The sequence below is a fragment of the Emys orbicularis genome, chromosome 17, assembly GCF_028017835.1.
Source record: "Emys orbicularis isolate rEmyOrb1 chromosome 17, rEmyOrb1.hap1, whole genome shotgun sequence".
NCBI lineage: Eukaryota > Metazoa > Chordata > Testudines > Emydidae > Emys > Emys orbicularis.
Genome location: NC_088699.1, coordinates 22831519 through 22902590, shown reverse-complemented (window position 1 = coordinate 22902590; position 71072 = coordinate 22831519). Strand labels below are relative to the sequence as shown.

Sequence of the window (71072 nt, the reverse complement as noted above, 5' to 3'; positions counted from 1 at the left end):
CAAAGCTCTTAAGTTCCATGAGTCCTCCCGCTAGTTCAAGGAGTTTTCAATCTCTGCTGGCAAATCTGGTGGAACTTGTAAATCATCAATCACCATCACAGCAAATGCCAAAGGGATTGGCCTCCTTGCAAATCAAGGGCCACCCAGACTGATCTCTGGCAAGGTGCTTAAGGGGGTCTGATCGTATATTCAGTTTATGACCATTACTGGCAATCTTATCGCTCCACCGAAGCATTTGGTGCCTACATGATCCCCGGCCATGTGGCAGCACGCCATGGTACACACGCTTCGAATTTAGCTGGTCTTCCATTCCTATCATATGTCACACCAAGCTGCTGAAACCAAACCAGTGCTGATTGAGGCAGCTGCTGGGTTCGGCTTTGAATATCCTCATTGCTGATCTTGTCCTGCCACGTGACGTGGAGCAGCTGATGAAGACGAGACTCAAAACCATCAATCCAGTGTTCTTCACCCTTGCCGAGCACCCGTTTCACTTCCATACAGCAGAGCTGGTACAACTGTGGTTCTATAGAATCATAGAATATCAGGGTTGGAAGGGACCTCAGGAGGTCATCTAGTCCAACCCCCTGCTCAAAGCAGGACCAATTCCCAACTAAATCATCCCAGCCAGGGCTTTGTCAAGCCTGACCTTAAAAACCTCTAAGGAAGGAGATTCCACCACCTCCCTAGGTAACCCATTCCAGTGCTTCACCACCCTCCTAGTGAAATAGTGTTTCCTAATATCCAACCTAAACCTCCCCAACTGCAACTTGAGACCATTACTCCTTGTTCTGTCATCAGGTACTACTGAGAACAGTCTAGATCCATCCTCTTTGGAACCCCCTTTCAGGTAGTTGAAAGCAGCTATCAAATCCCCCCTCATTCTTCTCTTCTGCAGACTAAACAATCCCAGTTCCCTCAGCCTCTCCTCATAAGTCATGTGTTCCAGCCCCCTAATCAGTTTTGTTACCCTCCGCTGTACTCTTTCCAATTTTTCCATATCCTTCTTGTAGTGTGGGGCCCAAAACTGGACACAGTACTCCAGATGAGGCCTCACCAATGTCGAATAGAGGGGAATGATTACGTCCCTCGATCTGCTGGCAATGCCCCTACTTATACAGCCCCAAATGCCGTTAGTCTTCTTGGCAACAAGGGCACACTGTCGACTCATATCCAGCTTCTTGTCCACAGTAACCCCTAGGTCCTTTTCTGCAGAACTGCTGCCCAGGCATTCGGTCCCTAGTCTGTAGCAGTGCATAGGATTCTTCCGTCTTAAGTGCAGGACTCTGCACTTGTCCTTGTTGAATCTCATCAGGTTTCTTTTGGCCCAATCCTCTAATTTGTCTAGGTCCCTCTGTATCCTATCCCTACCCTCCAGCGTATCTACCACTCCTCCCAGTTTAGTGTCATCTGCAAACTTGCTGAGAGTGCAGTCCACGCCATCCTCCAGATCATTAATGAAGATATTGACCAAAACCGGCCCCAGGACCGACCCCTGGGGCACTCCACTTGAAACCGGCTGCCAACTAGACATGGAGCCGTTGATCACTACCCGTTGAGCCCGACGATCTAGCCAGCTTTCTATCCACCTTATAGTCCATTCATCCAGCCCATACTTCTTTAACTTGCTGGCAAGAATACTGTGGGAGACTATATCAAAAGCTTTGCTAAAGTCAAGGAATAACACATCCACTGCTTTCCCCTCATCCACAGAGCCAGTTATCTCCTCATAGAAGGCAATTAGGTTAGTCAGGCATGACTTGCCCTTGGTGAATCCATGCTGACTGTTCCGGATCACTTTCCTCTCCTCTAAGTGCTTCAGAATTGATTCCTTGAGGACCTGCTCCATGATTTTTCCAGGGACTGAGGTGAGGCTGACTGGCTTGTAGTTCCCCGGATCCTCCTTCTTCCCTTTTTTAAAGATGGGCACTACATTAGCCTTTTTCCAGTCATCCGGGACCTCCCCCAATTGCCATGAGTTGTCAAAGATAATGGCTAATGGCTCTGCAATCACATCCGCCAACTCCTTTAGCACCCTCGGATGCAGAGCATCCGGCCCCATAGACTTGTGCTCGTCCAGTTTTTCTAAATAATCCCGAACCACTTCTTTCTCCACAGAGGGCTGGTCACCTTCTCCCCATACTGTGCTGCCCAGTGCAGCAGTCTGGGAGCTGACCTTGTTCGTGAAGACAGAGGCAAAAAAATCATTGAGTACATTAGCTTTTTCCACATCCTCTGTTACTAGGTTGCCTCCCTCATTCAGTAAGGGGCCCATACTTTCCTTGACTTTCTTCTTGTTGCTCTTGCTAGCTGCAATTCCAAGTGTGATTTGGCCTTCCTGATTTCACTCCTGCATGCCTGAGCAATATTTTTATACTCCTCCCTGGTCATTTGTCCAATCTTCCACTTCTTGTAAGCTTCTTTTTTGCGTTTAAGGTCAGCAAGGATTTCACTGTTAAGCCAAGCTGGTCGCCTGTCATATTTACTATTCTTTCTACACATCGGGATGGTTTTTTCCTGCAACCTCAATAAGGATTCTTTAAAATACAGCCAGCTCTCCTGGACTCTTATAGATCCGCAGCTTTGTAGCAAGCTTGACAGCATGACGTCCCCACAAAGGCCGCCCAAGCAGTGCTGCTAGGTGAGCGTTCACATCACGTCCTCCAGCACCATCTGTGATGCTGCCAAAATATTTGCCAGCTGCCCGATGTCCTGTCTGGACATTAGTTAACATTAGTCGAGCTGGTTGTAAATCTGGAGCTGGAGACTGCTTGATGGTAATGGCGAGGGACTTCGTTTTATTCAGATTAATAACTATACTTGTGCACGCTGCTTCTTGTCTGACCAAATTGGCCATCAGCTTGTACCTCGGCCCAATAACTATCCATGGGCCACAGACTCTGCACAGCCCAGGGAACGTTGTATACAACAGTCATTCTGCAGAGAAGCGTCAAGCACGAGGGAATCGGCTGGCAGAGGAGTATTGGAGCATTTAAATTAGGGGTAACTGTGTAGGCAAGGGGAGGCTATTAACCCTCATTCACTTTTCTATTACACAGCCACCATTTAATAAAATCCCCTCGAATTCAACAGGCCGAATGACCAAGCGGTAAGGAGGCTCCCAAGCAGGCAAGTCAGGCCGGAGTGGAGCTGGAGATAGAGACACATCGGACACAATGTGAAAGGCAGGAAGTTCCAGGCTAGAGCTTCACACCCTTCCTTACCGCTGAGCCCCTCCCCCGAGGCTAGAAAACCCCCTACCAAGCCCACCCTGCACATCGACATTTCCAGACTGTGCTACCTCAGACTGCAGGTAAGTACCAGTCACCACCTCATTTATACCTTCCACACACTGGCTGGAGCCCCGACCCTCTCAAAGGTTATTCTCATAGTATGGGCCAGATATCACCATATCTTCCTTTACCCTCCACACTGCTCCCAGAGACACCCTGTCCCAGCCCTACCGCAGTAGGAGCCAGAGAAGCCAACGAACAGATGAGAAACCCCCTGGATCGATTTCACTCACCCTCCTGATATTACTCTTCGGGTCTGTCTTCGGGCAGGGTTAACTGGCGTTATAAACGCTCGGGTTACGCCTCTCCAGTTAGCCTGGTTCGAGTGAGCGCGCCCATAGCGAGCTGCTGCATTCAGCCAGAGGCTGCACTCACTCACAGGTGGTACTCAGCCATGTGGGGAAATCCCAGGGTTCTTAGCACTGCCCACAATTCCCACAGGGCTGAGCTGCTCTGGGAACTCCTGCCAAGTGAATTGTGGGAGAACTTGCCTGTCCTTTCTGGGCACCCGGGGAATTGTGGGAAGGAAGTGGAGAACTAGCAGGACTTGAGTGGCGCCAACCTGCATACCCACTACAGAGTGGTCGTGCTAGCAGCTGGTGAGTTGCGCTTCACTTGGATTTTAGCTTCTCCCCTCTCTCAGGCCAGCCAGCAGGAGTTAAACACACCATTGCACTCAAGTGAAGGGTTGTGTGCACAGGCAGGACTCAAGTGAGGGGCAACACTCGAGTTACAACTTGTGTTAACTGTCAAGTGGAGTAACCCCTTCGTGGACTAACTCACACCGCAGTGAAGACAAGCTCTTAGACGCTATTCTTCATCCACGGGCCACATAGATGCATTTTCATCCCCTCCCCTTTCAACATACAGGGCCAAGTTCGACCCAGTGTAAAGCCAAGGACCCCGAGTTTGTGAGCTGCTATAATGCTTCACGTATGCCCGTCGGGGGGACAGTAGGCCAGGATACGGGTCATGGATATGGAGTCTGTCCAGACTGGCTTGGCAAGTTAACGCCGTTTTCTGAGTTTTAGATGCTAAAGCTCTTTTTAAACCATAACATTCTGAGGAGGTTCTTTCTGTTCATGGCCTATAAATAACTAGCTTTAACTCTACCCTTAAAGAGCATTTGTACCGGAGAGGTACACGCAAGAGAGTTTTTGCAGCGTGGGGAGGGAGACGACCATGTCATCTGTGCCACAGAAATCGGCATCAGTAGCAAAAGCAAACAGACGTTCACTGAAACAATTGCTAATTTTTACCAATTACGCCTCATTCTTGAATGATCATAATTACATGGGACCGTCCCTAATGCATTTCCCAGGATTGTAAAGAACGATCATAGCTGACCACAGGGAAAAGAAACACATTCACTTGGCTTCTGCATTTTTGAAGCCAGGTGCAATGGGGGGTTTTGTGTGTTTACATTCCTTTAAAAGGAGAAATATGTGCTTGTAAAATACTACTGCTATACGCTTCTCCATGCCTTTCATTTGAGGAGTTCAAAGCATGTATAATTATATATCTCAGCATGGTTATGAGATAGATAATGAAGATCTAGAGGGACGCTTTACCACTACTGAAATGCAGCCACTTCTCAAGTGGAACACGGCAGCTGATTTAACAGCACACAGCAACACTGCACAATACTTGAGGACAGAAAGTGAAGGAAAAGCACGGCCAAGGTAGTTGTGACATAAAGGCCCTGGAGGACACCTAGGGTCAATTCCCTGCTCTGCCACAGACTTTCTGCATGACGGTGGGAGAGTCACTTAGGCCCAGATCCTGCAATCAGTGGAAGTTTGGAGCCTGGAGGATCTGGGCCGTAGTCTCTCTGTGTCTCAGTCTGTCAGTCTGTAAAATGGGACTAGTCTGTCCCTGCCTCACAGGGAGGTTGTGAGGGGACATTTGTGCAGTGCTCAGAAAGTACAGGGATGAAAACGAGCTAGAACTCAGACTGCAGGGGGACTAGAACTAGGTCACGGCCTGAGTGTTAAAACCACCCTCACTCAGCTTGTGGAAAGTGCCATGAGATCTTTAACCAGCATAAATCCTCAGACCGGTTTTTTTGTTTATTTGGAGATTTGTTGATCTTCAGCAGCACCATGGCATGCCCAGGTAGTGCTCCGTACAGACTTGGGGGGGGAGGGGGGAGGGCATATTGTAATGGGGCACCTCGGCGTTCCTGGGAAGCCTGCCATCCAAGTACTGGTCTGGATCAACCCTGCTGAGCTTGCGAGACCTGACAGGATGAGAGTGGAAAGAGTCATGGATGCAGGAACAGTCCGATACTTGATACGGGTTAGACCAAACACCAGTTGCTGCACAGGCCGACTGCCTTAGGACACGTTGAGAGCACGACCTCCCAGGGAAGGGGTTTGAGAACACAAAATCAACAAGCGTATCATGCAGGGTGAGGTGGGGCCGGCATACATGGCCTCCTAGAGGCCTCTCCCAGCCCAAGGCACAGGGAAGGATGCAGGAATTCCACAGCAGGCTCAGAACAGTGGGTCAGGGCTGGACTCTTGTCGCAGGGTGGCCAGAACTAGATGCTGCAGCCGAATTCTGCAATAACGTGTCCCCAGGAGACATTTCTTCCTAAGGCCGGAGTCACTGCTTGGTTTGGGTCCTGAATCACGAGAGCTGACGTCCTTCACGCATCCAATCCCAGCTGCTGTAGCGAAAGCTATACCTACTATTCACACTGATGGAGTTCTCCTGATAGGAACTAGTACAAGGCCCCTATGCCTGTCCGTGTGCAGTAACTATCTTCAAAGACAAATGTCTTGGAAGCTTTAAGGGGGGGGGGGGGTTAGCCCAAAGTACTAAAAAAAACCACAGTTGAATCATTTCATTTCTTAAATCACAGCAAGTGTGAGTTCTACTGATCCAAAGGCATCTTCAATTTGTTCCCTTTCAATTTCATAATTAAAAACAGACCACGCCCTTTTCTTTTTTGAACATGTAAAGGAAGACGAGTTCTGTCTCGCTTCCTCTTCGCTGGCTCCTGTGTGGCTGGTGGCAGCCGAGTTCTTGGAAAGCAAAGCTCTGAATGATTAACTCTGACCCAAGTTCACAGCCCCTTGGTGAGCTGCCCTCGTGTAACCCCTCTGGCTGAGGGCCTGTCAGAGGAGCTGCGCCCCGGCACCTGGGTCGATCAGCCTTTGAGTCCTTTTTGCAGTGTCTGCTTTTGTTTGAGAGTCTAGTCTATTAAGGGCTTTGTGAAAGAAATCTCTCGCCATGGGATTTCTAATGCACTTCTCACCGGAGCATCGAGAGGCCACATCCCAGATCCTTCTCTAAGGTTACAGTATCCTACTCAATGTACAGTGCACAGTGTATTAAATCCTGTTCGTGTCAGGCGTGTACAGAGAGACCTTCAGGCTGAGACAAGCTCACGAGCAATAGTGCTGGCCCTTCCCAGGGGGGAGGGAGACTTCTTTCTGGGCTCAACAGCTGGAGCAGCTGCATATGGCCAAGGCCGGGTCACCTGCGTGCATGAGAAATGGGTTCAGGTCCATGTCCCGTTAGTCCTCAGCCTCCCCACGGCCATGGCCAGCTAGGAGGGAAGTGTCTGATAAAAGCCGCCTGGAGACCAGTGAAGGATCACTACCTGGTCAGCATTTCGTTCGTTACTGCCACGGGCTGGATTTGAACAGTGAGCAGGAAGTGACATTACTCTGACTTCTGGCTGGTGGCCAAACTACATCAGACAAGTAGCCCCCTGGTTAGCCACATTCACTGTTTGCACACCCTGCCCATTCCCAAAGCCAACACAAAACCAGGAACCTCCATGGGCCGCAGAGAACAGGCCTTTCAAGGAAGCCAGGTCTCCCCTCAGTCACACCTTGTGCTGAGCTGTCTTGGGCAGTTTCCACTGGTGGCACATTTTACATTCATGCTGTCCAGACCCAGCCCTATACTGACATCAGGGTCTCCATGCAAATGGCGTGAGTGCCGCGGCAGTGCCCAGCAGGAAGCTGTTGATAAGCGTGATGCAGTCAAGTAGTTTCCGCCCCTCCAAAGGTGAACTACCAGCAGCTGTGTATCGTTTACAGCAAACACACCAAGGTTTGCCCAGCGTTTGCCTGCTGCTCTCAGGGCGAGGGCCAGGAGCCCGGCTCCCGTTCCACGTGGCCTGGTTGAGGAGGCATTTCTGAGGCGGGAGCCTCAAGTTTATCAGACCACGACAAACGACCTCAATGTGTCAAGTGCTGTGACTAACTCAACAAACAAAACCGTCTCAGGATGCGAGCGCTCTCTCCTCCCCCCACTGCCCTGCACGTCAGCAGGAACACAAGAGATGAAAACAAACCCGTTAACCCCTGAACTGGGCAAGGCCTCCAGCCTGTGTGTGTGCCTGAGACCTGGGCTGTGCAAGACTGGATGCTCTGTGGACGACGAACCACCCGCGGCCCCACAGCACGCCTGAAAGGTTCGCCAGCCCTTTTCACCCCCCACCCACAGGCCACGGGGTTTGTGGCTTTCCCAGGGAATGGGTTAGAACCAGCTACTGAGCTGGAAACGCCACCTCGCATCGCCTTGCAGCTGCATTCTCCAAGGCGCTGCATCAGTCTCCTTTAAAAGGAGAATGGATTTAAATAAAAGACATGTAACGAAGCTCCATCCCCCTAAACCTGCTGATGCAGGAAAAGTCTTTACCACCTACTAAAGGAATGAGCTGAGTAACCCTGTGAAATGCACACAGGATTTCCTGAGGTTGAGCCCCAACGATGCGTGATCAAGTCGTGTCAGGAAATGCCAGATTGCAGTCCAGTGGACAATGCCGGCAGCAGACAACCACACGCGTCCCTGCTCCAAAGAGAAAAATCCCCCTTAAACCAGACATTAACAGGGAAAACCGGTAACAGAAAAAAGCAAGTGAGCCCCAAAACCGAACTGCACAGATCTCTTCTGAATTTGCCCTCAGAGAACCTCATTCTTCACGTACAAAAAAACCCCACTCCATTGCCGTTTGGGAGAAGGCCCAAGGGTGGCTCGATGTTGCAGCCAGTAGTGGTACCAGCACAGTGGGACAGTGTTCCACCACCCTGGGAAAGAAAGGGATTTCTGTCTAAATCACAGATACCATCAGCTTTCTCACTTCCCTTCCACCAGAAAAGCCCAGCCCTCAGAATACTGCTGCATGAAGAAACTTTTATATGTATTTTTGGAACAGGGACTTTTTTCTGCAAAAGAACCTCTTTCAGCTAATAATGAAGTGAATATTATATTAAGAATGAAAACACAGTCAGTGTAACTTACAGAGAGAGACAGAAAACCTTTTCATAACACCCTGGCCACAAACACAACTGCCAATTAAATCAGCTTCATTCTCCAGCAACTGCCAACACAAACGAGGGGAGAGGGAGAACAGAACATGCAAAAATAGTAGCACTCAAGGTGCCAGTTCTGGGGTTCACAGCAGCGAGTCAGCTGGCGCCAGCGAGCAGTTTCCGCTCTGCTGAGTTTCAGAAACGGCAGCCGAGAGTAAAAGGCACGGCTTCTCAAACAGCCTGTGCTACAGCCCGGCCGCCGCGCAATCCCGGCAGTGACAGAGATTTGACCAGCTCCGAGAAGAGGAAGCAGTGAGAGGCGACTACAACGAATTTGGGAAAGCGATAGGTTGCATCAAGCGAGAAGTGACTGAATTCCTCCAGCTCCGGATGCAAGGGAGCAGAGAGGGGAGATGCACTGGGGTAACCTCCTGAGGCACTGGGGTAACCTCCTGAGATACACACCTCGTCCCACAGGGGCACTGGGCTGTTACTCCTGGGCATCTGCTCCAGTGTAAAATTATACTGGAAAACTGCTTTAAAAGCAAAATGAAACCCCTTTGGTTCACTTCCTCTCGCTCCAGCAGAACCCGCGGCCTGGCCCCTGTGACACTGAGCACTCCAGCACTGGCCACGGCCACAGGGGAAGACAATCACTAGCTATTAGAGTCCCTCCAGTCATATGCAAACAGGCACAGAGCAGCGTTATTTCTATTACAGTACTGCCGAGAGGTCTCCGCATGCTAGGTGCTGCAGAGACAATTCTACTCCAAATAAACATGACGGATGAAGGGTGGGAGGGGAAAAGAACCTCGGAGAGGCCTCGTCACTCGTGCAAGGTCATGCAGGACACCTGTGGCAGAGCCAGGACTAGAACCGAGGGCTTCAGATTGCCACCCCAGTGCCCTAGCCACTAGATGACGCTGTCTCCCCAGAGGGTCACAGGCTTCACCGAGTGGAGCAACTTAGATTAGAAAATTAAACAAATAAAATGGACAATTCAGAGTTCTTAGCTAGGTGTCTGGATCTCCTGACAGTCTGTGCTAGTAGGGGAGATCTAAACTCAGATTCTGGGTGCCATAGTCAAAGATGAATGGGTGCTGGGGAAGCTTTCATGGTTTTCCAGCCCCTACTGAGTATGTTCATGCCAAGTTTAGACTGTCACCCACTCAAGCATTTCACGTATGTGACCCGCTGTTTGGAAAGGAATGAGTTCTCGCCCTCAGCAACCAAGTAGTTACAGTGCTGGTAGTCAACCAACTTGTGTTGGTGCTTAGATCTTCCATGGCCAAGCAGTCACGGGGTGGTGAGCTGGGAAGAATGCAACCTTCTAAGTATAGAAGGCAGTGGGGTCATTGCCATCCCAAATCTTTTGCTTACCTACCTACAGTTCTAGCCTACTGTGACTCCATCTAGAAGACAGAGCCTGCTGAACCCACCCCAGAAATGGAAGACAATGTGAGGTACCATGCAGCTGGTACATTAGCTTGTTGAAAACCAAGACACCATGGTATTCGAGCTATAGTAATTTCAGTTGTATTTACATTTGCATTATATTTCTTGTGTGGTTACTAGCAAAGAAGCAATTTGCAAGAGCTGGCAATAACCAGGAAATACTGACTCATCTCTCAGGCACATAGGAGCCAATGTGTTAGTTTATTTTTTAGAATTAATATGTTTCATCTCCACTTCACAGACTGCAGGGTAGAAGTGGGAGCAGACTGTGTCCTGGTCTTTTGGCTAAGGTCAAGTAGCTACATAGGGAAAATATAGCTGATATGTGTCTCTTAATTTAGCAGACAAAGGCATAACCAAATCCCAGGGCCAGATGTTGACATTAGAAAAATCCAAACTGGAACTAAGACAACTTGTGAATGGTGAAGGTAAACTCTTGGAACAGCATACCAAGGGATGTGGTTAGTTCTACAGCTGGTTGAAGTTTTTCATCAAAAGCATTTTCTTTTAATGAAAGATAGCTTTTTGATCAAAATTAAATTTTCATGGAAATCTTTCATTTTGGTCAGAGTTTTCTGGGTTCATGACAAAAAAAAAAACCCAGAAAAAAAACCCTAAAATTCTCAGTAAAATTGTTTGGATTTTGGTAAAAATTTACATTTTTCTTCTTTTCTTTTTTTTTTTTTTTGTGTGGAAAAGCTGAAAATTTTTTATGGTAAATTTCAGAAGAGAAATTATCCACATTTCCTGCAGGAAATAACTCATATTTTTGGGCAAGCTCTAATTAAATCACGTGGAGGTCTTTAAATCCAGATTGGCTGTCTCCCCAGGGATGTGCTCTAGTAATCCACCGGTAGAGACGGGAGAACAACTCTTTTATTGGTTTCCTGGCAGTTTAAAAAAAAAAAAAAAAAACTTTTGTTTTGTTTTGTTTCAGGTCAACTGAAAACTGAAATTTTCCCACTATTTTTGATTAATTGAAAATTCAGACACAAAACATTTTGGAGTCAAAAAGTGTTTCACTGAGCAGGAGACAGCAATTCACCCCCTACCCCAACAGCCCAGTAGTTAGGGCCCTCACCTGGCCTTTAGAAAACCCAGGCTCAAACCCCACCCCCCTTCCTAACCACCAGCTCTTTGCTGTTCTGGGACAAGTCTCCAGAAGCTGCTCCCCTTCGTATAAATATTCATTGAGCCACCGAGTGAGAATGAGTCTAGTCTGGTGGTGACGGCACGCACCTGGGTCAGGAGACACTTGGGTTCCAGGTCCTGTTCCGATGAATGTTTAATTGATACCAAGTGGAACAGCTCCTGCAGGAGAGACGGAGACCCCCACCCCAAAATAACCAACAGCCTAGTGCCCAGAGCACTCACCTGTGATAGGGAGAGCTGGAGTCAAGTCCATGTTCCAGATGGATGCCCTAATCACTGGGTTTAAGGGGGAAGGGATACCTATCTCCTAGAACTGGAAGGGACCTTGAAAGGTCATTGAGTCCAGCCCCCTGCCTTCACTAGCAGGACCAAGTACTGATTTTGCCCCAGATCCCTAAGTGGCCCCCTCAAGGATTGAACTTATAACCCTGGCTTTAGCAGGCCAATGCTCAAACCACTGAGCTATCCCTCCCGCCTCTGCCTCTTCTTCTGATTTGTGAATGGTACCTACAACCCCGCCCCCCAAAATTAAAAGGATAATTCCTTTCACTGCAGGAATTACTGTGTGAAATTCTATGGCCTGTGCCAGGCAGCAACTGATCACAGGGGTCCCCTTCTGGACCTACGGTCCAATCCTGAAGCCTTACACCACTGCTATACACTCTGAGCAGGCCCATTGAACAAGACTATTCACATGCATAATGTTAAGCATAGGCTTGAGATTTCTGCAGGATCAGGGCCTTAGATGCTGTGAATCACAGCGTATAAGTTTAGTACTTGGCAGATTCAACCTTTGCCTAAGGGTACGTCTATACTTACCTCCAGGTCCGGCGGTAAGCAATCGATCTTCTGGGATCGATCCTGGAAGTGCTCGCCGTCGACGCCGGTACTCCTGCTCCGCGAGAGGAGTACGCGGAGTCGACGGGGGAGCCTGCCTGCCGCGTCTGGACCCGCGGTAAGTTCGAACTAAGGTACTGCGACTTCAGCTACGTTAATAACGTAGCTGAAGTTGCGTATCTTAGTTCGAAGTGGGGGGTTAGTGTGGACCAGGCCTAAGATGGAGTCAAATATTGACATAGATTCAATAGGTTTTCGTCCCTAGCTTTCCAGCACCTGTGTTCATTAACCACAAACGACAGCATGCTAGCTTTCCTACAGTGACAATGCTGGACGGAGCTGGCTGCTGGGATAAGGACTGGAAGCATTGTGGGAAAGCTCCTGCTGCTGACGACATAGGTAGCTATGTAGTGGAACTCCATTACACATGTGCCTTCTTCAAGAATGTCTCTTGTCCTCACGTGGAGTCATGAGATACGAAAGCTCTCTGATTCTGGCAGGGAACGGCCATCCGCTTCTGATCAAGGAAGTGATCAGAACAATTTGTAGAAAAGATTATTAATATTCAGCAATATAAAGTCTGTTAGACACTAACCCATAAAAGTTGCTTGTATTTATGAAGAGGAGGGATATATTGCCATCTAGTGCCTAGTCAATAAAATCTACAAGACTCATTTTAACATCTTTGGTATCAACCTGTTTCTTCAAACCTATCAGTGCCTAAAAGAGACGTGACCCCCTAATATTTATCATCCTGAAAGAAAGCAGCGAGCAGAGCTAAAATAGAACTTGCTTGAGAAGCTGGCTGCACAGTACATCTGACAAAAGAACAGTTAGGACAAGGAGTAAGATTAAGTCTCAATCGTTACTGAGGCCTGTAGAAAAATCTGTCAAGTGAAGGTGGAGAAAAACAGGTTGAGAAAGCTCAAGAGGTTTCTTTCTTGGCAAGCAGTCTCTGGAATGTGTATTCACCGGGGCGATTTTCCTTCACACCCTGCTCATTGCCTTACCACTGATGTGCAATGTCCAGAGGGCATGAGCTGGGACGTACAGGGAGGGAGCAGTACATTCTGCTTTGCCAGTTTCCCCTTCCATGGAATCTTTGTAAGGTTTCTTACTGATTTTGTATTGGCTGTATGCTGTTCATTAGCATGCATTCAAATCTACATTGAACAACTGTCACTCTGCAAGGCAGAACCATTCAAAAACAATCCAGGGAAATCTACATGAACTAACTGGGGAGATCTGATATTTGGGGGAAGAGGAATAGGTAAGGGGTATATTCTGAAGTAACTTCGGATTTAGCATCAATATGCACGAGAATGTTCATAAAGCATAACATGTTGTATTGTCTAACAAGTGAAGCAGCAAGTTGGCAAGACAAACCAAATCATGTTTTCAAATTCTGATTCCTCACTGTAGCTTCTTAAAAAAAAAAAATCACCCTTGGACAATAAACTGGGACCAGTCCTGCTCGGATTATTTTCCAGAGATCGGTTTATTTTTTCAAATCAAAACCAAATTTTAAACAATTATTCTAAGCACAATCTGCGTAAATACAAATTCCATGGCATCCTACTTTTATTTACATATTTCCTCTGTGCAGCCCAAAACTTGGAAGAGGTCGGAGAAGACTGAGAAAAAGTCTGCTTCAAAATAAAGTAAATATCAGCTTCTGTGAATAATCCAGGGCTCCATTAATATGAGAGAGTAAAGCCCGAGGGGCAGTCTCTCCTTTTCTACAGCAGAGTTTAAGCTTATTTTCAAAGACAGACTCAAGATTTCACAAACAGGAATTAACATCTGGAAAAACATGTTGTACATATAAAACTGAGAACAGGCTTGCAGCCTCCTCAATTCTGAGCTCTCCAATGAAACAACGTTCCTTCTCCCTTCCTCCCAAAACACGGATGCAATGTTTGCGGGCTAGAGGTAGCTTCCTCCCAGTTATGGAACCGTTCCTTTCATCTGCAGAGGATTCTAGAACAAAAACCACAATCAGCAACATTCAAACACTGAACACAAATGTAATTTGACTAGACTGATTGGCTGTAACTGCTTAAAGCTTGGTTTATTCTCAGACACTTGTGATTTATGATTGATGTTACTGGCTCTGAAATAATTCTGTATTTATTCACAGCTCAATACACAGAGCACAGTAAGAGTAAAGTTCCCACAATATTCCTTCAACAGCCTCACCCGTGGCCTGAAAGGAAATGCCATCTCTAAATGTTATGGACTCCAACCTAGCCTTTATTTACCCTTGTAGTCCACTGAATAACTTTCCCTTCACTAGCATTTATACCCATCATATACTTGTAGATAGTTCCCACCATAGGTCGCCAAGATACAAGTGATTCAACTCTATTCAAAAAGAGTCAATACTCCCAGCCCTATGATCATTTCTGTTCCTCTTTGTTTACTCCCTTCTAAATTGGTCAATAGCTTTTTGGGATCGAGGTGCCCAGAAATGAACGCAGGTACACCTGAATGTCACCCCCTTACTCTGTGACATATTTGTACAAGAAGCCCCCACAATGCACTACAAACCCCTACCTAGTTCACTGTCCCGCATCACACCCAGGTCTCTTCAGCATTACAGCTTCTCTGCTTTCTTCTGCTCGCTGAATTTTTGGGTTTAAAGCATTAGCTGGCATTTTTCTAATCCGTTTGTCATTTTTTGTCTGTTTTTCCAATCTGAGTCCTTTCGTGGTGTTTATTGATCCTCACATCACCTAGGTTATCACCTTATTCTAGATTAACATGGTTCAGTCTTCATCATTCTATCCAAACTCGACACCAGTCATTGGATTCTTCCTTCAACTCTACATTCTCATTTAACAAGACTTGAAGAAGAGCTCTGTGTAGCTCGAAAGCTTGTCTCTCTCACCAACAGACAGTCCAATAAAGGATATTCCCTCCCCCACCTTGTCTCTCGTTTGTAGTCTTTCCGCTAGTTTTCACTCCAGATGATACTGTTCTTCTCTAAGTCTATTTGAATTATTTTTGTACATTTTGGACAGACACTGCAAATGTGCCACTTAAATTCAGTTATATCACACACACTACGCCCCTTTTATTCTCTAGTTTTATAATTCTACCTAAAAAGCCATCAAGTGTGTCAGGCAGGATTTGTTCTTTAGATTAGCCCATGCTGCTTGTTGCTCACGAGTCTATGAAGCCCCGCCCCCCATTTCAATATCCTACTGCTCGTGACACCACAACATACTGAACTGTTTGCAGTTACAAGTGGTAGCATTGAAAACGTTCAGGAAGATGCACTGAGGATCAAGATGTTCTACCCATTTGCCACATGCTGCGTCTCAGATAGAACGAACCCAGATTTAGACGTACTCAGGCCCTGATCCCATTTAGGGTACGTCTACGCACCAAAAAACCCGCATGGCAGTGAGTCTCCAAGCCCAGCTCAACATACTCCGCCTCACTGGGCTCACGCGACTGGGATAACAATAGCAGGGTAGGCATTCGGGTTCAGGCTAGAGCCTGGCCTCTGAGACTCTCCCCCCCTTGCTGGGTGTCTGAGCTTGGGCTCCAGCCCGATCCTGAACATCTATTTTTAACCCTGCAGCGCAAACCTGAGTCAGTTGACCCAGGCTCTGAGACTTGCTGCCGGGGGGGAGGGTTCTTTTTCTGCTGTGTATATGTCCCCTTCCATTGAAAGTCAGGCTTAAAAGAAAAGCCACTGTCAAGTTCGCTAGGAGTTAATCCAAATCTGTTCATGTAGTTCATGCAGAGTGAACGGTAATCAAAAAACAAAAGTAGCGCATCTGCAACGGCTGTTTTATCTTCTCTTAGTTCATAGTAGCCACGTTTCACTTGTCACAGTTTCAACAGCTATATCCACTTCAGTCTGTTTATCAAGCCAATTACATAGCGCTTGGGTCACCACCCCACTCTGCAAGCTTTTAAAAATTAACTTCCCAGTATTTATTTATCTGAAATGATATGAAGGAGAACAGGTCACAATTTCCAACTTTAACTAACCAAAAACACAAAGCCCAAGAATTGGGAGCAAAACAGATACCTCACAAAAACAACGAGGAGTCCTTGTGGCACCTTAGAGACTAACGAATTTATTGGGCATAAGCTTTCGTGGGCTAAAGCTGCCCAAATAAATTTGTTAGTCTCTAAGGTGCCACAGGGACTTCTTGTTGTTTTTGCTGATACAGACTAACACTGCTACCACTCTGAAACCAGATACCTCACAGGCAGATGGAGGGAAAGGCCAAGTTACAGCAGGAGGCAGGAGATGTCTTTTGTGCAATATTCTATCAGAACACAAAATATTTTGCACTTTTAAACCCTCCTCTGTCAAATGGTTGTAAAGCACTTGACTTACAAGTGAAACATTTGTAAAGTTCCATTTCAAGGTTATGCAAGGCACTGAGGGCCTGCGGTGACTCCAAACAACTTCAGCAGGAGTGGGATGAGGCCAGTCATGAACTCAGACAGTCTGTGCGGTCGCTATCCCCATTTTGCAGGTCAGAGAGTGAAGTCACGGAAAGGTCATACAAGCAAGCCAGTAGCTGGACTGGGAGTTTCCTGACTTCTATTCTGGCACTTTCCATCACGAAACCACCCTCCCTTCAAACCAGGTCAGTACATCCCTCACTACTGCGACATTGTCCCAGTTCAGACTGAATCATCAGGGGGTTTTGAGATGGGATTGAAATATGCAACGTTTTGAAGCCAAACTGAAACCACTTGTGGGTTCAGGAAGGTGGTACAGCTCTCAGCTGCGTTGGAAATCCAGCAGAGGGTTGAGGATATGTCATACCACTGCCAAGGGTTCATCCTGAAAGGAGGTGGCGGGAACAAGGAATTAGGATGAGAAGGAGAAAATCTTTATATATCTCACTCTCTCGATTGCTAATCCACTGGCTCCAAATGCCAGTCAGTCATTTACCGAATCTGCAGCACAAATTCCTATCAGCTATGACAAAGTATGACAGATGTTTTTAGATAAGGTATTCTGCAGTACTCCATACTATATTAGAGCAAAGCATCTCTCGACCATGCTAATGCTGAGCCACCTTCTATGTTATGGACATACATAGCTTTTTTCATAGGTCCCTGATAGGCGTATTTAAAGATAATCACTTGATGCTTCCACTGGCTGTTAGTTGTGGCTTGGGGTGTCTAGCTGGGTGTAAAAACTGCATCTACTGAGGCTTCTTGTGCACCATAAGGGGGGGGGGGAGGATCAAACTGAGAATCTTCTATGATCATGGTTATTTGAAGTAATAAAGTCTTTACATGGAGCTAATTAAAAATATTCAAGCTGAAACCCTGAAGGCATTTCAAGGAGTGTTTGATCAGTTCATCTCTTTCATTTCCACCTAATGGCTCCACAATCACCGAGGAAGCGGAGGGGGACTCTGTGACCTTGAAGATGAGAAGGCCTGGACTGCGTTCAAGGGGCTGCTGCTCCAGCAGGTAGGAGAACTACATGCCCCAACTAGGCCATCCCGCCAGTGTTTCTCTCCTTCCTTTAAAAGCAGTTTGGCAAGAACTACACAAAAAATCAACACAAACATACGCTTTCAAGCTCAGAGAGACGTCTGTTAGCGCTGGCTATTTTAATTCACAGGCTTCAGGAAGACAAAAGTCAGTCATGAATTTATAGCTAGAAAATGACATTTCACGGGTCATTTAAAAATCACAATTGCCTTTATTCTGCATTTAAAACAACAGTTAACAGGCAGCATTTAACTAATACTTTTAATTCTTTTAAGCAGCCTGGCCACTGGTGCCTGCAGAGTCAGATCAGCAGCAACGCAGCAGGGCTGCTAAGGGTACGTCTACACTTACCGGAGGGTCCGGCGGCAGGCAATCGATGTTCTGGGATCGATCCCGGAAGTGCTCGCCGTCGACGCCGGTACTCCAGCTCGGCGAGAGGAGTACGCGGCATCGACGGGGGAGCCTGCCTGCCGCGTCTGGACCCGCGGTAAGTTCGGACTAAGGTACTTCGAATTCAGCTACATTATTAACGTAGCTGAATTTGCGTACCTTAGTCCGAAGTGGGGGCTTAGTGGGGACCAGGCCTAAGAGAGAACAGAGGTTGCTCCTCTAGCTCTGCTTCCCTGCCAGCCTCTCCAAAGGCAGCGGGAAGAGCAGGGCTGAACAGACATCGCCTACACCAGAGCTGGGGCTCTTCCAAAAATACGCAGGCGTGGAATCTGGAAAATAAGCGCTGCACACTTCTTGACAAGGCACCAACCCAATGATGAGAGTCCCTGCTCTTTAACCCTCTCATTAAATCCAGGCTCTACACGGGCCGCCCTCAAGGGACTCACTGAAACCACATGGAAACATCCCATAGTGTCAAAAAGTCATGGATATCTTTAAATAAAAAACAGTAATGGAATCTGTGACTTCTGTGAATAAGACGCAGCCTTAAACATAAGACGAGCTTGAGCTTTTAAACTAAAGAAAAGCACGTCTCCAGAAGGGTAAGACTAACGCTACTTTTACAAAGAGAATGAGCCATCACGTGCTCTCGGTTTTAGGCAGAATGCCTCCAATTTCAATAGGGATTTCAGCTTAAAATCTGATGATATAATATAGCCCAAGATTGTTAGGGCAGTGGTTCTCAAACCTTTGTACTGGTGACCCCTTTCACACAGCAAGCCTCTGAGTGCGACCCCCCCTTACAAATTAAAAACACTTTTTTACATATTTAACTCCATTCTAAATGCTGGATGCAAAGCAGGGTTTGGGGTGCAGGCTGACAGCTCGCGACCCCCCATGTAATAACCTCGTGACCCCCTGAGGGGTCCCGACCCCCAGTTTGAGAACCCCTGTGTTAGGGTGTGTGTTTGCCATCCTCTTCCCAGCCTTTTCAAGGCTGACCTTCAGGTCAATATGGCACCTTTCATGCTCAAGCTCTAGAGAAGCACTCCATAAGGTACAACCAAAGCTTGGTAACTGCATGCACACCAGTGATGTACTGTACTATTCGAGAACTTTATATCCCAGATCTCCAGACCAGCCAGATTTAAAAAGGAACACAGCTGGCTTGTCTAAAGTTAGCAAGAGTTTTCTTCACTGCTTCTCACTCCTTTTGAATTCCACTGTCTGAGCTCCTCAGTTTGTGTATCTAAAGTTAGCCACTTCTGGAAAATCGGTGTGCTTGAGAGTAGGCAACAAAGTATCTGGTAGGAACGTGCAATAGCTCAGTCTAAAAAATTAGAAGCTGCTTGTCCAATTGCCATGCAGTTTAATGCTCTTATTGATTACATCTGATTGAGTAATTTAATCGGCCGGGAGTCCTGTTCTAGACCCAGAAAAGGCACTCACAGCTGGAGGCCTGGGATGCAAGACCCCTGCAATTACTGGCCTGGGGTAGTGACGGTTGACAGGGCTGCAACTGCTTTAAGTTTCAGACCTGTCCTTTAGGATAGACCCTCAGGAAATATACTCTTCTTGGGAAGAGACGGTCTAGGAAGGAGTACAGCAGAAAGGGATCTAGGGGTTATAGTGGACCACAAGCTAAATATGAGTCAACAGTGTGATGCTGTTGCAAAAAAAGCAAACATGATTCTGGGTTGTATTAACAGGTGTGTTGTGAGCAAGACACGAGAAGTCATTCTTCCGCTCTACTCTGCTCTGGTTAGGTCTCAGCTGGAGTATTGTGTCCAGTTCTGGGCACTGCATTTCAAAAAAGATGTGGAGAAATTGGAAAGGGTCCAGAGAAGAGCAACAAGAATGATTAAAGGTCTTGAGAACATGACCTATGAAGGAAGGCTGAAAGAATTGGGTTTGTTTAGTTTGGAAAAGAGAAGACAGAGGGGACATGATAGCAGTTTTCAGGTATTTAAAAGGGTGTCATAAGGAGGAGGGAGAAAACTTGTTCACCTTAGCCTCTAAGGATAGAACAAGAAGCAATGGGTTTAAACTGCAGCAAGGGAGGTCTTGGTTGGACATTAGGAAAAAGTTCCTAACTGTCAGGGTGGTTAAACACTGGAATAAATTGCCTAGGGAGGTTGTGGAATCTCCATCTCTGGAGATATTTAAGAGTAGGTTAGATAAATGTCTATCAGGGATGGTCTAGACAGTATTTGGTCCTGCCATGCGGGCAGGGGACTAGACTCGATGACCTCTCGAGGTCCCTTCCAGTCCTAGAATCTATGAATCTACAGACGGTTCAAGGTGGCAATTTAGATTTTTGCTGCCATTTGCTGTTTGTATACAAAGTTATTTTTTTCTGATCAAGTCTGTTTAAGCTGAAGATTTTCCCCTTGAGAAAGAACTAAGAATTTATATGCTCACCACCCCAAACCCCACTCCAGGAATGTGCAATTCTGGCATGACTTGCTCATATATATTCCAACACAGTAGGAGCAGGATATTAGAAAGGGAAGAAAGCAGTTTAACAAATTTGTCTCTTCCTGGTGAAGTGTCACCATCAATCTAAAAATCACATCAGCTAAAAACATGTCATTTGCTATTATCAGACTGTATCGTATCAGGAAGGGTTAAGGCAGAAGGAAAGGAATGGAGCATGGATTTCACATGGTACCTTATGGCCGGACCTGAAATGCCCACTCACCTGCTTGCCATTGGCTCAAGCTCTCATTAAAAATTAAGTTTCTAGTTCTTATGGTTGTAAGGTCAGCTGCCCCCACATAAAACTGAATGCTAACCAGCCCGTCTGGCATTCCAGAGCCTGCAGCCAGCAGGGCGAAACTGAAGAGACAAACAACTTTTCCACTACTGCCAAATAATTCTTAGCAGCAGTGCTGCTAGACAGAGCTCTGAGCCCCAAAGGGAGGCTTTGTTCATGGAGTCCCCCCTCACCCTCATCTCCTCCAAAACAGAGGTTGAGATCAGAGCAGGAGGGTTGGGGAGAAGTGTAGCAGGCAGAGGCCCCCTCCCACCTCCATCAGGAGTGCTGGGTAGGGAGGTCTCATGTTGAGAGACCAAACTCAAAGAGTAGTTATCGATGGCTCACTGGCAAGCTGGAAGGTCCTATCGAATGGAGTTCTGCGGGGGTCAGTCCTAGGTCTGGTACTATTGAATGCTTTCATTAATGACTTGGATAATGGATGGAGAGTGTGCTGCTAAAATTTGCAGATGACGCCAAGCCGGGTGGGGTTGCAAGCACTCTGGAGGAGAGGATCAGAATTCAAAATGACCTTGACAAATTGGAGAATTAGTCTGAAATGAACTGGATGAAATTCAATAAAGATAAGCGTGAAGTACTGCTCTTAGGATGGAAAATTCAAATGCCCAATTATAAAATGGGGAAATAACAGGCTAGGTGGTAGTTCTGCTGAAGAGGATCTGGGGGTTCTAATGGATCACAAATTGAAGATGAGCCAAAAATGCGATTGATGCACGGGCAAGAAAGGCTAATATTCTGGGGTGTATAAACAGGAGCGTCACATGTAAGACACAGGAGGTAGCTGTCCTGCGTTACTTGGCACTGGTGAGGCCTCAGCTGGAGTACTGTGTCCAATTCTGGCCTCTGTGCTTTAGGAAAGATGTGAATAAATTGGAGAGCGCCCAGAGGCAAGCAACAAAAGTGATAAAGGTTTAGAGAACCTGACCTATGAGGGAGGGTTAAAAAAAACTGGGCGTGACTAGTCTTGAGAAAAGCAGACTGGGGGGGGGACCTGATAACAGTCTTCAAATATGGTAAGGGCTGTTATAAAGAGGACAGTGATCAATTATTCTCCATGTCCACTGAAGGTAGGACAAGAAGTAATGGGCTTAAACTGCGGCAAGGGAGACTTAGGTTTGATATTAGGAAAACTTTCTAACTCTAAGGGTAGCTGAGCTCTGGACTAGGCTTCCAAGGGAGCTTGTGGAATCCCTATCATGGGAGATTTTAAGAAGAGATTGGACGAACAGCTGTCAGGTCTGGTCTAGGTTCACTTGGTCCTGCCTCAGCAGGAGGAGCTGGACATGAGGACATCTCAAGGTCCCTTCCAAACAGTACAGTTCTATGACTAGGTTTCAGGCACCTACTAGCTAGATGTCTATATTAAAGATGGTACCCCTGAGCACGGTCCAGGGACAGTATCCTGACAGAAATCGCAGAACCTCCTCCTTACCACAACCCCTTTTTAGAGGGAGAGAGGAGAGGGAGCAAGGAAGATGAAGTGGGCTGGGACCTTTCACCAGGACATTGTATTTGAATTTCTCTGGTGCTACAGAGAAATTCATTTGTACCACTCCATGGGGACAAGACCTGAAGATTACCAACTCATCTCCTTGCACAAATATTGATGTAAAGCAGCGTAACACAAACTTGTACTTTTTTTTTTTTTTTTGGCAACAAAGTTATCACATTCCAATAGAGCAAAACACCAAAACTTACCCAGAGCAGTAATGTTACTGTAGCACACGCTAGTGCCTAATGCTCTTATTCACGTCCTCGTTAGACACCATCTTCTCTATGCCTTCTTCTACATGGCCCCCTACACATGCTCTCTCCCTGAACTGACCCACAAGGCCCCTGCCTCATCCTCATTCTTCAAGACTAGTTCACTTATCTAAAAAAAACCCCTAATTTGGTGTTCTCCTTCCCCTAATTTCGGTCTGTCCATTTGTTTGTGCCTCAGGAGACGGATTGGCCTGCCTTGAAGATCTGTGAAGTTATAGACACTGCCATAGCTACAGCACTGCTCTGCAAACCAGAAGGAAGGGCTGGGATCTGAAGAGACAAGAGTTGCAAAACAACTCTAATAAATCTTTTTTCCTTCCTCTCCTTACAGAAGCTTTTCCCAGTAGAGGTGATGCCTAGTTAAGTTACGCCTGAAGCCTTCTTGTTATTTATAGCAGCACTGAGCTACTTCACAGAACTTCCTTCTTTATCTGGGAAACCCCCGCAGGTGGGGTATTTTGCACCTGCTAAAGGAACATGCACAAATGTGTGTGAACTTGGTAGTGTCTCAGATGTGCAGCTCTGTACCATGAGTCCACATAACACGGGCATGAGGCATTTTTAAAGTCTAAACCTCAGCTACAAACGGGGTGGGGTGGGAGGGGAGCAGCAAGTCACTGTTTACTCAAAGCCTGGAGTTATCCCAAGTCAGGAGTTTTGACTGTATTATGCTCATACTTCTCCGTTTATTCGCAAGTCTTTTAGCTCATTAGGTCAGTTTAATTGGCAGCTGCCACTGGTTCTAAGCCCAGTTATAGTCATTTCTACCTGGCGACCCAATCCCAGCGCGGCAGCCAAGTCTCACCAATTAATAGCAGGTTTAGCAATCTGGAAGCCATTCCTAAAATCTAGCCGTTTGACCTTAGGAGTCACAGTTTCCTGCTGTAATTTTAGCGGTGCTTGTTGGCTTTGGAACAGCTCGAAGTGCTGAGCCTGTTTCTCTCTTGTGTACAACAATTAGAGCGTATATTAGAGGCAAGCTTTCAACTTTGGCCCACCTTAGTATAAGGAGACTCATCCTTCTGGAACGAAACTATCCCTCCCCCCGAGCACGCAGACATTTGCAGGGAGCCTGCTCCACACTTCACAGAGCAGCATATGAAAGAAGGAGTTCTTTAGTTCCCTGTTGCCTACGCAAGGCTCTGTAGGACAATGCACGGATACAAAATTCCATCCCAGCCTTGTGAAGGAGCAGAAATCTTTCCATGTTAACAGTCCAGGCTTCACAATACAACAGTGAACTCCGGCATCCCAGCATCCACCCCCACGCACGCATACACTTTTACCTACCTCAAGTTTACAGATAATGGCCCCTCACCTATGTACAACCCCTCTCCCCCACATACACACACACACCATGCATGTGCACTGATCACATGCACACAATAAATCCCCTCACCTGAAGTATGTAGGTGATGGGGGTGTGTGGCTGTGAAAGAGACAGTTACCTTTTCCATTACTGGTGTTCTTCGAGATGTGTTGCTCATGTCTATTCCACAGTAGGTGTGTGTGCTCGCCACGTGCACCGGTGCCGGAAGTTTTTCCCCTAGCAGTACCCGTAGGGGGGAGTGCTCCCCGCGACCCCTGGAGTGGAGCCTGCCTGGTGCGGTATAAGGGGAGCTGTGCACTTCCCCCACCCTCAGTTCCTTCTTGCCAGACAACTCTGACAGAGGGGAAGGAGGGTGGGATGTGGAATAGACATGAGCAACACATCTCGAAGAACACCAGTTACAGAAAAGGTAACTGTTTTTCTTCTTTGACTGATTGCTCATGTGTATTCCACAATAGGTGATTCCAAGCTATATCTGTTGGAGGTGGGTAGGAGTTCACAAGTTCCCAGGATGGAGTACCGCCCTGCCGAACCCGGCATCATCCCTGGTTTGGGGAACGATCACATAGTGCGAGGTGAACGTGTGAACCGAAGACCACGTGGCGGCCCTACAAATGTCCTGGATGGGGATGTGGGCCACGAAGGCAGCCGACGAGGCCTGCGCCAGAGTCAAGTGTGCCCTCACAATGGGCGGCGGGGGGGATACCCGCCAGTTCATAACAGGAACGGATGCACAAAGTGATCCAATTGGACAGCCGCTGAGTGGAAATCAGCTGGCCCCTCACGCGCTCAGCTGAGGTGACGAACAGTTCCGAGGACTTTCTGAATGGCTTAGTCCGCTCGAGGTAGAAAGCCAGAGCCCGTCGCATGTCGAGCGTGTGGAGACAGCGTTCCTCACTGGATGTGTGAGGCTTGGGGCAGAGGACCAGTAGAAAAGTGTCCTGACCCATGTGGTAGGCGGAGACCACCTTTGGGAGGAACGCGGGGTGTGGGTGGAGCTGGATCTTGTCCTTATGAAAGACCGTGTACAGCGGCTCGGAAGTCAGGGCCCTGAGCTCCGAGACTCGCCTGGCCGACGTGATTGCAATCAGGAAGGCCACCTTCCACGAGAGGTGAGACCAGGAGCACGTGGCCGGTGGTTCAAACGGGGGCCCCGTGAGACGAGCCAACACCAGGTTTAGGTCCCATTGTGGGACTGGGGGTCTAGAATACGGAAAAAGATTAAAGGAACCGGCCAGTCATAGCATGGGAAAATACCGTGTGCCGCTGCACCGGAGGATGGAAGGCCGATATGGCTGCCAGGTGCACCCTGACCGACGAGGGCGCCAGGCCCTGGGTCCTCAGGTGGAGGAGGTAATCAAGGATAAGATGGATTGAGGCTGTCACCAGGGAGATGGCCGGATCCACCGCCCACCTAGAAAATCGGGACCACTTCGCCAAATAAGCATGGCGAGTGGAGGGCCATCTACTTTTGAGGAGGACGCACTGAACCTGGTCCGAGCATGTCCGTTCCTCTCCACCTAACCACTGAGCAGCCATGCCGTGAGGTGAACAGCCGCTAGGTTGGGGTGGAGGCGGCGGCCCTGGTCCTGAGATAGCAGGTCCAGGCGGAGCGGCAACGGCCACGGCGGAGCAACCGCCAGGCCCATGAGGGTCCTGTACCCATGTTGCCTGGGCCAAGCCGGGGCAATCAGGAGGATCCAGGCCTTGTCCGACTTTATCTTCTCCAGGACCCTGCTGATTAGGGGGAACAGGAAAAAAAGCGTAGAGAAGCCGGCCTGACCAGGACAAGAGAAAGGCATCAGAGATAGCGCCGCTCCCCAGGCACCCCCCCGGAGCAGAACCGGGGACATCACCAGTTCTGCCGAGTTACGAACAGGTCCACCTGGGGAGTTCCCCACCTTCGGAAAAGCCGGTGGGCCACTTCTGGGTGGAGGGACCACTCGTGTTGCAAGGAAAAGTCCCTGCTCAAGCGATCCGCCCTCTTGTTCTGGGCACCCGGCAGGTGGAAGGCCTTCAGGTGGATGTCGTGACTATACAGAAGTCCCCCAGTCTGAGGGCTTCGCGGCAGAGGGCAGAGTGTCCTGCACTGTCTTGCCTGTTGATATAGAAGATCAAGGCCGTGTTGTCAGTGAGGATCCTGACTACCTTGCCCTCTAGGTGTGAGCGGAAGGTCATACAGGCCAGCCACACCGTCCTGAGCTCCTTGACATTTATATGTAGGGTCAGGTCTTGAGCCGATCACAGACCCTGGGTCTGAAAGTTCCCCACGTGGGCCCCCGAACCCAGGTCAGACGCATCAGACACCAGGTCCAACGATGTAGCCCTGTCCCTGAACAGGACCCCTTGGAGCATGTTGTTTGGGGCGGACCACCACCGTAGGGAGGCGATCACAGAGTCTGGCACAGTGAGGACCTTGCTCATCCAGTCCGTGGCCTGGGAGAACTTCGAGGCCAACCAGAGCTGGATGGGCCTCATCCTGAGTCTGGCGTGACTGACCACGTACGTGCACGCCGACATGTGACCCAAGAGTTCCAGGCAAACCCTGGCTGTTGTCACCGGGAACCTTGTGACTGAGTCTATGAGATCTTTCAGGGTCTCGAACCTGTCTGGCGGGAGAGAGGCCCTGGCTGATTCTGCGTGCAGGAGTGCCCCGATAAACTCTATGCGTTGGACCGGGACTAACGTGGACTTAGTGTTGTTTACCAACAGGCCCAAGGTGGTGCATGTGGACAGGAAGAGCGCCATGTGATCCCTCACCCGCGACTGGGAGGTGCCCTTGACAAGCCAATCGTACAGATAGGGGAATATCTGGACCCCCCACCATCTGAGGTAGGCTGCTACCACCGACACATTTTGTAAACACCCTGGGTGCAGATGACAGACCAAACGGAAGGACCGTGAATTGGTAAGGATTCTGGCCCACCACGAAACGGAGGAAGAGTCTGTGCCCCTCTAATATGTGGATGTGGAATTACGCGTCCTGTAGATCGAGGGCAGCATACCAGTCCCCGGAATCTAGGGAGGTGATGATGGAGGCCAGGGAGACCATGTGGAACTTGAGCTTCACCATATACTGGTTCAGACTCGGAGGTCTGATGGGCCTGAGCCCCCCTTTGGCCTTCGGGATAAGGAAATAACGGGAGTAGTACCCTTTGCCCATGAATTCCTCGGGCACCGCCTCTATTGCTCCTAGTCCTAGGAGCCGCCCCACCTCCTGCTCGAGCAGAGCTTTGTGCGAGGGGTCCCCCAAGAAGAACAGGGGCGGGGGTGGTTGGGCTGGGAGGAAGTAAACTGGAGGGTGTAGCCACGGGAAATGGTGTTGAGGACCCATCGGTCCGAGGTTAGCCGCGACCACTCTGGGAGGAAAGCACACAACCGATTGGAGAAGAAAAGCTTTATTGGGGGTGGATCCCTGATGAGGACTGGCGGGGTGCCCCCAAGCACCCCATCAAAAACGCCTTTTCCCCGCCTGCTTGCCCTTGGAGGACCCAGGCTGGGGGGCAGGCTGAGACTGCCTCTGAGGGCGTCTCTGATAGTCCCGCTGCTTCTTATGGGGGCCTGGGTGGGAGTCTGCTGTGGCTTGAATTTAGGTTTTGCCGGAGCCGGGACATAGAGGCCCAGAGTCTGGAGGGTCGTGCAGCCTCGTATTTGTTTCCTCCACAAACAGAGCTTTCCCATCAAACGGGAGATCCTGCATGGAAGACTGCGCCTCGCTGGACAGCCCAGAGAGTAGGAGCCAAGACGCCCGTCTCATGGACACCGCAGAGGCCATTGATCGTGCAGCCGTGTCTGCGGCATCTGAGCGCCTTAAACTCCTTCCTATCGCGCTCCTGGAAGGAGTCCTCAAACTTAGGCAGGGAGCCCCACAGACTGAATTTGTTTCGGCCCAGGAGAGCCTGATGGTTCACCACTCGTAACTGGAAGCTCGAAGATGAATAAATTTTCCTTCCGAAAGAGTCCAGTCTCCGAGAGTCTTTGTTCTTTGGGGTCGGCTGACCCTGCCGTTCCCTAGGGTTGACCGACTCGACCACCAAGGAGTTGGGCGCCGGGTGGGTATACAAGTACTCGTGCCCTTTAGTGGGTACAAAGTACTTACGTTCCGCCTTTTAAGGGATGGGGGCCAATGAGGCCGGTGTTTGCCACAGGGCATTTGAAATCTTAGCCACCCCTTCATGGAGAGGTAAGGCCACCCTACCTGGTGCCGATGGGGACAACACCGTTAAACAGGGAGTCCGAGGGCTCCTCCATCTACTCTGCCTGGAGGTGTAGGCTCGTTGCCACCCTCATTAAGAGTTCTTGGTGGGCCCTAAAGTCCTCCTGCGGGACATAGGGGGGTGCGGCCACAATCACCTCCTCCAGGCGGGCAAAGAGGCCAGTGTAGTGCGCTGGGTGTCGGCCGGCACCGGCGGGTCCACCGCCTGGTCGGACTCCGGGCACGGTGCCGAGGACGTACGTCCCACCGACTCCTTCCTCGGGGGTCTGGAGAGGGAGGCTGACGGTGCTTCTGAAGCTCCGGCCACCAAGTGAGCCCCCATCGGGAGCTGCGCCGGAGGCCACGGTGCCCACTGGTACCATTCGGCCGGACACCACGCTCGGTGCCACTGCACCTGCTGTGGCACGGGCGGGGCCGGCTGTCCGGGCTGGCTGGCCTGGCGCATGGAGGGACGGCTACGGATGGAGACCGGGCTGGCGTAAGATCCGCTACTGTCCCTGGACCGGGAGGAGTGGCGGTGCCGGGATCTATGACGGCCACAGGACCGTGATCTCGACGTGGAGGACTGGTACCGACAGCAATAGCTGTTCCGCGAATGGCCTCGACAGGCGGACCCACAATGGCGAGACGCCGGCGATCGAAGCCCAGGGCTGCGATGTCTTGGTGGCAACTTGAAGCGGGAGTCTGAGCGGGAACTGCGTCAACGATCGTGTCGTGACTGACTGCGGTACCCTCTCCGAAACGAGGACCGATGGCGACGCCTGCCGCGGTCCCGTCAACATTCACTCCTTGAGGATGAGCGGTGCCGCAAGTCCCGGCTGGACGGAATCCAGCCAGACAGTCTGGTCGGCGTCGAGGGCGATCCACCTGGACTCTGCCCCGAGCGGTGATCGGCGTTGGGAACGTTCCCTGGACCGAGACCGGTACCGGGCCAGAGGTGGCTGCGGGGATCCCAGCGGCGGCTTGCGTCTGGAGCGCAGGGCCGACATTGGCGGCGCTCCAGGCAAAGGCATGGACTTGACGCCCTGGGCCGCCTGGAGGGCTTCAGGCGTGGAAGGCATCCGGACATCCGGAGCTGCCTGTTCCGAAGGGGTCGGGCTACTCCGCTCAGCTTGAGTCGCAGGCCTGGGGCCCAGTGGGGATCGAGGACTGCCCGACATGGGCCTAGCCTCTGTCCCAGATTTCCCTCAGTGCTGCTGCGAAGAGGGCGCCTTCTTGGCCCTCTTGGCGTGCCCCGTGGACGGGGAATGATGCCGACTGGTCGATGGTACCAGAGGGTCTCCGCGTACCGACGCCGCGGTGCGAGGTACCAGTTCGGAGCGGCGTGCCGGGGTTGAGGCCAGCACCGACTCCATCAGGATGGCCCGGAGTCTAATGTCCCTTTCTCTTTTGGTCCGAGGCTTAAACGACTTGCAAATCTAGCACCTTTCGCTGATATGGGTTTCTCGCAAGCAGCGCAAACAGTCTGTGTGCGGGTCGTTCCTTGGCATAGAACGTCTGCAAAAGCCGCACGACTTAAACCCTGGGGCGCAGGGCACGCCCCGGCCCGGGCTCACTGACTAACTAAACAGCTAACTGACTACAGGGATGAACAAGAATTTTAAAACGCTATTTAAAGAGCCTAGGAGTCTTGGTGTTGACTAACTGAATTGAAGATGGTGCCCAGAATTTTGCTGATCCCAGCTGCTGCTGCTATCAGAATTCTAGAGGTGAGAATGAACTGAATTTTCAGCTCCCATGAGTAGCTGTCGATGTCTGAGCTACCTGCATCACAGGTTACAGTTGCAACATGGTTCAGCCTGTATCTTTTTATGTCCAGAAGTCAGGTACTGTATACTCTGGCCATGCTAAATAAACTGAAATGCTCACTTCTGAAGCATTCTTCACACCTTGGGACACAAGTCTGGATGGGGGGGGGGGGGGGCGTGGAAGTGGAGAGAGGAGAGATTTATGCCAACCAGAACCTCCACAAAGAAAGTCTATTTAGAGCAAGACATTGCTTGTGGCAGCTAAAAGCACGCCCTACTTTACAATTCCTATCTGAGAGGAAAGGATCAATCTGCAAACTTGATCTGTGGCAACACCATGTAAACAGGCTTGCTGTTAGAGACTGATATTCCAAAATAGAAAAAAAAATAGCAATCCAGGCCACTCTTCGCTGACGAGTTGGAGATGCCAAGTAGCATGTACTGAGTATTAGAGAGAGGCTGGGTATGCTTAATCATGTCTAGCTTGACTTGTCACTAGGTAAGGATCATGTAACAGTCCTGGACCAAGGCAGAGAAGTTGTTACAAGAACAAATGGAGGTAAAAAGTCAAATAAGCACTTCAAAAACTGGTCAGTGTTAAATGACTATGGTCAGGGAACACCTACACAGAGGCTCTCCATATGAATCAGACCGGTTTTGAGAAAAATCCAACAAAATGGTAAAACTGTAGGCTTGAGTGCTGAATTTAGCTAGAGATTGGTCCAGTTTCTCTCTGGTGATAACAAACTTGACCGTTAGTAAACTAAAAGGCTTTAATAATTTACCTATGTGCGGTTCATTAAAGTTGGCTATATGGGACAGGCTTGAGAGTAATTTTAATGAGTAATTTTATTAGATTATGTTGTAAGGAGTAACTGTGGTTTCTTTTTAATGCCTCAGTTGACTCCAAATGTTCACAGGCAGTAGACCGGAGATAAAATGATGAGACAGACCCAATTACAGATTGGCTTAACATAAACTTCAGACTGTAACCCCAAGGTAAGGCAGCTCTTACCTCATTTCTGCATTAATTCTGGATAACCATAGATTCCTTCTGATAGTGTTTGAGCTAATTACAGCTGCAAGAGTTTTGGTTTGATCTTTATGTGGACTTATTTAGCCAATGCTTTTTTGTTTGCTGCCATGGCATGCTGAAGTGGCCTCGGGGTAGAGTGAACTGATACCCTTCAAGAACCTTGGCAGCAGCATGTACAATAGATTCTGTTGCAAAATCTCAATGGATTGCGTTCAGTTTCAAGTTGTCGGGCGGAGGGGGGTTAAAAGGCAGTCTAGAATGGCAGTGATGGTACTAGTCCTAGGAACTTCACAGAACAAGAACCAGAGGATTTATGGGCTCTCATAACTGTCACAGTTTAAGCCTGGATGAATGATAAAGAGCTCCAGTGGCTGTAATAGAAGAAAAACAGCCTTTGCAACCTAGTGCACAAGTATGATTCGATAGACTTACCAATGACCTGGCACCTACTGTTCCACACTCTACCCTTCTCAATCTCCTTGGGGAAAATGCTCTTCGCATTCATTGACAGAGTCAGACTGGAAATAAGGCGTAAAATTAACAGTGAGAGTAATTAGCCATTAGAACAATTGACCAAGGGCCGTAATGGATTTGCCATCACTGACCATTTTTAAATCAAGTCGGGATGTTTTTAAGAGCTCTGCTCTAGGCATTATTATGGGGCAGTTCTCTGGCCTGTGCTATTCAGGGGATCAGACCAGATGATCACACAGGCCCCTCCTGGCCACGAAACCGATGAATCTACTAGTAGTAATTTCTCCCCTTGGGCGTTCTCAATTAAAGGTTGACGTCACTCTTCAGCCTCTACTGATCTTTTCAGAATACTGTTTTAGAGCTGTTCTTTCCATGACACATTAAGGGTGCACCTAATTAACAAACCACACTTTCATTTTTCCAACCCAGAGTCAGGAAGGACTGTTTAAAAAAGGAGCATGTAAGCTTACACCCAAGTAGAAAGGGAACCTTCCCTACTGCTGCTTCTAGGGCAGAGCGAGTTGAGGAAGGAAAACAGAGTTCTCCTCGCCATTCTATTACTCAGGAAATTACCCATTAGTAGCTCGATCACAACAGCAAAAAAAACTTTCACCCAGCTTCATACTCCTCCTCCAACACCTAGGCTACAGTCACTCGTGGGAGCCAGATCCCAGGCTGACCACCACTTGAAGTAAGAACGTGGTTCTTGGTATACGTTACAGTAGCTGAATGCATTGCTATAAGTACCAGTGTGTTAACACCCCATCACAATTTTCTATTGTGGCACTAACATGTTATAGGAGGCAAACGTGCAAGGATAAACAGGAATGGGCCCAAAGTGCAACAGAACATTTGGACTGACTACTTAAGCGTGCACACGAAAGCTGCAAAAAGCTAATTCTATTTTCTTACTGACTGTAGTTAGGACCCAGAACATGGACTATGAAGTTTTGTAGAGTCTGGGAATGTTGGAGGTGGAGGGTCCCTTCCACAGTAACAGTTTTTCCAAATAAAGACAGGTGGTTTAGAAAGCTGGTATTGCTAATGTATACATGGATTAGCGATAGTGAAATCTGTCCAGAAATGACTGTTAACTTCATCAGATTCTTGATTTAGCCGTCTACTTCTGCCAATGAGAATGCTACCAAGTTCTAGCCAGCTTCAATTCTTTGGAATATACTTCAGCAAAGAGGAGTGTTCTGCCACATGACTTAAGATGAACAAAATTTTGAACTCTTTGGGGAAGAGAGCTCTAGGCCAATGGGCCTGCAGTTGAGAAGACTGCCTCCTTTTCTCTAAAAATTTATGAATGGCCAATCACAGCATCGCACAGTTGCCATGGTGGTTCCCAAAAAGGAATAGCATGGACCTACTGCAGTGTCAAACTCATTCTGCAGCGAGGGCAGAACGGCCATTTTGGTTACAGTCCAGGAGTAAAACATTCACAAGCAAGAGGCAAGTTTAGCAGACTTGCCTGAGTGCAGAATAAGCCTCTTCAAGTAAAGATAAATTGTAAGTAAATACAAAATAAAACCTTAACAATAAATGCATTGATGAAATCCCCCTGTCCATGAACTCTCCTCCTATTTATTTCCCTCTAGGATCAGTTCCTCACCCCACCAAATCATCATCATTTTGGGATTTTTCCCCCCTTCCCTACTTTGGGCATTCACCCCAAGTGAATTCTCCCCTAACTGCTTTTGTCCCAGCCATTCGGTCCTTTGGGGTGGGGTTGGGAGGAGAATCCCAGTGTTTCTTTGAGGATTCACTCTCTTCTCCTGCCCCTTCTCTCCCCTCTGTTCCCTGGAGGTGGAGGCAGCGGGAAGGAGCGGAGCAGCAGGGAGATGCAGCTTTGGCCCTGAGCCGAAGTTGTGGGGAGTTGAAGTGGTGTGCAAAGAGTTCCGCGTCTCCTGGTGCCCCTCAGTAGATAGGCAGCTGCAGGCTGGAGTCCTCTGAAGTGCAAGGAGGGGCCTGGGGGCTGGGAAGGGTCAGCAGGCTGGATCTGGCCAGTGGGCTGTATGTTTAACAGCCCTGCTTCAAAGAGCTGTGTAAGTGGCTACTGCATGGAATGGGGAAATAAGACAACACTCTGTCTCGTCCTATTGAGGAGACGAGCCACCACACGATACACCAGCTGCAGCTTCTCTATGAGCTTCTTGCTCGGTCTCAGGTAAAGCCAGTAACAGTAGGGCAGGCTGGAGGTGCTAAAGGCATGGATCACTCTAAGTCAGTTACTCATAAGGAGCAAATGGAATCTCACTAGCAGCAAATGAAGGCAGTATTTCCTGTGATTGTTGCTAGCTGGGTGTCCAGATCAGCAATTAGCCTACAACAACCCCAAGACTTGACGTTGTCCTGATTACTGATGGCCACCTGCCATGATTAAGGCTTAAATGGTGGCACTTATTAATCAGCTCCCACAAGATGCTTCCCTCTTCCACTGGCATCAGTTCAGCCTTTCCCAGAGTTCATCAATACTCCTGTTCCTTCCATGCACCAAGAGAACCGGGATCACTGCTGTCTGGGCTGCTGGTAGTGTAGTCTGTATCATCTCAAAATTTACCACCAAGTGTATGTAGACACTAAATAATCATGACAGGATTGAACCCTGTAGGTCTCCACATCAAACAGCTCTTCAGCAGCTACTCCTCTCCCTCCCTGTCCAGCAGTGTGGGAAACAATGAGAAATCCCAAGAAGGCGGCTGTTCACCCCACAGGTGAATCTCCTGGCTGAAAAACGGGCATAAGTTAGCCCGGCTGCTAGATGACCTTTGACTGCGCTTAAAGCCAAACCAGACTTTAATAAAAGATAATAAATAGTCTAGGATAGTAGAGACAGATGAGCAATCTTTTCAGACCACACAATTTGCTACATATGTTTGTCTCGTGGATACTTGGAAGTACAGCAATATTGCTGTTGTTAGGAAAAGGTTACAAAGGTCAGTCACAGTCTGCTAGGGTTCCATGGTCCAGACAACTACCCTGTGAGTCCAGATGGAAGATCTGACCCAGTTTCTATGAAAGATGATGGGGAAGTGTGGGGAGTTGAACTACTGATGCTTTTGCCAAGGCTAGGTGGGCTCCCAGTACCTGCACTAACCTGCCCTGTGGGGAGCCCTCCACAATGCTGGACTCGGTGTTTTATCTTCCTGGATACTTTATTTCCCAAAGTGTTGAAGTGCACAGAAGAAACCCCTTGCTACGGTCCAGTAAAAAGCCACCTGTCAGAAAAATAAAAAAAACCAAAACACTCTTTTCCTTTCCACTGTGTAAAAGAAGTGTTGACACCCCACTGCAAACAGATCTTTGAGTTCTCTCTCTACAAAGGCATACAGAATACAGAATTCTTAAATATGGCGTTTTCACACAGCAAACCTCACTTGGGATCAATCCACCAAGACATTCTTCTTGCCCAGATCAACACCACCAGCATGGAAGACATGGTGATGGATGCACCAATGGATGGAAGTTGCTTTCTAACAGTGGCCATTAGAATGAGCAAATGGATGTAACACATGGTAGAACCTGGATCACTCTCCCCTTTGCGTCAGGCAGAAAGGCCCTGAAAGCCAGCCAGACAAATTTAAAATTATATTTGTTAGACCTCAATACTCACGGCCCCATTCTGCCACCCTGGCTTACTTTGAGTAACGCTTGTGACATATTACGGATACATGGCATATCCAAGGACTACAGCATCAACTTTATAAATGTTACGTGTACCTGCATGGCCGAGGTATTGTATTCTAGCTCGATGGGAGAGTTACAGGACTTTCCTGTGGGAACTAAAATCACTGCAAGGTAATTAACACAAATCCCCAGGCTGGTAACCAGCCTGGAGAAGACTTGCACCTTGTGGAAAAAGTGGCACAGACTGGTTTGACCTGGTTAAAGAGATCCTGATAAACAAGGAACTGAAAATTGTATGAAGTGTCCACCCTAGCATAAGGGGAGAGATCACTCTCACATAGTCCAAGCTTTTTATTGTTGTTAAGACTTGGTTTTGTAATGCTTTTTGTTTTAAATAAATACCACTCTGCTTTATGGCCGCTGGCTGGTCCTTGGTTAACCCGATCATTGCTCCATGAGAACAGGACTGCAGGTGCTGAACTAAAGGGGGATTGCCCCAGCCACTACTTTCCAAAGGATTCCAACCTCGGTGTCTAAGGCACTTGTAGACACAAGTGTGGGGATCAATAACTACAGTACTTGAAGTACTGGCACATATTTTATCTGTGCGTTGCTCTAAGCTCATCCTTTGCTACCCGCAGCATTGTGTGTGCCATGAGCTGGCTTGAACCCTGACTGGGAAGGGAGGGATTGAGGGGATCAGCAAGAGTCACATGCTACTGAAGCTGCTTCGCTACCGCGCCTCATAATGAAGATTGTTGGCATAAAGCACTTAGAAGAGAATCAGACTATAGCATGTCTCAAGGCAAGTGCACGACTGCCCCCAGGGAGACAGTGACGATCTCTCAGCACTAGGCAGATGCGCTCCCGAACAGCTAGTCGGGGCACATAGCCAAGCTGCGGGTGGGTGGTGTGCAGGGGCCTGTATTCTAAGCTATCCAAGGTAACAAATGCAGCTTAGCCAGTGATAGAAAACGGTTTATAAAAACAAGCCAAAGCTGGAGACCAATGCTGGTACAAACTGGATTGTTAACGTTAAAAGGACAAGCTTCAGGTTAAGTCACCGGTTGGCCGGACAACAATCGGAAAGATTCTCTAAATGGGAGGAGGTGGTTAGGTTGAAATCAAAACGCTCTGATTGGTTAATCACAATGGGAAGAGGCTGCCTCCCCTTTCTGGGCACTGTTTATCTGGAGATCAGGGAAAGACCCTGGGGGGCAGCAGGACAGGAAGGAGGAAGTGTCCCCAAATCATGGCTGCTGCTGCCCCTCCTGTCTCCTGGGATCCACCAGGGAACCACCGGGCTTCCACTGCCCTGACCAAAGCAAGCCAGAGAGGGAACCCGATGACATACCCACCTGTATGTCAAGATCCTAAACATCTGGAATGTGACCCTACGGTTCTGCTGTTAAACCCTCTCCATAGACGAGGAAGGACAAGGAGGTCTCTCTTTTTGCCCCGTCTAATAAGAGCCTGGCTTAACTGGCCAAGACAACTCCACCTTTTGCAACACTGATATGCACCTGTGACCAGAAAGCAATACCTCCAACAGCGCAACGTTGGTTCAGTTTGCCAGATCTCAGAATAGCGAACAGCAGCATGTTTCTCTCCAGCAGCTAGGCTGCAAGTGAAAATAAGCAGAGACAGAAGACAGATAATGTATCTTTTGTTAACCTTTCTTTCTCCCTGTGTTTCTATTAAGACAAACAGGATTGGACTTCAACAGCAACATTTAAAATAACTTTCTTCCACCTCCAAAAAAAGAACAGATCAAATCATTTAAAGAGACCATCAAGCAGTGACTTCCCCCCCAAAAGAGATTCTGTACAGCGAAAGTGAATATGGAAAACAGTTAAAATAAATGCCTTAATTCTTTAAGTTTTAAAGCATTTAATTGTTTTCCTTTTTGTGTGTGCTTAGTAAGGGGTTGAGAAGATTTAGGATGATTACAATGGGAATAATGCCAGTGCAGACACAAAACGCCGGACCACACTTAATTGCTTAAATATTATAGAAGCATGCCAGGTTTTTTATCAACATCTTTTCCCTTGCTGGGTCTGAGATGCCCCCTAACCACCACAACAGTGGCATGGACTTGTCAGTCCCACGTGTGGAACTAAGCTCAGTTCTCAAAGTGGATGGTGGAATGCTGTTTTCTGCTCCAATGTGTTTCTCTCAGGACCCAAAGGTTATCAGATTCTCACAGTTCTGTCAGCAAAAGAGGAGAGCTCCTGTGCTTATCAGTAGGCAGTCTGGGTTTATTAGGCCTAGAAGTCAGAACGGTTCCTTTGGTTGGGCTCTGGCAGATGCTATGATCACAGAGAAGGAGATCTGCAGCATTCTGCCTGCATAGAGGGTCTTCGTACTGACACTTCAGCCTCAGCAGAATTGATCATAGAACCATGGTGACCTGTGCGGGCAGTGAAATGGAACAGGGCCATTGATCCCAAGGGAGGATGACTTCCCTGCTGTGCAGTTTTGGAAGCCTATGAGGTCGATCAGTCTTTGTGGACAGGTCTATTTATTTAGCTGCTAATAGATCGGATTGGGAGTGGGGCTGGAGAAGTTTCTAAATTGAACCTGGAGTTGATTATGGATTAGGATAAGAAGCTGACTGCTACATCTCTACTCACTGCAGACTAGACCCAGCGTGTGACTGTCAGACGCTACTAGTCTGGATGTAAGCCACGATTGCTCCTGGGAAGCAGAGATTATTGGCCAGCTGATTCAGCCGGCTTTATAAGGGTGGAGCTGGTTCTTTTGAGTGCAGTGGACTCCACTGTCGAGTTTGACTTAAGCTCCTTCAGTTCCAGGTGGGAGTTGGTAGTTACTCTTGATGGGCACATCTCCTGTTGCCCTTTGGGACCGGTACTCCAGCATGTACACTCAGAAGGATTTTGATTTAAGAGTGTGGCTCTCTTGCATGGCCTCCGATGCAAACCCTAGAGACATGCCTTATTTACCAGCCTTGGAGCATATCTGAGCTGAGAGCATAGGGCTGGCAGAGTTCCCCAGCCACATTTTGGAGATACGCAGGTCAGGGTATCTCAGCCAAGATCAGACCATATATGAAGGTTTCTGTTTTTATGACCTTCATATAGTCATTTGACTGATATACCACTTTATTTCCTGCAGGCCAATCTTTCCGTGGCCTTAGAATAGAAGCACCTATGATTGGAAGAAGTTTATGGATTTGCTCACAGGAAAGATTTAGTGGTATCAAAAAAAACCCTGTTCCAAGTTCTTAGCACCAGTTCAAATATTGCAATCGGGATACACATCCAACTCAAAGAGCAGAATTTCTCACCTATACAGCAAAAGACCAATCTCAGAATTCTGAAAGCCTTCCAAACTTCACTTTCACTAAAGCACATATCATTAACGCACCACAGCCTAGGGAGAGCCAATCCCAATATTCTGAAGCCATGTCCCTGCTAACGTACTCCTGCATCCTCAGCCGCTGTGATAAGACATATGGCCACCGTCTCAATACCATGAAGCAGAACTCCAGATTGACCCTCTGAAGCGATTTTCTCTTATAAGGCAGGGCACACATAGCTTTCTCTGGAACTTGCCTTTGCTGTGGTGATCAGGCAGGAAGAAAGTGGGGATGGGGGGGTTGTAAGGGGAAGAATGAGTCACTGAAGGTGTTCTTGTTGCCAGTTTAGGGATTTCCTAACCCACTGATCTGCTGCTAGACTGCCCACCTGACAACTCTCCTCTGAGAACACATCTTTCCTCAGAGCATTAGTGACCAGATGTTCCGTTTTTAAAGGGACAGTGCCATATTTAAGCCCTCCTGAAAGTGTCCCGACTTTTTCTTAAAACAAAAAAAAAAACCACAACCACGTGCAAATTGTCCTGTATTTTCTGTCTCCCCCTCCCATCTGTACTGGCGGGTCCTGCTGCTGGCCGGATCCCTGCTAGTCAGATGCCCGCCCGCCAGCAGTGAGTGGGGTCCAGGGTGGGTGGGAAAGGCTGGTGGCGGGACGAAGATGCAGCGTGCGGGGCCGGCCGCTCCCCCGGCTGGTCCATTAGCACAGCCCTCACTGCATGCCGGCTCTCAGCCAGCAGGGCCCCACCCCTCGTCCCATTTCCAGCCGGCGCTGGCTGCGAGCTGTGGTGGCTGGTGAGTGTGGGCAGGCACCAGGTGGCCGGTTACATGTCGCCTCTGCTGCCCACCCATCAGCCCTTTATGTGCTCCCACTCTTGCTGTCCTCTCCCTGCTTTGCCCTTTTCCCCCCCGTGCTGCTCCTCCATATCTCTCCCAGCGGGGCACGTCCCACTCCCAGCGTTGTGCGGAGAACCAGCCCCTGGTTGGAGTGCTCAGCTCACCAACAGCGTGGCTGGACTGGCGCCCCGGGAAAGCCCAATACCCGCTGGCCCAGGGCACTAGCCGGGAGAAGCCAAGCCCTGCATGTGCCAAAGCCCCACACAGCGCTGGCACGGGGAAGCTTCTCAGCTAAGCTCTGGAGTGGGGGGGAGGGGGGAGAAAGCGATTTCCAGCCTGTTCACGCCCTAAACCTGCAGGCTCTACAGCAGCCCCCGGGGCAGGGGCTTAGCACCCTCTTTGCCCTCCTCCCCCACTCTGGGTCCTTCCCCCAGGGAGCGCCGGGCTGCTCCGTCCCCTAGGCACCCTCCCCTACTGAGCCGCCTCTCTGGCCGGGTTCCTTGAAGCCTCTGCAATCAGGTTCCCTGGGCTCTGGTGCACAACGAATCTTTAGGGCTTAACCTCTTCCTGCCCACGCTGTAGCCGGGGTTATGTCAGTGGCCAGCAGCAGCCTGAAGGTGTTAGCTGCCTTTCGACACTGTGCAGGCAGGAAGGGACAAGCTGCTTCCAGCCACAGGGGAGGAGACGAGATGAGCTCTGCAAAGACACAAGCCAGGTCATCCCTTCCCCTGCCTCCTCCCCTGTGGTTGGAAGCAGCTCCCATCCCTCCTGCACAGAGCTGAAAGGCTGCTGCTCGCCACATTCTGGTGTGAACCCTGGCAGAAATCTGGGGGCGGGGGGGGGGGGGGGGAATGTGACCCTGCATCTCCCCCCACCCTACCCCACGTGTTGCCTTGGGAAGACAAGGCACCAGGAGAGGTGGGTCTGTCCCGGGGGCCAGTCAGGCATGGAGGGCGGAGAGCACGGAGCAGGGAGGGCTTGGTCGGTTGGTCACCCCCCCACCATGTGAGAGGTGTGTACAGGAATGTGTGTGTGTGTGTGACCTCTCCCTGTGTGTATGGGGAGGGGAAGACGGGGGGGGGGGTGTCACCCCTCCCTATGTGAACCCTAAAGCCCTAAAGATAAGAAGGGAAATAAAAAGAATCCAACTAGGCAGTATTTCTTTTTAACAGGGGCTCAGTCAACTTGATGTTAATTTCAACATTTGTACTGCCTAGTTCTGACTGATTGCTGTTGAACTCGCTTGAATATGAGTAATTTTACCAGGTGTCCCGTATTCAGCACAGGGAAATATGGTCATCCTACAAAGTGTAGACAACATTTTACAGGTCCAGAAGTTAGGGTTGGACAATACCTTACTGCCACACTCCACTACAAACACTCCTACGTTAGGTTCTTCCTCTGCAGCTTTCAGGCAGAGGAGAGAAATTATGTTCAGCAGTTTTGTGGTTGCCAGTGAATACAAGCCCAGGCAAGACATGAAGATCTGAAAAGAAACAAACCTGTTTCAACCCACATGCTCCTCTTGACTGTTTGTTTGTTACCTTTATTTCTGGTTCCACAGGAGAAAAGCTGAGAGGAGCAAACATTCGGCAGCACATTTCCTTCTCCTTATCCATGTAGTCCCTGTAACAGCTGCAAAATCGGGCACATTGTTACAGGATGGCTATTTCGACAGCTAAACCAATATGTACACTGATACGGAGGGAAGAACTGCTCTGAACAGGGCTATACCAGGACAAGATCACGGGTGTAAATGGCTCAACACAGACAGACTTATTACCTTTTCGACTGTACTAAAAATGTGATTTTTGATCCTATACAAACAGAATTATGTTGCAGAGTTGGAGGTATCCAAGACCAAGTCTTTTTTGAGCCATAACTACCACCAAGTAAAATACACCACTACCCTCCAGACACAAATCTCACCGTAAGAAACAACCTTATTCTTTCAGTTTTGGAAACATAGGTAAAACAGGGAGGATACATCTAGGTGGCATAGTAGGTTCAAACATTTTACCTTTGGAGATCCAAGTAGAGTCCACGTGAAAGCAAAAGTCAGTCTAGATGACACTTGTTCACATCACGAAAGCCATCACAACCCAACAAAATGGGGAACCTACCACAGCTAACAAAAGCTGTGCTCATAAGCACCAAATGCGTTTGGCAGCATTTCTAATGGCTCTGTAACCTCCAAAAAAATCATGCTTTGGTGGGATCTTGCCTACATTAGCCCCACTGAGAACAAGCTTGGATTTTCCATCACAATTTGACTTTTGACACATAGCTGAATTATGGTTTTAGCTGTGGTTTTTCAATACTCTGTTAAACAGTGAAATCCAGTTACTGAATGAGCTCTATTGATTAAAAGAACTATAAAAGAGCTGGGTATTATTACTAATCAATATACTCTGTTGTTTTTCAAAAAGAACTTAAATAGGCAAGTCGAAAGCCTTTTGAGAGCTAGGTATTATTTTAAGAAGTGCTGGAGAACAGAGCTCCACCAAATGATGGAATGATTTAGTTAGTGTCGGTCCTGCTTTGAGCAGGGGGTTGAGCTAGATGACCTCCCGAGGTCTCGTCCAACCCTAATATTCTATGATTCTAAATACAGAAAGTCTCCTTCAGCTGGTATGGATTGTTTTGGATTAATAAAATCATGAGTGGTGTGGAGAAAGTGAATAAGGAAAAGTTATTTACTTGTTCCCATAATATAAGAACTAGGGGCCACCAAATGAAATTAATGGGCTGCAGGTTTAAAACAAATAAAAGGAAGTTCTTCTTCACATAGCGCACAGTCAACCTGGGGAACTCCTTGCCTGAGGAGGTTGTGAAACCCTGTTATAGTCCTAGCCTTAAAAGAAAACTAGATAAATTCATGGAGGTTAAGTCCATTAATGGCTATTAGCCAGGACAGGTAAGGAATGGTGTCCCTAGCCTCTGTTTGTCAGAGGGTTGGAGATGGATGGCAGGAGAGAGATCACTTATACTCCATCTTTTGTAGTTTTTCCCAGATCACATCAAGGAGCCCTAGAGGTGTGCCAGTTTGACAAAGCTAAACAGATTTAGCCAGTTACCTCACATTCAGCTTGAAAACACTGTTTTCTTCTATTGTACATTAATTTTTTTTTAGATTAGTAAAGTGCAAAAAAAAAAAAAAAAAAAAAGACGATAATGCCAATTTTAATTTCTGACACCAACCCACAGAAGCAGAAACTGCAAACTGACATTCCCTTAGCCAGCTCCTCCATTGTGCTCAAGTTCCAGGGTGTATGCTTTTTAAGTTGCACATGCTGCAGCACCCAAAGACAAAAGGGAGAGAAGACGACAAACCTGAATTCAACCTGGACTCTAGAGCACCTTGTTAGTTGTCTGTGGTTTAGAAATATTTTATATCTGATGGGTTTTATTTTGCTCAGCTCACACCTAAGAAAAAGATTAGGATTAGCCCATAAAAGTCAAGAGAGCTACACACACCTTATATTGGTCAGAATTAGACCCTATATCTATCTATCATCAAGAGTCTTGACGAAAACTTAGACGGTCTAAACTGTACCTAAGATCTTACATGAAGCTATCCAGAATCAATTACTTCTTGGGCATCCTAGTACAGTACAGATCAGTCCACAAGCTATAAGACTGGATCCAAAATCTAGTCCTGAATCTAATAGGCTAACCATCTAGTCATCCAGAATCATTTTATAATTACTGCGTGTTTAGCTGTGTTTGTAATGCATTTAGCACCTTGGGATTTAGATATATAATTGACAGATTAAGATGCTGAACATCATATTTCATAATATCTCATCAACATCCACTGCCCTCTGTAAAGCAGGCTGCTACTTACAACTTGATTACAACTTACAAACAGATTAACAGCACAAAACTGAGGTCTGAGAAATAGAGCCTTTCACCCACACTCGTAATGCAACTTTCCACAACTGGAGAAAGGAACATTCAAGCCCATGCCTCAATGGGGGGCATCATTTTCCATCCCTTTACTTCTCTTTTCTTCTGCCTTCTCTCGAAGGGCACAGAAATAATGCTCCTGGTCTCTCATAACACCAGGTCCACTTCACTTCCTTTGCTCTGTATTTTCTCTAGTCTAATTCATGGGCAGGGCAAAGAACTAGAGGATTGCGAAAGGGCCAGGCAATACCCACACTGCAAGCACTTCAACCAAGGCAAGACGTTGTCATGCCAGAGAGCTGAAGAGTGGAATGTCCTGACATATGCAGGGCAGCGAAGAGGTAAGCTTTCACCTCTGCCATTACAGACTTGGCCTGGAGCTGACCTGGGCTGACCAGAATGAAACAAAGGTAATAACAAAATGTTTTTTAAGTACATCAGAAGCAGGAAGCCTGCTAAACAACCAGTGGGGCCCCTTGACGATGAAAATACAAAAGGAGTGCTTAAAGATGATAAAGTCATTGCGGAGAAACTAAATGGATTCTTTGCTTCAGTCTTCACGGCTGAGGATGTTAGGGAGATTCCCAAACCTGAGCTGGCTTTTGTAGGTGACAAATCTGAGGAACTGTCACAGATTGAAGTATCACTAGAGGAGGTTTTGGAATTAATTGATAAACTCAACATTAACAAGTCACCGGGACCAGATGGCATTCACCCAAGAGTTCTGAAAGAACTCAAATGTGAAGTTGCGGAACTATTAACTAAGGTTTGTAACCTGTCCTTTAAATCGGCTTCGGTACCCAATGACTGGAAGTTAGCTAATGTAACGCCAATATTTAAAAAGGGCTCTAGGGGTGATCCCGGCAATTACAGACCGGTAAGTCTAACGTCGGTACCGGGCAAATTAGTTGAAACAATAGTAAAGAACAAAATTGTCAGACACATAGAAAAACATAAACTCTTGAGCAATAGTCAACATGGTTTCTGTAAAGGGAAATCGTGTCTTACTAATCTATTAGAGTTCTTTGAAGGGGTCAACAAACATGTGGACAAGGGGGATCCGGTGGACATAGTGTACTTAGATTTCCAGAAAGCCTTTGACAAGGTCCCTCACCAAAGGCTCTTACGTAAATTAAGCTGTCATGGGATAAAAGGGAAGGTCCTTTCATGGATTGAGAACTGGTTAAAGGACAGGGAACAAAGGGTAGGAATTAATGGTAAATTCTCAGAATGGAGAGGGGTAACTAGTGCTGTTCCCCAAGGGTCAGTCCTAGGACCTATCCTATTCAATTTATTCATAAATGATCTGGAGAAAGGGGTAAACAGTGAGGTGGCAAAGTTTGCAGATGATACTAAACTACTCAAGATAGTTAAGACCAAAGCAGATTGTGAAGAACTTCAAAAAGATCTCACAAAACTAAGTGATTGGGCAACAAAATGGCAAATGAAATTTAATGTGGATAAATGTAAAGTAATGCACATTGGAAAAAATAACCCCAACTATACAAACAACATGATGGGGGCTAATTTAGCTACAACGAGTCAGGAAAAAGATCTTGGCGTCATCGTGGATAGTTCTCTAAAGATGTCCACGCAGTGTGCAGAGGCGGTCAAAAAAGCAAACAGGATGTTAGGAATCATTAAAAAGGGGATAGAGAATAAGACTGAGAATATATTATTGCCCTTATATAAATCCATGGTTCGCCCACATCTCGAATACTGTGTACAGATGTGGTCTCCTCACCTCAAAAAAGATATTCTAGCACTAGAAAAGGTTCAGAAAAGAGCAACTAAAATGATTAAGGGTTTAGAGAGGGTCCCATATGAGGAAAGATTAAAGAGGCTAGGACTCTTCAGTTTGGAAAAGAGAAGACTAAGGGGGGACATGATAGAGGTATATAAAATCATGAGTGATGTTGAGAAAGTGGATAAGGAAAAGTTATTTACTTATTCCCATAATACAAGAACTAGGGGTCACCAAAAGAAATTAATAGGCAGCAGGTTTAAAACAAATAAAAGGAAGTTCTTCTTCACGCAGCGCACAGTCAACTTGTGGAACTCCTTACCTGAGGAGGTTGTGAAGGCTAGGACTATAACAATGTTTAAAAGGGGACTGGATAAATTCATGGTGGCTAAGTCCATAAATGGCTATTAGCCAGGATGGGTAAGAATGGTGTCCCTAGCCTCTGTTCGTCAGAGGATGGAGATGGATGGCAGGAGAGAGATCACTTGATCATTGCCTGTTAGGTTCACTCCCTCTGGGGCACCTGGCATTGGCCACTGTCGGTAGACAGATACTGGGCTAGATGGACCTTTGGTCTGACCCAGTACGGCCTTTCTTATGTTCTTATGTTCTTATTAAACTGGTTAGTTCGACCCAACGGCTGTTCTGATGCCGACCTAAAGTGAGTTGGTGACCTCGCTGTAGCTCTGAGGTCCTCATTGCATAGTTCCCAAAAGTGTTTGCAACATAACTGGCACGAACAGCTCCTTTGTTGGTATTTCCCCAAGACGACAAGAACAGAATGCAATGGGGACACTAGAGTTGTTCTCATGAAAACGTGACCAAGCACATTGGTAGGGAAGACTGTGCTGCGACTGCTTGTGTTGTACTTCTTCTGGGGGCAAACAAAGTTTATTTCTCCAAGACTGTTGATTTATCATCACCAAGGCAGCATGAAATTTGCTCTGCAAACACTAACTAATTTGCGGGGAGATTTTGACAGTGCTGTAAGTGGTAAGTATCATCCTCAATAGTGGAAAAGCAGGGGAAGTCAACCAACACATCTTAAAGGAAACAGGACCTTCTCGAAGTGAACTCTAATGTACAATATTTTATTGATGTCAAGATATTTCAGCACTCCCAGCCTAGCCTGTCATCAACAGCCTGCCCTACCCACTCGAGTGAAGTGTATAGCAGCTGCAACAGAGATATTCCCCCCAGAGCAATTGTATGGAAACAGTGGATCTCTGTCATGTACTCACGAGTCACTCTGAAGTACTGCATCTGCAAATTAATCAAACTAAATCCCCCCCCCCCTTTTTTTAAAGACTTGTGTTTCCAGAGCTCAACCATTTGCTGATTTAATCTTTACAAAAGCTAGTCTGCTGGTTCTTTCTTTTAACGCATTCTAGAGAGAATTTCTAGACAGTTATCTGCCTTGTGGAAGGTATTGAAGTGTGTATTTTTTTGTCCACCTAAGCAATCTCTCCCCCACCTCTCACAATAGCGAAAAGGAGTTCTCTCACCTGGCCAGCTTTTTCAGCTCATTGTTAATATCGTGATTAAAGGGTTGTTCTTTTTGAGCTCTGACAAGGAAATCCCGAGCTTTTTCATATTCTGTCAGAGAGAGACAAGCCTGTCATTGAAAGAAGGACAAGAATTAGAGAATAAATATCTACTCACAGTAGCTCTTCAGGATTACTTTATGGGAATACACCTCTACCCCGACATAACGCGACCCGATATAACATGGTAAAGCAGTGCTCCGGGGGGGCGGGGCTGCGCACTCTGGTGGATCAAAGCAAGTTCGATATAACGCGGTTTCACCTATAACGCGGTAAGATTTTTTGGCTCCCGAGGACAGCGTTATATCGAGGTAGAGATGTACATGTTTCAAGTTTTGGAAATAAGTAATTCCTAAACAACTGTCTGAATCCATGAAAAAACAGAGCTATGCAATGTATTTGCAAAGGGCCAGGTTTTCAGACATGAGCATTCAGCACAACTCCCACCAACTATTATGGTAGCTGCGGACACACAGCACATCTGAAAGCCTGGTCCAGTATTTCTAACAGATTTTCTGAGGGGCTCATTTTATTCTATTGCAGGTCTTCCCCACAGACTAGCAAGGCTGGGGTTTGGCTTGATGCAACCTCTTAACCCACAGACACTCCATGCTTCTGAAGAAGTGGGTTTTTTACCCACAAAAGCTTATGTCCAAATAAATCTGTTAGTCTTTAAGGTGCCACTGGACACTGTTTTTTTTAACCCAACAGAGGAATCTACTTTTGCTCACCTGGCCACACCTGAATAATGCTTTGGCATTTCTCTCGTCGATCTCCAGCGCCTTTTCTCCATATGTCAGAGCTCGGACAGGACGCTCCAGCTTCAGGTAAGTAAATGATAGATTCAGGAACACCAGCAGTTTGGCAGCATCAATCTGGCACTGCTCATCCCCACTGGAAGGCCTGCGACACAGGATCAAAGAGGCCTGGGCAGATGGGATGAAAAAAACCATAGAAATAATGCATGGTGCATACGTTTGTGGAAAATTGAGGACTTTATCTGACCACTGATCTAGAGAGAGACACATCAACTTAACCACCTTTGAAACAGGTTTCAGATAAAAAGCCAAAAAATAGAATGGCATTTGCAGGATGCATCCTGAACATGACCAATCAGCTCAGTCATTTGCAGTTGTGGCCCAGCATACCTCTTCCGCTCCTTGCTGACTGAGATTAGACCAGGGACCTGGTTTCTGGTTTTGATTTTGAAGTGCCTAGCTCACTGTGAATGCTACAGAGGTTGTTTGGAATTGCTGTTTTTTCTAATATATATACTGCAGAAAGGAAAATCTCACACCTTTTAGAAGTGTGGGTAGAAGAGGAAACCATCCACAGAAATTTCACTTAAGTACATCCCCGCACAGGCAAAAGTGGCGGTAGAGAAGGTATCCTCAACAGAAACAAAATTTCTGTAAGACACAAACACTCATGTCCTAGCTAAAGACTGGGAGTGGGAGCACAGCTTGTGGCATTAGAAACAAAAAGATAAAGTCTCCCAGCAACAGGGGATGGGGTAACATTTCCTTGTTGGGAGACTACGAGTACAATTTTCAAAAGCACTTCAGTGATTTAGAGGGATTAGACTTTTAATAAATCTTGGTGTTCTGAGAGCCTAAGTCACTTCTGAACATTTTATCTCAGAGCTCCCTCCTTGCCCAAGGCCATGCTCTAGGGATAGGCTCTCCTCTTTCTGCTGAAAGCTGTGCTGGAGGATTCCAGCTAGGTGACGGTCGCAATTGAAGTAATTTTGTTCAAAGCCTACAAAGCCATTTCTAGAACTTGAGATGTATTCCAAGCACACCAACCCATCTGTACATTTCCTGCCTATACTAACTGGGACCAGCAAGGTGTAAATGTGGGGGAAGCAGGTTCACATACTAGTACCAACCTGTATTTCCTTTCATTGCTGTTCAACACATACCTTGGCTGAGCATACAAAGACAGCTGCTTCATACTGTCCTTAAATTATCAACTTCTAACAGAATTTAAAACTTGAACTTAACTATGTTTCCCAGGTGTATTATGCTAGAGGGTAATTGTTCTCTAAACTGTTTTCCACTTTGTGCTTCCAGCTAATGCTTAGTTGTCACTATCTTCTATAGACTGCATAACCCTGTCATCCTTGTTTTATTACCCGCTTGTATCTCTCTCTGGCATCCATGAAGCGCTTCTGGCGGAAGAGGTAATTGCCAAACTCCCTCTCTGTGTTTGCCACTTTCAGCACCTGCTGTAGTGGGAACGTATCCTGCTGCTCCTGTGTACAGAAGCCAAAATTCAGCTGATTAGTAGACACAAAATAGGACTGCTGAGACAAGTAGCAAGTACCTATTGCACTTCCAAGTGGTCAGACAAGGGAGTAACATTCAAAGTCTAACACATACAGCGTTGGTATAAGAACAGCTGCACAAAGGACACAGGAGGACTGTAGCAACAATAGGCCTATCTTTAGGAGTGGAAGCCATCCAACCAAAGAGTGACGCTGGGAAAGGTCAGCTCAGGAGCAAAGAAAATACCCTCCCCAACCTAACAAACATTGATAAGAATGTACTACGTGGGCCTTGAGCTGTTCTACATAAATTCAGTTCCACTAGAGGGAGCTACACTCCAAGATTCTTGTAGGACTCGCTAGAAATGCACCGCTGACTAGCTTCTCCTCTGGATTACACTCTGAGTTATGGTACGAATAAGCAAACATGTTTATTTGCAAACATGCAAAGCAGTTTTAAGAACTACAGCTTCAGTTTGCTTTAATGCTTCTCCCAAGAATCTATTTTCTTTAATTTACACTTTGAAATGTTCTTGACACAGGCTGGGAAGGAGGGAAGTTTCAACTGTGAGGGAAATCTGGAAGATTTTAGGGCCAAACCTTCAACTGGTTGTAAACGGATGTAGCCCCATTGACTTCACTGGGCTGGAACAGCATTTTTTAAGTCACATTAAGCATCTCTGCCTGCTTTATTTTCTTTGCAAGCTACAGGGCCTGGAACACGGGGCACTGCAAGGAGTGAGATATGATGCAGTGTGGTGCAAGCTGTCGTTTTACAAGTACGTAGGTAGAGGCATGAACAAGGACATCAAGCCCCTTCACAAAAATGTACTACAGGTGCTATTAGCTGGAAGCTATTTTGAACAAGAGTATCGGACATCATCCTATTACTGCAGCAACGGGCATACATAACAGGGAAGACAGCAAAGAACAAAGACTTAAAATTCGGTGTGTATGGCTCAAAGCTACTTGTGTAACTAACTCACAGTCGTCAAAACAAAGAATTTGTCACATTCAGCCGAGTCTAGAAAGTCCAGAAGCTCCATCTCAAACAAGACTGTGGCATTAGGGGGAATCAAAGGAGGACAGCCCAATGCCCCATAGGCATAACTTGGTGTGAAGAGAAATCTTGCCGACTCTCCTTTCTTCATGGTCAGTAGGCCAACCTCCATGCCCTGAAGTGTAATCTCTGGCAAAACAAGAAGTGGAACTTTTAAGAAGTGGGCCTCAAAATCCTTAACCTGAAGGACCGATGTCTCTTAAAACCTGGTTTGCAAGCTTTAGCTTTTCCAATTTTCAGCATTTAGGACTGCCAATTCTTAACCAGCAATGGCAATTTTATACACATCCAGCAGCACAGCATGCACCCTGGATCACAAAAATGATCCACCCATATTCCAGGAGCCTGGCAGACACCAGTATTCAGTCTCAATGTTGATAAATGCAAAGTAATGCACATTAGAAAACATAATCCCAACTATACATATAAAATGATGGGGTCTAAATTAGCTGTTACGACTCAAGAAAGTTCTTGGAGTCATGGTGGATAGTTCTCTGAAAACATCAGCTCAGTGTGCAGCGGCAGTCAAAAAAGCAAACAGAATGTTGGGAAGCATTAAGAAAGGGGTAGATAATAAGACAGAAAATATCACATTTCCTCTATATAAATCCATGGTACGCCCACATCTTGAATACTGTGTGCAAATGTGGTCGCCCCATCTCAAAAAAGATATAATGGAATTGAAAAAGGTTCAGAAAAGGTCAACAAAAATGATTAGGGGATTGGGAACGGCTTCCGTATGAGCAGCAATTAATAAGACTGGGACTTTCCAGCTTGGAAAAGAGACGACTAAGGGGGGATATGATAGAGGTCTATAAAATCACGACTGGTGTGGAGAAAGTAAATAAGGAAGTGTTATTTACTCCTTCTCATAATACAAGAACTAGGGGTCACCAAATGAAATTTAAAGGCAGCAGGTTTAAAACAAACAAAAGGAAGTATTTTTTCACACGCAGCACAGTCAACCTGTGGAACCTCTTGCCAGAGGGTGTTGTGAAGGAAAAGATTATAACAGGGTTCAAAAAAGAACTAGATAAGTTCATGGAGGATAGGTCCTTCAATGGCTATTAGCCAGGATGGGCAGGGATGGTGTCCCTAGGCCTAGCCTCTGTTTGCCAGAAGCTGGGAATGGGCGACAGGGAATGGATCACTTGACGATTACCTGTTCTGTTCATTCCCTCTGGGGCACCTGGCATTGGCTGCTGTCAGAAGACAGGATATTGGGCTAGATGGACCTTTGGTCTGACCCAATATGGCCGTTCTTATGTTCTCTGCCTCCAGCTTTGGAATGTAAAGAGTGTTTAAAATATAGCATAAGCTGCAAGGCTCATGTGTTAAGCAAAATACAGCCAAATTCTACAACTCACAGGTAGCTTACATTGTCCCCTCTGGACCCATTTCCAGGAGGGGAAAATAGCTCTCAGTCATCCCTTCCCCCACGCCTGGAAGCAGGAGGCAAAGGCGCATTGGTAGCTTGTAATCCCACAAACAGTAATGCCAACCCTTAGAACATATGACATTATGAAAGCACAAAACCTCTACCAGGCTTTAAGGTATTAACACAGCCAGAGCCAGAGGGCTGTAGAAGGGGCAGGGTCCTTATAGCCTTGTACCTTCAGAACTAGTTCTTCAGTCTCGATTTACCTTCTCCAAGTTTCATCAGCCTAGGATTCCTCCTGTACCAGTTTGTGTCAAAGGGCTTATCCACGTATTCCAGGTACCCAGAATATTTCACTGCAAGAGTTCCAATGCAAAGGGAGAAGGGCAGGAGATGTTAGAGAACTTAAGTTACAAAATACTCAAGAAAACTGTCACTTCTTTGGTGATACAACTGCTAACCACTCACACTCTGTAGTTCTTTTGTACTGCTTTTCCATGGGCTGCCAAACAGCAGAGGGAGCACAGACTACTCACTCCAGGATATCTCTGCCATCAAATAAGTAGTACAGTGTCAATTTCACTCAACACTGCCTACAACTTTTTACAATACAATACAACTCTGTCTACCAGTTTGTCATTTTCTATCTAGCAAAAATGTGTGTGATTTAAAAATGTGTGTGAATTTAGTACTGGGAAAAGAAGGACAGATGGAGAGTTCTAGAAACACAAATCCTTGATCTATCGGCAGAACAGATATAGCACATACAGCAACAGCTGACACAAAGGAACCAACTCAGGGTTGGGCCCCTTACTCAGAGCTCTGCTGAGATTGTCTCCTATTCTCATACTTACCACGAAGACCGAGAGAGGAACTCAAACTGGAACAAGTGCAGAGAAGGGCTACTGGGATGACCAGAGGAATGGAAAACCTACCTTGGGAGACTCAAGGAGCTTGGCTTGTTTAGCCTATCCAAACTAAGGCTGAGGAAAGATATGATTGCTCTCCATAAATACATCAGAGAGATAAATACCAGGGAGTTAAGTTAAGCACCAATGGGGACACAAGAACAAAGCACATGACTTGATGCTCAGACATCTGCTGGGAAAAAATACAGCAGTGCAGAGATTATTGGAATGCACTGGAGTCAATTTTTTATTTCAGAAGGTGGAGAAAGCTACTAGGGGAGAGGCTGTTCTAGATTTGATTTTGACAAATAGGGAGGAACTGGTTGAGAATTTGAAAGTGGAAGGCAGCTTAAGTGAAAGTAATCATGAAATGATAGAGTTCATGATTCTAAGGAATAGTAGAAGGGAAAACAGCAGAACAAAGCTAATGGATTTCAAGAAGGCTGACTAGCAAACTCAGGAAGTTCGTAGGTAAGAGCCCATGGGAAGCAAGTCTAAGGAGAAAAACAGTTGAAAAGAGTTGGCAGTTTTTCAAAGAGATGTTAAGGACACAAGAGCAAACTATCCCACTGCATAGGAAAACTAGGAAGCATGGCAAGAGACTACCCTGACTTACCCAGGTGATCTGAAACTCCAAAGAGTCCTGCACCAGCACTGGTAGCTACTTCACTGGCGGAGGTGGGTTTTTTATAGAGCTGGGAGAGCCGCGACTACACAGCCACGTTAAAGCGCTGACGTGAAGACATGCCCTTAGTTTAATAAGTGTATGGAGGAGATCATCTGATGAGACTGCCTACAATGGCACACAGCTGATCTGTGACTGCTAAAAACAAATATCTCCAATGTCCGGTGATGGGACACTAGATGGGGAGGCTCTGAGTTACTACAGAGAATTCTTTCCCAGGTGTCTGGCTGGTGAGTCTCACCTACATGCTCAGGGTCTAACGGATCGCCATATTTGGGGTCAGGAAGGAATTTTCCCATGGGTCAGATTGGCAGAGACCCTGGGGGGTTCTTGCCTTCTTCTGCAGCCTGGGGTACAGCTCACTTGCAGGTTTAAACTAGTGTAAATGGTGGGTTCTCTGTAACCCGAAGTCTTTAGTCATGATTTGAGGACTTCAGTAACTCAGCCAGAGTTTATGGGTCTATTACAGGGGCGGGTGGGTGAGGTTCTGTAGCCTGCAATGTGCACGAGGTCAGACTTGATGATCAGGATGGTCCCCTCTGGTTTTCAATCTATGAGTCATGTCACAAAAGGCAAACCACCATCAAACTGAAACAGCTTTCAGCCAATACTGACCTAGGCTCAATCTAGCGGTGAAATGCTTCCTGCGTTTCTTAAAAATCAACATGCCTCTTCATTTAATCTATTGTACACCGCATTTTGATGACAGCACTTGGAACAGAACCTGTTAACTTGTAACTCCCTCTGATTGTCAGCTTCTGGGACAGCAAACAAAAGCTACAAGCAACACTAGAAGATACTCTCCAGCCAATAAACGTCAACTTTCAGTCAAATTTGAGCCTAAACTCTTCCACAATGTACTTTATAAAGAGTAGTCATCTCAGGTTCACAAGTGTAGTACTTCTGGACAGCCACAAATACTCGCCAAAAGTACAGATCCTGCAATGAGAGTGAGACCAACATGTGCAGATCTCATTGCAAGGCTGGGATCAGCTGACTGAACATGAACCTAATTGAAACTTACAGCTTTCACAAAAGAGGTGGGATTCCTTTTACAGATTTCCTTAAGCAATACAACCCATATTTTACTGAGACTGATTTTTTGAAGTAAGCAGCTTAAGAACAGCCTAAACCAGCAGTCCTGAACAAGACATTCTTAAATAAAAATCAAGCACATACGGCAGGGCATATTGCTCTCTATAGCAAATTACAGTTAAAGCTCTTTTTGGTAACATCTTAGAATCATAGACTATCAGGGTTGGAAGGGACCTCAGGAGGTCATCTAGTCCAACCCCCTGCTCAAAGCAGGACCAATTCCCAACTAAATCATCCCAGCCAGGGCTTTGTCAAGCCTGACCTTAAAAACATCTAAGGAAGGAGATTCCACCACCTCCCTAGGTAACCCATTCCAGTACTTCACCACCCTCCTAGTGAAAAAGTTTTTCCTAATATCCAACCTAAACCTCCCCCACTGCAACTTGAGACCATTACTCCTTGTTCTGTCATCAGGTACCACTGAGAACAGTCTAGATCTTTGGCATCTCCTGGGAGTCTGCGATAAAACTGAATTCAGATTTGTATATTGTAAGTGTTCAGAGACATGAAGGGGCCTAGAGAATCCTAGAACAAACCTGATGCATCACCAACCACCTCCATTTATTCACATGTGCAGCAGAGAAGCACAGTCACCTAGGGCTAGGGCAAGATTTCTCAACCCGTGGGCTGCAACCCAAAATTGGGTTACCAGAACATTTCAAAGAGTCGTGCGGCAACTCTTGTGGCTTTGGTCCCCTGGGGCTGCTCAGGTCCCCGCTCTGGGCATTGCCAACTCTGGGGTTGCAGTGCCACTCTGGTTTGACCCAGATGCCCCTCCATCATAATAGGAGACTGGCCGGGACAAGTTTGAGTGGCACTACAACCCCATGTACCAGGTTGCAACACCACTCCCACAAACGTGGCCCAGCCAGCCAGGGCCACACCTGAGTGGCACTGCAACCCTGGAGGTTGCAACGTCCAAAGCAGGGAGCCGAACCCAGCCAGCCCTGTGGCACCAGAGCTGCAGGAGCCACCACTGCAGGATGAATACGAGGTAGGCTCTGGAACCCACCCCCAGGGCTTCCCCTTGGGGCAGGATCCAACACCCCCCACCAGCCTATTTACTGTATTGCGACAGGCCATCAACAATTACAGATGGGTCCTGAGCCCAAAAAGGCTGAGAACCAGTGGTCTACAACAGTGGTTTTCAACCTTTTTTCATTGTGGATCCCTAAAAAATTTCAAATGGAGGTGCAGACCCCTTTGGAAATCTTAGACACAGCCTGCAGACGTTGGGTCTGTCTGTACACCACAGGTTGAAAACCACTGGTCTAGAATACCAGCCACTAAGCAAAAGTCAAAGTTGTAAAGTGGACGTGGGCAGAAACATTCACTTAGTATAAAAACAAAAAGAAACACAGACATGCTCTTTGGTAGATAATCCCAGTAAAAGGCCTCCAATGAGACCGGTTTTACCTAACACAGAAGCATCCTGGGGCACAATTTCTCCAGCGCCAGCACGGATAACCTCCTTTAACACCCCTCTATCACCAGTAATATCCTGCATGCGTTGGCCCAACCGCTGGTAAGGAGACTATGAATGGTGGAAAAAGAATGAGGCCACTTAGCCATCAGATTTGAACAATGCACTTCCACATTATTCAATGAAGCTGTCGCAGCTGTAACTAGTTAGAGGGTCTCCGCTCTGAAGGACCCTAAGCACTGTGCTGAAATACTGCAGGATATGCACAAAGCTGTACTGGGACGGAAGCATCTCATGCTCCAGACCATGGGCAGAGGTTACGCAGCTGTGATGTTCTTGGATTTCTCACACTGCAACAAACTTTATTCACGGCCTAAAATGTAAGGCAAACCCCAGATATTAAATGTCGAACGTGCAGGGTGGATAATGCAGACTGGCTGCTTGCAGCATTAAGATGAAATACGGTACTTAGACTCTTAACTTTAACCTCAGCCATTGCCCCCGACTCTCTGGGGCTGGCGTTTGAGGAGCGCCCTGGGAGGGCTGTCCCGGCTCCCCAGATACCAGCCCAGCCACACCGATGGGCTGTGAATACTTCCAGCTCGTGTTCGGTCCGGGCACCAGCACTTTGGTACCGCTCCTGTGGTGCGGTTCTTAAAACGGGCTGGGCCCCGCGGGGGAGAGTCGGGGAAAGAACCCCGCGTCCGACCCCAGCCGCACGGGCTGGCTCGCCGCGGGTTCCAGCCCCGCCAGGGGCACCCGGGGCGGATCTGAAACGCCCGCCGGCGGCCTTGCCCCGGACCCGCCCCGCCGCCAGCAAGGCCCAGCGCGCGCGGGGCCCCGGGCCGCGAACCGGGCACAGCGCCCTGCGGCCGGACCCCACGGCGCTGGGAACCGGAGTCACTTCGCCGCCAGCAGGGGGCTCCAGCCCCGCCTCACCGCGCCGCCCCCGGCCCGCGCCTGCAGCCCGTTGAGCTGCTCCCGCGGCCAGCCCCGGCCGCGCCCCGCCATCTCGCGCCGCCGGCTGCACCCAGCCCCGCCCCACGCGCTCCAATCCGAGCCCGCCCGTCTTGCTCCAGCCAATCGCGCTCCGAGAACCCTTCCCCTCCCACCACACCGCCCAAGCACGTGCCCGGTCTTCTGAGCCTCAGGAGACCCGGCTCCCCAGCAGCCAATCAAAGATCGGCGCATCACCAGTCTCAACCAATCACACAGAGGAAACGTTGAGACGTAACCTCCACCGCCCACCGATGAAGTGAGGCATGCTGGGACATGTAGTTTCCTTAGCGCCCCTCCACCGCCAGCCAGAGTGAGCAGTACCACCGGGGGGCAGGACCTGTGCTGTGGGCGTGGGCGGCCCTGGGGCCCTCTGCACCCAGCCGTATCCTGCCCTGCGGGGGCAGGCGCCTCAGTGGGGCTGTGGGGCAGGCTGCATGGGGCAGGCAAGGGTGCTGGGGGAGTTGGCTGCCAGTGGGTGTTAAGCACCCGCTAATTTTTTTTTCCATGGGTGCTCCAGCCACAGGGGCCAACTTTCCAATGTGCCGGGTGATGCTCGACCCCCGTCCTCACTTCTCCCCCCAGCCTCCTGCACACTGTGAAACAATCAAACACTTCGCAGCATGATTCTGTAGGAAAGGAAAAGCTAGCCCTGCACCACCAAACTGCAGGAGAGGTGTTGGTGGCGAGCCCTAGTTCTGTTCGGTCTATATAGCCCCCTCACTGTTGTATCTGAGCACTTCACAAACATTAACACACTCTATCCTTAGAACAGCCCCGTGGAAGGGAAATATTATCATCAACCCATTTTACAGAGAGACCCAAACGATTCACTGAAGGTCACACAGAAACCTAGCAATTGCAAGACCAGATCAGAGCAAAGCAGTCCCTCTCCTCTGACAGTGGCCAGAACTATCCGCTTCAGAGGATGTTGGAAGAACCACCCAGTAGCAGATATGGGATAATCTGACCCACACATTGGGTCTCCTTATCCTTTTTTGTTAGAAATTGGTTTAAACCCTCAAGCATGAGGTTTAATATGCCATCCAAAATATTCTCATTAACTACCGTAAAAGTTCCCCCCCCCAAAAAAAATTCGCATGAAAATGTTTAGGTTTTCTAAACTGTTTTCAGTAAAAGTTTCAAATTTTGGTTAAATATGTGACCAAAAATTGAAGAAGAAAAAAAAAGGTTTCTGTTTTTGTAGAAAAACCAGAAAATTTCAACCCAAGTGAAAATGTTTTTTTCATTGAAAAAATGTTTCCATCAACTCTGCCAGTTGGACTGGATCCATGTAAAACCCCGAAACCAATGGTACTTAACCTTTCCAGACGACTGTATCCCTTTCAGAAGGCTGATTTGTCTTGTGTACCCCAAGTTTCACCTCATTTAAAAACTACTTGCTTACAAAATCAGACATAAAAGTACAGAAGTGTCACAACCACACTAGTACTGAAAAATTGCCGACTTTCTAATTTTTACCATATGATTATGAAATAAATCGCGACCCCCAGGTTGAGAAACACTGATATAAAACAGTATAAACGAGCCATTGTCTGTATGAAATTTTAGTTTGTACTGACTTCGCTAGTGCTTTTTATGTAGCCTGTTGTAAAACTAGGCAACTCTCTAGGGGAGTTGACATACCCCCGGGAAGACCTCTGTGTACCCCCAATGGTACGTGTACCCCTGACTGAGAACCACTGTCCTAAAGGACTTCCTTGGAAGCCATATGCTGACTGAAGTAACCATCTGAATCTCTCTTATCAAGTTTGGAGCTTTCCGTGGCTGGCTATTCAGTCATATGATGTGTGTGTTTACACCTGATTTTCAGTGAGCTCAGGGGGAGTGGAACATGGGGTGTGGTAGGGTGTTAGCATGAGGTAAGCACCATGGATTGGTGCGGGAAGATAGGTAGGCTCTTGTTCTTAGTACTTGTTCTCTCCATTTCTATGGGCTGTGGTGGGTCTCATCTTTCTGTACGTTTGTGGGCCAGGTTTAAGAAAACAAGGGGGAAAGCTCTCAGTAGGACTTAAAGAAAAGGGAAAGAAGTAGGTGTGACAGGGCGCTCTTGCTTTGCTGCTGCGGAAGCTGTGTGTCCCTCATTTGTCACAGTTAGCTGGATTCTGCCCGCCTGAGGGGACTGAACCTTTCTGTCAGTCACAGGCTGAATAAGACCCCTCAAGGTTTGATCTCTTGCCGAGCACCCTGCAGCTCTGAAGGGGCGAGCAGGAGAAGGAAAGAAAGGCTGAGCAGTGGAAGGTGAGTAGTGCTGGCTCTGGGGCTCATTGAGGGCTGTAATGTTTATTTAGAGGAGTTTATTTTGAAAACCCTCCCCAGTCTATGCACTGTGGAGCCATCGGCTACTGAACTTGCTTCATCTGAAGTGTTTTCTCCAGCCTCTCTCCCCACGTCAATACATCAGCCAAGACTGGTCCTTTTTATTTGTGTTTTCAGTCGTTTACTATCTTGTAATTATGTGTTTAGTTTTTGTTTTGGGCTGTGATTATATTTTAATTCTTTGGGCACTGTCCCAAGCACAATCTCTCTGGGCATTTGTCCTGCGCTCTTTGCATTGGAGTTTGAGTCACGTTGCACGTTTGAAAAGCCAGTACAGGGAAAGGTTTCTGTATATGTCTCCCCATTTCCCCTTTGGTCTGCATGACTTGTTGTGGGAAGATGAGATCATGGAAATGAGTCTGACAGTCCCACTTAGATCTGAAGGAGGGTGGTGGTCCTCCTGGTTTCTTTAGGCAATGACCTTCCTTAGTGAGCATGCCCTCAATGAGAATGACTTCACGGTTGTGGCTAGTCCTTTGCAAAGCTCCCATCTCCTTACCAACATTACCTCCAGCTTGGCTGGGTTTGGCTTGAGCCCGCTGCTTTTTGTCTAAGTGCTGAGGTCCTCCAAGCATTGAGAGATCTGGGAGAGGGTGCCGTTCACATTAGCTGGAAAGCGCCGTGCTTCATGTTGTGTGTGTAGTGCTGGCATTTGAGCCCAAGGGATTCACAATCCCCAGTTCCTGTGCCCAGGAGCACAACAGAGAAACTTAATTGACATAATCTTTCCTAGCTGCCTCCTACAGCGGTTAAGCAGGATGGGAGAGAGGATGGATCACTGTGGAACTTTACAGGGGAGGCAGAGAAGCTGGTGCCCATCACAGCTCTCTGGCTCTGGTCCAAGCGGAATGATTGTAGCTACCTCAGTGCCTTCCCACAAACCTCAGCTTATGCCCCTAAGGCAGGACATCAGCATTTCATTGATTGACACTGAATGACATGAAGAGATCCTGCACTATGAGAATGGATATATGGCTCGTGTTCATGGCCATTTCTGTTCTTTCTCCTGACCTGAAGCGTGATTGGGAAGGCCCGGAGTATTGGAAGTATCCAGGTGGAGTTAACAGAGAGCCTTGATGAGCTTCTCACTTAGCCTCCTCAGAAATGAAAGCACAGCTAGTGGGTGGTGCAGGAAACGCGGGCAGCATGGAGTGTTTCCCAAGTTCTGGCTGGACTAGGACATGCTTAAAGGAGGTGCTGTCAGTCTCAGTTGGAAGGGGCCCCATGAGCTCTCCATGCTTTCACTAGCCAAGGAGAAGGATCAATCATAGGTGGTGCATGGATTTTCTGCAGTGTTTCTAGGACTTCCAGCTGAGGGATGGTCCAAACTCGGAGGGAGGATGTTATGTTATTGCTCCAATGTCTATGTCTGGAGAGGTCATCCCAGATGTGGGGGAATCTTTTCTGAGAACAGGCTGATTGCATCCTGCAGCCCAGAATCTCTTGCTGCCAGGAGCGTGGAGCCGTTGTGGGTTGGCAGAGTGATTCTTGCTCCAGAAATGTTCATTGGGGTTTAGCTTAGGGGCAGGGGTGCCATGGCAGAGGAGATGGAGGATATTGCCACGGATCCACATGACCCAGCTTTTAAACAGTCTCTTGGAGGAACCTCTTCAGCCCAAAGGATCCCACTCCTCCTTCAGGGTTGGCCACACAGCCTCACCGCCTCCAAGACCGAGCCCCTGGGCTCCAGCACTGCTGTTTCAGACCATGAGCTGTGTCCAGCAAGTCCTACTGAGATACACTCTGTATGCTCTTCAAGGACTACTGCACTTCAGCAGGTATTTGCAGCAACACCAGGCAGCATTTTCAAAACAGAGTAGGGTTTATTAGTCATCTGGAACGCAGCATTGGGAGCCCTTAGGTTAGCACAGAGAAATCAAGGTTAAGACATAGTCCATCTGGCCAGGCCAGAGCAATCCACCAGCCACGCTGCTCCAGACTTCATTTCATGCTCTCAGTCCCTTTGCCCGTCCACAGGACGAGCAGCCCAGCCTCTCCCAAAAGTGACTCTTTATTCCCTGCCTGGTACCTCTCAGTCCTTCTTCCCTGCTGAGGGTGTGTGTGGGGGAACCTCCTTCCTCTTGGTCATTGGTTGCTAGGTGTGAATGAAGGTTTCCCATTGTCTTCTCAGATTTTCCACTGATACGGATCAGCCTCAGCCAGTCCTTTAATGATCCATTAAGTCTACCCCGGACAGCAGGTGACACACACACCTCATGTCTCCTGCGCTGCCCCAGGAGCAGACTTAACCCTGTAGCTCCCATTGGATAGCAATGCAAAGTACGGAGGAAACTGAGGCACACACAAGATTCATAAAAATATTACAGAAAATTCCCACTTCGTCACAGGCCTCTTGACCTTTTTCATGGCTAAGGCACTGCTTGTAAGAATTCCATGCGCCTGAGTCTCTGCATTTACTCACGTGTTAAGTTTCTTTCCCTCCAGCTGCTTCTGTTGCAGGTCATGGGAGAACCATAGAGATGTATGGAAGTGAAGAGGGAAGCATTCGTGGTCCAGAGGGGCAGTGACAATGCTTAGCAAGTGGTTGTAGTCCTTCAGGGAACTCTGTACATTCAATCATTGTTATTAAACTAAAGTCAATTGTAGATTTATTAGAAGTTTTCCAGCGAGATGGTGCATGTGCATATCCCTTAAATACCCTGAAACATCACAGCATCTAAGGGGAAATCCTCCACCCAGGCCTGACTCAAGAAGGGAGTGGGTGTGAGTCTCAAACCTGGATTTCGCAGCTTTGCTTCAGTATCGGATTGGAACAATTCACCCAGGGTCCTGACGGATTCTCCATCACTGACAATTTGTGAATCCAGACTGGATGTTTTTCTAACAGCTCTGCTCTAGGAAGGATTGTGGGGCAGGTCTCTGGCCTATGCTCCAGGAGGTCAGACTGGATGATCACAATGGTCTCTTGGGGCTGTAGAGCTATGAATCAGTGAGTTTTTTCTCAGAGGATTTCTGTGGGTGGTTGTTCTATAGTCCTGTCTCTTTATTTGATTGATTCCTCCATCCATTTTGATATTTCACATGCATTAATTCCAGGCCTCCTAACCATGGGCAGCGGGTATCATAGGCTGGGGGAGGCTGAACCTCCCCAAACAGCATCGTGTGGCTCTGCCCACACTCCGCCCCCAGAAATACCTGTGAGTTTCTGCTCTTTCATGGCCCAGGCTGGGGCTGGGCTCGACGGCCTCCTGCCGGGACTTGGGGAGGCCAGGGCTGGTGCCCGCCTGGTGCTCCGTGGCTGGGGTCAGGGGCCCTGCGGCTGCGCCGCCTGCTCCATGCTTCAGTGTAGGGGTTGAGGGCACTGTAGCAGCGCCACCCGCCCCGTGCTGGGGGTTGGGGTCGGGGCAGGGGATGGGGGTGCTGTCCTGGGTGGGGGGGCAGTGGCTGCAGTGGGGCTCTGCTGCTCTGGGCTCCAGCGGGGAAGGGGGAGGAAGGAGGGGGGCAGGGCCTGGGGCAGAAGGGGAGGGGCCTTGGGCGGAAAGGGAAGGGAAGGGGCTAGCCTCCCCCAACTGCCAGCTCACCCGCCGCCCATGCTCCTAACGCATGTTACCATGAGCGCAGGGGACTGGACTAGACGACCTCTCCAGGTCCCTTCCAGTCCTACCCTTCTAGGAGTCAATGATTCTATGTACAGTATTTGAGACAAGGATTCAACAGAGACATAGAAATGAGCCCAGTGCCAACGAAGACGTGTCCCCGCTGTCAGGGAACACCCCACTCCACTCCCCCTCTATCCCGTCTGGGGAAACAGATCGGCCTTGCAGCTAGTCATCAAATACGGGCTCCGGCCAGCCCAGAGGGGAAATAAGCGCAGTCTATGCCCTCTTATCGAGAACAGCCCTATTCTGTGTCAATGGGGCAGTCACCGACTGGAGCTGAGCACAGCTGTCCTGCGATCACACCAGCAGCGGGGCAGGATCTCAAAGGTCAGCAGGGCCCAAACCATTCCCAGTTTCATAGGTTAAACCAATACCTAACACCTCACACAGAAGCTAGTGGGCAGCCAGGGTGGATCACAAGCACCACTGGAATGTGCTCCCTGTGGAGGGATCTCCCATCCTAGGTGGACAGATGTGTTTGGAGGTTTATTCAGTTAAACACCCCAGAGGGATGTGCTCCTCCTAAGCTCCTCAGCCGGTGGGTGACAGATTTCCACTGGAGGCATCCTGCTTGTTACATTAGGAATTGTTCTCATTAACTCTGTGTTTTCCAGCCCAGGTGCTCTTCCTCCAAGCCTGGACCAAGCCACCGTGCCGGGACAGACGCCTGTTGCAGGATGGCTCGGAAGATGAGTGTCTGTGAGCTGGAGGACCAGCTGCTCTGCCCCATCTGCCTGGAGCTCTTAAAGGAGCCCCTGATGCTCCAGTGCGGGCACTCCTTCTGCAAGTCCTGCGTGGGGTCCCTCGTGTGCAACCTGGACCAGCAGCTCCTGTGCCCCGTGTGCCGCCAAGCTGTGGACTGCAGCACCTTGCTGCCCAATGTCACGCTGGCCTGCGTCATCGACGCGCTGCGGACCATGGGCGATTCAGATCCCAACCAGGAGTCCTGCCCTGTCCACCACAACCCCCTCAGCCTCTTCTGTGAGCAGGACCAAGAGGTGATCTGTGGGCTGTGCGGCATCATTGGGGCTCACCGTCAGCATAAGATCATGCCTGTCTCTACCGTATACAGCCGGATGAAGGTAAGAGCCCGGGCAGCTGGTCATGGGCACTGACTGCGTCACGGCACCTGCTGGGGAAAGACACAGGTGATAAAAGCACAGCCAATGGAGCACCCCTGATTGGATTGCCAGACCTGCTGTGGGTGTGAGAGCTCTGGCACAGGTAGTTGAAATAAATCCTGAGCCCGGTGTGGGAACTGGGAGCACACCAAGACGGGGTATCGGGCTCGCTGGGGTTTGTCCCGCAGCCACAGTAACCCACGGGGTCTGTGCACTGCCGTCAGGAGCTGTGGCTGCAGCACGAGTAGGCGTGATCAAAGCGAGCTCGGATAACAATAGTAACGACACAGACAGTTGCATGGGCTAGCCCTGCCCATACAGGACCCCGCTGTGCTGCTATTCTTACTCAAAGCTAGAGCTGAGCCGGCTCGGCTGCGCCTCAGTGTGCCGCAGTCCCACACGCACCCTCGGCGTGAGGCCTCATATCCCATCATCAGTGTGTCCCTGGACCCATCCTGCGTTGAGGCTCAAGTGAGCTTTGACCCAGTAGCATTGGAGCAGAGACTCCAACCATTGACACTACTATTGGAAGGCTCAATAGGCCAGGGAAAAGCTTCTGCAAACCAATTGCTTAGGCCCCTAATTTATTAGCAGAATCTCTGTGCAGCCCCGAGCTGGACTAGAACCTACCATCCCGTTCGGGATGCCCCAGACTTTGGGGAAAGCGAGACCCTGATCACAGCTCAGGCCCGTCTCTGGTATCAATTAAACATCTCAGAGCCCAGCCTGGAAAAGGCCTCGCAGGCTCTGTGCCTGCTCTGTCTCCAGGACTCCAGCGCAGATGTGCTCACTGGATGGCCTAGTGATCCGATCGCAGGGCTGGCTCCTCTGTTCCAGCCCCACTGCGGACAGTGACTGGCTCCATCTGTCACCTTCAATCTGCTTGGCTTGCTTTCCCGCTCTGGGAACCAGGGATAACAACATTGACCCAGCTCCCCGGGGCTGCAAGGGTTAATGTTTGCCTGCGGAGGGAGTGCAGGAGGCATGGGAGGGCGGGGGTGCTGGAGGTCCTTTCATCTCCACTGTTCAAACCCCTTTGGAAAAGAGTGGGCTGATAAGAGCTGAGATAAGGCAGCAGGGAAGCTGGGACAGAGCGCTCTGCTAGGCAAACAATGGGCTCCGAGCTGTTGATGTAACCAGCACCCAGCAGATCATGTGGCAGCCAGTACATGGAAACGCACAGCCTCAGCCCCTGCTCCCTTCCGCTCCTGACACCAGATAGGGGGTGGGAGGCAAGAGAAGTGTATCCTGCCCAGAGTTTGGTCCTTGGGGAGTTGGGACCCTGTTCAGAAGTGGGGTGTGTCTGGGCTGCGACAGAACTAGAACCTTGACTAGGGCCAACTCGCCTCTCCCTTACTCTGGTAGCGGCTCCAGTTCAGGAACCTGAATGTGCTGAACTGGGATACATGCTTCAAGGCTTTTCTGGATCCCGGCCGCTCACCCCAGTGAAAATGAGGAATAATAACCAGCATCGGTGCAGAGCACAGGGAAGGAGTTACTGCAAAAGAGCCCACTCCCTGGTGGCATTTGAATCAGTGTCATACTGTTCACTCTGGCTACACCCCCAAAGCTTTCTCCTCCAGATCACACAGAAAGGGCAGTGAGCAATGGCCACAGATCAGGTTAGAGGAAAGACACAGTGATTCATGCTATGCTTGTTTTTAACTGTATTAATAGTTTGGAACAGGGATTAACACTCACACTAAACAAATTGCAAATCAGAGTGAGATAATGGGCCTGCCTACACTGATACAATCATAACACAGTAGGACTGGAAGCGGCCTCAGGAGGTCATCTAGCCCTTCCCCCGCTCTGAGGCAGGACCAAGTAAACCTAGACCAGCCCTGACCCGCTGTTTGAGGTTCTTCAGAACCTCCAATGACAGGGATTCCACAACCTCCTTTGGAAGCCAATTCCAGAGCGAACTATCCTTATAGCTAGACAGTTTTTCCTAATAGCTAACCTAAGTCTCCCTTGCTGCAGATTAAGCCCATTTAGGGTGACCAGATGTCCTGATTTTATAGGGTCCTTTTCTTATATAGGCTGCTATTACCCCCCACTCCCTGTCCCGATTTTTCACGTTTGCAGTCTGGTCACCCTAAGTCCATTGCTTCTTGTCCTACCTTCAGTGGACACAGAGAATAATTGATCACTGTCCTCTATAACAGCCCTTAAAATATTTGAAGACTGTTGTCAGGTCCCCTGTCAGTCTACTTTTCTCAAGACTGAACACACCCAACCTTTTTAACCTTTCCTCAGAGGTCAGGTTCTCTAAATCTCTAATCATTTTTGTTGCTCTCCTCTGGACTTTGTCCACATCTTTCTTAAAGTGCGGCTCCCAAACCTGGACACAGGACTCCAGCTGAGGCCTCACCAGTGCCGAGTAGAGCAGAACAATTACCTTCAATGTTTTACGTAGGACATTTTTGTTAATACACCCCAGACTTATTTTAGCCTTTTTCTCAATTGCATCACATTGGCTTATATTCAATTTGTGGCCCACTGTAACCCCCGATCCTTTTCTGCAGTGCTACCACCCCACCAGTTATTCCCCGTTATTGTGCTAGACAGAACACTTACCAACTAAAACAATGTTCCATGTTCAGGGTTTGTCTTGGCCAGGAAAAAAGGTGCTTTTAAAATTGAGTTGGGTAACATGATTTGAAACACCACTTACCACCAAGTGTAGACACAGGTTATTAATATCTTACTATCATGTTAGCTGGTTGTATTGTAACCTAGAATCTTTTCCTAGTCTAGACAGACTCTGTGTAGATAAGTACACCTCTACCCCGATATAACGCGACCCGATATAACACGAATTCGGATATAACGCGGGAAAGCAGCGCTCCGGGGCGGCAGGGCTGCGCACTCCAGCGGATCAAAGCAAGTTCAATATAACGCGGTTTCACCTATAATGCGGTAAGATTTTTTGGCTCCTGAGGACAGCGTTATATTGGGGTAGAGGTGTACTGTCGTATTTCACAGCATGTCAGTTGGTCGTGGTTAACTCTGGTGTCCACCCAAAAAAAAAAAAAGGAATTTGCAAAATAGGGAAATGTGATTGTTCAACCACAACCATTGGCTGGGAGACTCGGGGGCAGGTGTCATACCTGAAACTGCTTTTAACTCATGTTTTTAAACTGATGAGGTTTCAAGCTGATGATGTCCTTTTAAATAGGTAGCTTAACGTATTTCTGTTTATGTTGTAAATTGTATCCCATATAACATACAGAACATGCTAAATAGCCCAATGAATGTAGCCCTTGGAACCTAAACTTTTGCATTTCCAGACTCTTAGAGTGTTTGTGCAAACTTAACCTTGCAAGAGTTCTGTGGTTTTTGCATTTGCTATACAACACCAGTTCACTCACCACTCAAATGCAGCCACCTCTAGGGTGGAATTCAGCAACTGTTTAACAGTGCATAGCAATTTAGATGTCAAATGAGCCCACAGGGAGAATCTTAGATGGCCAGAACATAATTACCCAGTTCTGAATTTGGCCCAGCTGCTAGGGGTAACAATATCGAGGTAACACAACATTAAAGAGGCCTAGAGGTGAGCTCAGGCAGGATGGAAAAAGAATGATAAATGAATTCCCCATGGAGCCTAGGAGAACGTGGTCTCATCGTGCCCTGTATTCCATGGGGGGAAGCCAGTGATCAAGGGAACATGAAGTATGACTGACCCCAGGAGAGCTAGTTCCCTTCAGGGCCAGGCTGGCCTGCACAGATGGGGGTGTGTGGGGCCCAGAGCCAAACCCCATCAGGTGACTGCAACCTGGCTACTCCCTTGGGTGCAATAGAGACTCCCGTCTAACAGGAGGATGTTCTGCCTTCGCAGGAGGAGCTTTCAGTGCTAATAACGGAGGTCCAGCAACACAAGAGGAAGCTGGATGAGCACATCAGCAAGCTGGTTAACAATAAAACCCGGATCGCAGTGAGTGCAGGGAGCTGTGAGAGGAGCCCATGCCTGGGAATCTCCTGGGTCCCACCCCGGGAGCAGCCCCAGTTGCGATTACTGCTCCCGATTGGCTAAGGATTGCACACATCCTATTAGTTGTCTTACGCCGTCTTTCCCACCCCGGCCAGCTTGTTTCTCATCCCCCTGTAATGTCTTGTTTTAGCCTGTAAGCGCCTCAGGGCAGGGACTGTCACTGCTATCTGTTTGTACAGCGCCCTGCACAGTGGACCCTGGCCTGATTGGCCATTAGGCACTTCAGCCATATCAATGTTAAATAATAATAAAATCCCAGAGTGCCCTCTGCCCCACACCGGGAGGGGTTCTCCCATCCCTCCCAGAGTCCCAGCCCACCAATCCACACCATGCCAGAGCCTCCTTGGTCCCATGTCCTCTGCCTGCTGGGCGAGAGGCAAGTGACTAAGTGTCTTGCTTCCCGGGGCTGGGCTAGGGTTACCCGGGCCTGCCCCAGCCCAGGGGGAAGGAGTAGATGACCTCCCAAGATCCCTTCCAGCCCTACAGTTTGACGCTTGCTTTCTGTTGCTAGCAGAGGAGGGGGGTTGTTGTTCTTCACAAAGTGTGGTCTAAAAATAGCCCTGCTTTTCAAAGGGGTGAGGGGGCCATCTCTCGTGGCTTTGAACCTCCTGGCAGGCGTACAGACAGGCTGGGCAAGTCATTGTTCAGAGCTGGTTTGACCCAGTGTCCTTGAAAGTGAGATAACCAGTGTAAAATATCCTGGCCAGAACTAGCTCTCCCACAAGATCAATACTGATAGCTTCAGGGCATGTTTGCCCTGCCAGGGGAAGGCAGCTTCAGGCTGATTTCCATGGTCTAAGCAGTAGGAGTGGCCACAAAACAAGAGCTCAATTTAGTGAAAAAAATAAATGGCAGTTTCTGCATTTGGTTTCATTCTGTTTCGGGACAAAACCAAGGCAAGGAACTTTCAAAAAATGTCACGAAGAAAGAGAGATCCACTGACCCCAGAATAGCCACTAGCCGTTCGCCTGGATCTCCCACATGCAGGTGAGGGATCTAGCCACTGGGCTCTTCTGGAGGGTGTGTGCCCCGCTGTAAAAGACAGGTGGTCTGCAGTTGGCCCATGGTCTGCACCGGGCATAACACCCTGTAAGCCAGTGGAATGACTGAGTTGTGCTAAGCAGGGAGCGGGCAAGGCCACCCCACGCCTTGTCCTGGTATTTTCCTCTGGCTCCTAGAACATGCTGTCCCCCTGCAGAATGAGTCCGACGTCTTCAAGTGGGTGATCCGGAAGGAGTTCCAGGAATTGCACCGATACATTGACGAGGAGAAGGCCAACTTCCTGGGGAGCATTGAGAGGAAGGCTGGCCACCTCATTGCCTCCATTGAGTCCCAGGTCACGCAGACGTCAGATGCCCTGCACAAGCTGCAGGAGATGGAGAGCTCGCTGGAGAAACTCAACAATGAAAGTCAGCTGGATTTCATCCGGGTGAGTCTGTCTGCCAGGGGAATGACCATGGAAACTCTGGAGAGGAGACTGCCCTATACCCCACAAGGCAACCTGGGAAACAGATAGATGCACCCCATGCACCCTGTGGGGAGAGCAGACAGCCAGATCTCCCCATGTTCCCTCCCTGGGAAGCAGAAAGCCAGATTTCCCCCAGGAGAGGGGAGAGCCAGGTACCTCCATGCCGCCGCCTTGGAGAGCCAAGAGACGGGCACTGTGCCATGCCTGCCCATGGCGGAGTAGCCTAGACAAACTATGGCTCTATGGCATCCTTTCCAGCCTCTCGCCACCTGGCAGTTGATTCCTCCCATCCCTGTGCTCTCAGCCCCATCCTGGCTGCCAGAGACACCCTGTCCCCAGTCTGTGCGGCTTCCACTGACCCTCCCTGCATGGGCGGGAAGCAGAGGTGGCAGTGAGAGGAGCCCTTTGCTGGTGCCAGGGTCAGATGGAGAGTGGGTGAGAGTGCTGGCCAGGAATCCTCTGCAGCGTTCCCCAGGGCTGAGGCTGTCAGCGCTAACTCTGCCTTTGTGTGTGTTGTGTTTTACAGAACTACGGCTCCTTCCCCTCCAGGTGAGCACTTACCCTCTGCCCTTGGGACCCTCCTTCGAGCCATTGGGCAGCCAGGATGGCTAGAACCCACCAAGGGGAAATGTTTCCTAGGAGTGGTTACGGCGAGGGCCCTTTCATGGGGGGAGCAGGAGGCATTGAGGGCTTGGCCCCAACTCTAGTGGTGAGCAAGGGCTGTGCCCATGCCAGCTGCGGTTTGCACCCCTTCTCCATGCCAGTGGTGCAGCAGCATCTCCAGTGCTGCTGGGAGCAGCCTGGCAGCGAGGCACCAGGCTTTCTGCTCCCATGGTCTCCACTTTCCTAGACAGGAGTGACGTAGTGCCCACACCCCCTCCATCTGGCACGGCTTAGTGCCCATGCCCTGGGGGCTGCCGAGCACCCACTGCCCGGCGTCCAGCTCACAGATGGAGGCTAGAGCAGCCAGGGGGACTCTGAGTTCTGCCAGATGTGGGCAATGGGGAGAGAAGCAGGGCCCGTAAATGTTCTCACTAAACCCCACTGCATGGGAGTGTCTTTCCCTCCAGGTCAGAGTTTCTCCCCCAGCACCCAGCTGAAGGGACCTTCAGCGCCATCTCCTTTAAGCCAGGTTTCCACCAAGATGACATCAAGATGACAGTATGGAAACGTCTGCTCCGCAGAGTCCTGCCAGGTACTGCACGGCCCATAGTAAGTCCCCTGCAGCGTGCTCAGGGTACGCGTGTACCTACGGTCAAGTGCATATGCTCCCTCTGGCATGCACCACGCTGTCCGACACACGCAGGGCTGCTCGGGCATGTGCCACGCGAAGCTTTGCATGGGTCACTCTCCTGGCTATGCGAGAGCCTAGATGGGGTGCTGCCTGTGGACAAGACCAGCTCTACTGGACCTGGCCCATTAGGCTGCTCGGGGCTCTCCCAGGGTTCCTTGCACCTGGCCAGGCCTGCCTATCTGCTCAGGGCTCTCCTGGTCCTAGTCCAACCCACACAGCTGCTCAGGGTTCACCTGGGCCCTGCCGCTTGGGTCTCCCGTCCTGTAGTTCTTCTGATTGCCATGTGTTTCCTTAGCCCCAGAGACACTGAAGCTGGACCCGGTGACAGGACACCCTCTGCTGGAGCTGACCAAGGACAACACCGTGGTGCAGAGCAGGCTCCTCTACCAGCGCCGGGGCAGCATCCCTGAGCGCTTTGACTCCAGCAACTGCATCCTCGCCAACAAGGGCTTCTCCTGGGGCAAGCACTACTGGGAGGTGATCGTAGGCACCAAGAGCCACTGGCGCCTGGGCATCATCAAGGGCACAGCCAGCCGCAAGGGCAAGCTGAACAAGTCTCCCGAGCATGGCGTGTGGCTCATCGGCCTGAAGGAAGGAAAGGTCTACGAGGCCTTCAACAACCCCCGCACCACGCTGCCGCTCACGGCCCGGCCCCAGCGCATCGGCGTCTACCTGCACTACGAGAAGGGCGAGCTGACCTTCTACAATGCCGACAGCCCCGACGAGCTCATCCCCATCTACACCTTCCAGGCGGAGTTCCAGGGCAAGCTCTACCCCATCCTAGACATGTGCTGGCACGAGCGGGGCACCAACGCCCTGCCCATTGTGTTGCCCACGCCCGCCATGATTCAACACACACAAGCTCCCGACAGCAGCCTGGACCCACCGGAGCCCACAAAGCTCTAGATCTCCACCCAGAGCCCCCCACCCTCCCCACCCTTTGGGGATTGTCAGAGCTCTCTGAGCTGTGCTGCCCAGCTGGGGAGGGCTTATAGCTGGTATTGGTCTCTGCCATTCAAGCCTCAGGGTTGGGAAAACAGGATCTTTATCCCTTAAGAGCAGAGATGGGCATGAACCAAACCAGCCTCCCACCCCCACTCTCGGGGGAATTTGGACCTGATTGCTGCCATTTGGACCCATCCCCGCGGCTGTTTTCCACCTGTCTCTGCCGCCTATTCCCCATCCAGACTCCTGTGTG

The 71072-nt window shown here is 48.7% G+C and overlaps 2 protein-coding genes across 2 annotated transcripts; one reads left to right on the top strand and one right to left on the bottom strand.

Annotated features, from left to right (window-relative positions):
- Positions 1-28749: 28749 nt before the first annotated feature.
- FKBP6 (FKBP prolyl isomerase family member 6 (inactive)) lies at positions 28750-56049 on the bottom strand. Its single transcript, XM_065418529.1, has 9 exons — positions 55978-56049; positions 55032-55149; positions 51194-51283; positions 49476-49678; positions 48358-48477; positions 46955-47149; positions 46185-46294; positions 40529-40661; positions 28750-29046 (listed from the first exon to the last, which is right to left on the bottom strand). The coding sequence occupies exons 1-9, from the start codon at positions 56047-56049 to the stop codon at positions 28750-28752; spliced, it is 1338 nt and encodes a 445-aa protein (XP_065274601.1).
- A 6622-nt stretch (positions 56050-62671) lies between these two features.
- On the top strand, positions 62672-70780 carry TRIM50 (tripartite motif containing 50). Its single transcript, XM_065418471.1, has 6 exons — positions 62672-63076; positions 66960-67055; positions 68311-68541; positions 69107-69129; positions 69651-69775; positions 70170-70780. The coding sequence occupies exons 1-6, from the start codon at positions 62672-62674 to the stop codon at positions 70778-70780; spliced, it is 1491 nt and encodes a 496-aa protein (XP_065274543.1).
- The last annotated feature ends 292 nt before the right edge of the window (positions 70781-71072 follow it).

Coding starts and splice junctions, on each gene's coding strand:
- TRIM50 (XM_065418471.1), top strand. CDS start 62,672: ATGGCTCGGAAGATGAGTGTCTGTGAGCTGGAGGACCAGCTGCTCTGC. Junction 69,130..69,650: donor TACGGCTCCTTCCCCTCCAG/GTGAGCACTTAC, acceptor CTTTCCCTCCAG/GTCAGAGTTTCTCCCCCAGC. Junction 69,776..70,169: donor GCTCCGCAGAGTCCTGCCAG/GTACTGCACGGC, acceptor GTGTTTCCTTAG/CCCCAGAGACACTGAAGCTG.
- FKBP6 (XM_065418529.1), bottom strand. CDS start 56,049: ATGGCGGGGCGCGGCCGGGGCTGGCCGCGGGAGCAGCTCAACGGGCTG. Junction 46,295..46,954: donor CATTATTCAGGTGTGGCCAG/GTGAGCAAAAGT, acceptor TTTCAATGACAG/GCTTGTCTCTCTCTGACAGA. Junction 29,047..40,528: donor GAGCATGTGGGTTGAAACAG/GTTTGTTTCTTT, acceptor CCTTCGGAACAG/GCAGCTCCGGATGTCCGGAT.